Here is a 60,199-nt window from a genome sequence, read left to right as displayed (position 1 = left end):
AGCTGCCTTCAAAATAAAAGACGCTGTGCCATGTTATCAATTCCTAAACCTTTCACAGTAGCTATACACGAATTACTGTACATACAGGAATACACTGCGTGTGTGTCTGCATGACTCGTCACCGAATCCCAGATTTTAAAAATCTATGTACCTGAGGGAATAACTTCCTGTTTTCAACTATAGCCTAGAAGGCTATACACAGTACATTTGTAACAAGTTCAATTATACATCAGCAATATATGTAACTGACCTATTTAAATCTGCAGTAGGCTGCACGTTATATTATAAGAACATTTTAAAGTGGTTGTATTCATAACGATGAACAGGCTCGAGGAGAATCGACTCACTTTTTGAATAGCTGTGGTTTAAATCTTTAAAACTAGGGTACAGTTTGTGTTTTACTTTGACGGTTTTAGCCGGAAGTGCGCCGTGTTTATATTCTTCACATTTGGCACTTGCCGGCAGAGGGGTTCTCTTCTCCTGTTTCATTTGATTGGGACCGAAGAAAAAGAGCTCCTCACAGGAGCCGCTGGGTATATCGTTTTCCTTTACCAGCTTTCGAACTGTTCCTGCATTTGATGGTGATTATAAACGGTATACACTTTCTCTGTGGAGGGAAGTTGAAGGGAATGAGAAGCAGGGGAAATCTGCCGTGACTTTTTTTTCCCCCGGAGGCTCCCGGTGCCAACAGGGCAGAGAGTTGCTGCCGTGGTCTGTCTTGTGCGGCTAGCGGATCATCACTGGGAGCTGGGAGAGAGAAGCTAGCTGTATCCTCTGCATGTTGCCTCCGAAGTAACACCACAGCGCCAAGGTAAAGGAAGCTAATACATTAAGCCATACTATATTGTTTTTATTTATTTATTATTTTATGTATATCTTATCTAAAGCTAAAAACGACATTCACTTAATTATTAAGACATTTTTGTAGACGTGTGTGTTCATTTTGCTGTACTAAATGCGAAGTTTATACGGATGTTACCAGTTAGCATTCAAGAAAAAAAAAAAATGCTGAATTTAGCCCAAATTATCTTTATTTTAATTATGTGCTTTTCCAGATGACTTTTGTTGGTGGTGGAATGTAGTAGTTTTAAAATGTGTTGAAAATGATGGACAATGGTGTGTGTGTGTGTGTGTGTTATTAAGGCATCATATGCGCTCTTTCTATTGCACTGTACTTAATGAGCTGCAGGACTCTGAACTACAATATTCTGTATCCACCTCTCCATCTTCTCTGGGTCACATGCAACAGGCTGTCATTGCACCTCTCCTGGGTTTGATGTGGATGGTCATATGGAAGGGCCTCAGCAAGTGATCTCACATGATGTTAAAATTACTCAGGGATCACCTCACATGAGATGCTGACAGCCCCCAGGGGGAGAGGGACGGCAGAAGTTGAAGTGTTGAAAGCATGAATTCAGTGAGGTCCCGAACTGGCGAAAGCAGTAAATCCGGAAGCCTTCTGTAGCAAAAAGAGGTATAAAGATGTTAAGTAAAGCTTTAAGATGACGACTGGATGCACAACCAAGACATCAGAGTGCGTTCCTGACAGAATATTCTGCTTGTTATTGCCTGTGCGGCATTGCATGATTGCCCGGCTGCATAGCGTCCATTGATTGGATCAAGCAGAGTTGGCCGATTTCATCTCAAGGAGAGCGGGAGGTTGAAGGCCTTATAAATACAGCTGACTGTGCTGACTGCATAGTGTAGTTTAATCAGGGAAATGGAAGCAGGAAGGAGAGGGAGGCAAAGGATGGAGGATGAGAGGGGGTGTGGGAAGGAGATATGGACACGGGGGTGGGGTGGGGGAAGGACAGTAAGGACCGAGGCGGAGGATGGCTAATTGAGGAGGGAGGGCAAATGTAGGACAGTGGGGGGAGTTGAAAGACGGTAGTCGAGCCGGTAGCCACCAGCTGAATGGATGTGACCTCAGCCTCCCTGGAACAGCTGCAGGGGCCGGGCTCCCACCTGATTTATGAGCCCACTTAGTGCACACAGAGGGCCACACCCAGGCCTTTCTTCTGTACATGTGATGTGCCTTCCCTGTGTGTTTGTTTCTCTGTATGTGAGTGACGTACACATTATGTGCATGCTTGTCCCCTGTGATGAATATGCACTCTGAGATTTTCTGTGTGTGTATAATTCCTGTGGGACAGAAGTGATGAATGTGTAAGATTGCCCTCCGCGACACATGCTTAGCGCCGGAGGGGGAGATCTCAGGCTCAGAGGCGTAAAGCAAGACAGATAATCGCCTGTTGCACCCATTTACCTCCAGCACACACTAACACACACACTTTACACACTAAACCTGTGACCCTCATGGACATGATGCATTCCCTAGCCCCTTACTGTAACCTTAACTGTGTGCCTAACTCTTACCGGAACCCTAACCTAAACATTGCTCTAACTTAACTCTTATCTTTCAAACCAGCCCTTTAAAGTTGTGAGGATGGCCTAAATGTCCTTACTTTGTGAGTTAAAAACATCTGGTACTCACTATGTAACAACTTCAAACACACACACACACACACACACACACATACACACAACTTTGAAAGCGGGTCTACAACTGATGATCCCTGAAGAGCAGTTATCTGTGATTTGTAAGGTAATAAATCACATGACTGGTCAACAAGCACGAACCTCTGCAGACTGCAATTTCCTGCATAATAAAGGTTTCTCAACCCATATGGTAATTTTTAGGTTTAGTTGGCTTAAAACAGCAAATTTAAGACTCTCAACTTTTTTCCGGGCAAACACACTACTGAGCTTTGCTGCTTTTGTTCTGTTTCATTCTTCTGAAAGTCATTTTTGGCACAGATTTATCTATTTTTGCATCTAGATTGCGGGGTGGGCCGCACTCTTGGTTTTGGTTTGTGACCTCTGGAGCTGCTCTTAGCTAAAATATTTGCCCTTGGTCTTCTATACCCATACTTCCTCTCCACAATGGGCTCAAATACACTTCTAGGGCTTTTTTTTTGGGGGGGGGGGGGGGGGGTGGCTCGTGCCTCTAAAAACAGCCTCTGAAACACCGGTAAGGAATGGTGTGGTTTAAACTGATCTCTGCTAGCTGAAAATGAGACTAAACATGTTTTGTTGGCAGTAAATAGTAGCAGGCGTTTGCTGGGTGAGAGTACAGTCGTACTGTGTTTTTTATTGTGACAGTGTGAAGACTTTACTACAAGGCAGGGCCTGTAAGTTGGAAAAGAAATGTTTATGTGCCTTTCATTAACAGAAAGGATCAGTTCAAGGATATAAAAGAGCTTGTGTTCAGAAATTTGGCTTTATTCACTAATGTGAAATCTGGCTTGCCTTTCACTGACACTTACAATCACATAGCTGTAATCAAGGAAATTGTCATTATACTGGAATAGAAAACTGGGGTTGAGTATCATTGCTTTTTTGGTATCAGATAGAAACTGATCATTTAATACGGTTTCATGTATTTTGAGACATTTTGTGACATTTTGTTTTATTAGTTATTAACAGTAGAGAGGGGGCAGGATATAAATGAAGAGGGATGGGAGATAACATGGAACAAATGTCCGCGACTGGACTCGAATTTGGGATGCTGGAATCACATGGTCGGCGTCCGGAACCCCTAGAGCTCAAGGATGCCTTATCAGGATTTGTTCCAGTTTCAATTTCCATTCCTTTACTTTTTCTGTGATCAGGCAGTATCTGTTACAAACAAGAATTTTTCATTTTTTAGATCATTTTTAGTCATAGTTCTTGCTTCTCGTGTTTAAAACATGTAATTTTGGATTCTTTGTTAAATAAAAACTGGTTTGTAGAATAACATGTTTTTAATCCTAAAAATAAGGTCTGCTGTAATTTTTAAGCTCTACTGTCCATAACAGATGTATATTTTCTCAATTATCCACCTGATATTATTATGTGAGCCATTTACAGCATGGGCAGTCGACATAGTAATAAGGTTTATATTTCCAGTATACCTTTACCTTTAACATATCCGAGAGACACGGACGGACGGACGGACAGACGGTCATCAACTCCGTCAGCCGGGGGACGGATGGACGCTCATCGCTGTCAGCCGGGAGCTCCTAGCCGTCAACCGGGGGACGGACGGACGCTAGTCACTGTCACGCGCGGAGTATAGCGGCGCTGACCTAGCGGTATAGCAGCGCAGGGCCGCTGTTCCACCGTCTGGGGAGAACCCTGATATATATATATATATATATATATATATATATATATATATATATATATATATATAATATATATATATATATATATATATATATATATATATGTGTGTGTGTGTGTGTGTGTGTGTGTGTATGCTTGAACGCAAAGAACTAATACAATGAGAACACTGTTCTCCGTCATTGTGAATGAGGTATTTTAGACGCTGACGTTTAAGGAGTCACCAGCAGTCTGCCAGTTCAGAGACAGACACACATTATAGTCCTGTGGGTTCATAGATGGGCTTCTCTTTAAAGGCACTCTTTGGAAATTCCTGCAGTTTCCGATGTGCATATCTGATAGGGCTTGATAATAGGAGTTGGTCATTCTGACCGAACCAGCGCATAATTGGATTACATTGAGGTGACATAATTCCCACCACAATGGTTGAGAATAAAACACTGACGCTGACGACTTAAAAGTGAAGACAATCCATAGGTAAACTAACGATGCACACATCTTTAGCTTAATAGGCAGAACTAGCAGTTCTCATCATAATTACAAAGACAATTGCTCACCCATATACAAGATAAGTATTTCCAGTAAATTTCAACATGGCACATCATCCATCATCCTCTAGTCACCTGTTTCTTTCACATGTAAATGAATTGATATGAAGCACTGTTTGATGAGGTCTAGAGAGAGAAGTATCTTATATAGAGGCAGATCACTAGCAGCATGTCAGGCAAATGATACCACACTCAAACAAAATGTGGGGACCAACTCAGTATCTAATTCACTCTTTTATATTCAACACCAGTTGTCCATTAAGGGTCATCAAGCTTGAAAATTGTTCAAAGGTTCACTACCGCACAAGCCTTTAACTCCAAGTCTATTGTTCTGATTAAGCATTTCATGAGATCTCAAACACAGTTTGAGAATGTGATGTTCAGTGGCCCCAGTGGCCCCAAAGAACTACTTGAGAATTGAACATGACAGATCTTCCTCTAGTGTTCCCAGAAGGACAGGCATGTAACTGTGGAGAGCTTACTGTTTTAGCTCTGCCGTTTTCAGTCTCCCGTTGCAGAGGAAATGGAGGCCCTCCAGTTCAAGTGTCAAGTCTGGGGCCTAATGAAAGACATCTGAATGCCATTAATGTGCCAGTTTTCAAGCATTAGGGCCTCAGTTGAAAGATGGTGGAGGTGTCCAAAGCTGGCTTACCGCTGGCTTGAAATTGGATTAAAACCAAACTTTGACATATCTGTCTGTGTAGAGAAAAACAGAACAGCCCAGGACTTATTGCAGTAGTTTCCACATAGTCTTTGTCACTTGTTAGCTTCTGTTGGACACCTTGTATACTGCAATTTTCTCTCTGTGCTGCTGTTCTCACATGAAACTATTTGGCTGGCTGTTTGTACCTGAGTGCCGCCATGAGGCTCACATTTATGGTTTTACATGTACATACATTCATTTCCCTGGGCAATTAATCAATCTCAAACTGGGCTCGTGATCAAGTTTATGTCAATTGGTGTGTTCAGCCTATTACATTTTTACTCTATATGGATATAGATCTAACCACCTATCATTTGGCAAAAATAGAGAGGACCGCAGCCAGGGGCAGGGCCATCTAACTTCCGGTTTTAGTACCCAGCTGAGTAAATTGGGGATAAAACGATTTAATATGGAGGCTCTTCTAGACTTTTCAAATTTTATTGGACCGAATGGCTCAAATTCTGACAATACAATGAGTCATTTGCAGGGGTTGGGAGGCTCTGTAACAATTATCAACCCTATTACATATACTTCTCGGCTTCTTTTACAATGTTAGCTTATGGGAAAAAGTACTTTTCGCCATCATGTGATGATGTAATTACACAGTTTGGCCAGTACCAAAACTGGCTTCAAGGCCTTGCGCTCTTCCTGTGGGCTTGATTATGATGATGATGCCAGCTGTCTTGTTTACAGAGAACGTTCCGGTCTAGCAAACAGTGTTAAATGCACTTCCTCTTTTCACTTGGTTTCAGCGGACTAAAATCCACACCTCCATCCACCGTATCGTTGTACATAACATCATGTTGTTCAGTGACGGGTGCGCTGTCTTGAGTGAGGGAGAACGGGAAGCACAGCTTCAAAAATAGAAAATCAGTAAGTGGCGGCCAATACAGATATTGTAGTGAACCGCCACAAATAGATTCGGTATTCGGTAATCGTCGTGTCGGGACTTCCCCGACCCGGAAGCTGATGCAGGAGAGTTGAAATCTGTTTTTAGCTTCCCAATAGAAATCCAGCTAACCTAGCGGAGGTTAGATGCCCCAGACTATGTGCTGAGACCCTATTTGTACTGTTGCTGAAGTTTGGTGCTGTTCTGAGCATTATTTGTGGCTTTTTGGTGGCGGTTTATATTTGGATCCATTTACTGCTGTGTATTGTTGTCGTGCGGTCGTTTCTGAGGTTGATAAAACTCCGTAAATTAGCGGTCTCCTAACTTGATCTATCGAGAGGGAGTCTAACACAGTTTCACAGTGATTTAGACCATGGATTAAACTTACACCGGAATATCCCTTTAAGGCTCAGCAATCTCTTATTTTTCACTGGATTGGTTTTGAATTATTCCTGAGCATCCAAGAAACCATACATTTTATTACCAGACTGAAGAATCTGTCAGTTTAAAAAATGTTTATCTCTACTAGTTTTCACTTTCTTGCAACTTAATTTTGGTTCGTCCCAGAGAATAATATCTGTAAAAGCCATTTATTAGTTTGCAGTGCAGTCCCTTGGATGTGCAGAAAGCATTGTCTGAGGCAGTTTCCAGGCTTGTTTCTCTTTTCCCAAAGATTACATCGATGACCTGGTTAAGGTTTGAGAATCAGACACAGCTAATTCACATTCACATTGCCATTTGGCTGCTCACAGTGTTTTCAACTCTCTTTAACAAGGCAGTCTGGTCCTCTCTCACTCTCTCTCATTTCTCTCTGTCTTTCTTTCACTTCCTGCTTCAATTGAATGCAAAATATGTCATCTGTATGGCTTCAAGAGGGAGCTATGGCTGGTTTTCATGCACCATGATACAGGCTTCCTGTGTGATCAGGTTGAGCTTCCTGTGTTCCAGCAAAGGAAGGGCCGACTCAGCAAACGCAGGAGTTTGTGGAGGCTTACTGTACGTCAGATCCCAGCTCCACACATTGAGCCCTGGGCTCACACTGTCACAGCCAGGCAACCCCACAAGATCCCTAAAACATGCTGCCCTTCTCTAGATCTGCTTACAGAGGCTCAACGTAAATGGTTAAACAGATGGCTCCCTAGAAATGTCAAATTTTACAGATGCTACGCTGCTTGTCTACTCTCGAGTTCCTGTCCTTTACTTCAAAATTTCAACAGTATAACAGCAGTGGAGCTATTTAATTATGCGGAACAAATGTTCCTGTCTGAGAATGACGCGTTGCACTGACATTTAACCATCTCTACTGACACTATGTTAGATGTAGTTGTTTTTCTGTACCTCTATAGGGTTGAGGCAGATTTGTTGTCGCCTCAATTTAGTCCACCTTTTAGAGTTATTGCAGAGGCCAGGGGGGGAGGATGAGTCAGAAATAACCTGTTAGCACTGCACAGCTATTTTCAACACAGGGATGGAGCCATGAATAGTGATATGGACGTGGCCCTACTCCAAAGGTTGTGGTTCTTTGCCGCAATTGTTTCGATTCATCCGCTGTGGGAGGACATTTTTGTCATGAGATGTGAAGCCTATTCAATATAAATGCATTTAGGTTGCTAAAAAGAAATCAGACCTACTTTAGTGGTATTGATTTTCTGGCTTGAAAAGTTAGAAAGCCCTTCCAAGGCAGTATCCCCCCAGAAGTGTTATCTTTAGCCTCCTTCATACACAAGGGGAATGTTGGAAGGCTTCAAGCCAACATATGTGGCTAACTGTTTTGTGTGAAAAGCAGAGCAGGATTTTCAAGCTGTAGGCTGTAGCTACCACCCGTACTATTCTCTTCAGCTGTTGAATAATTTTGAGTTTTAAACTGTATATCTGGACTAAAAACCACTTGTAATAGTAAGTCTATTTGCCCCCACTTTGATCAGTTAACATTTACCAATCCTTTTGATAAAATGATGTGTGTGTTAAGTATTTTATTGGGTAACTTTTGAAAAAAACAAAATTATTGCTGAATTCAGAACACTCCACGGAATTGCTGCTGCAGCCTTAAAGGAATTTTTCATTCAACATAAAGGTGGCTATTGTGGTTCTATGGCTTGTGCTAAAAGTGCACTCACCACCTCCTTTGTAGCATTTCAGGGGAATGAGGAGCCCTGGTTGGCTCAGCAGTAACGGTTGCCAGAATGCCAAAGCCAACTATTTTAGGACATTAGCAACCAATTCTTGTCTCAGGACCACTTCTTGAAGTTTTTACTCTGTTTTTACTCTGTCCTGTTCTGGTCTCAAACAAAGAGTTGTCTGGGTTTTATTTCAAGAACTTTCAAGAATATGACAGCAGTCAATGATGATTTATATGAGACAAGAGCTACCTAGAAAACCTAGTGCTTGCAAAGTAAAATTCCCACACATAAACTTCACCTCTACAACTAAACTTTATTGTCTAAAAATATATCAGGAAACTGAAACAGTAAACTCCACTGGAATCTTAAGAAGTATAAATCACCTCAAGCATCTTTTTCTGCATCATGTTCTGTAAAATCAAAAAGTTTCATATCAGAAAACGTATACACCGATAGTTGCGCACAACAGGTTTAGAGATAACGTTGCAAATAAAGTTGTTGACAGAGTTGAAAAGTTTGACTTGTCATAAAAAAAAGACATGCAAATTAATCCAATTGACAAAGAATAATCTAACAAAGAGGACATTTGTGAAGTCTTTGGAGGTGAAAAAAAACACAGTATCTTTGAGCTGGACAGACAATTCTACTGCAAAACTTGTAACCACTACTTTAAGTTGACATAATATGTAGAACTGTGGAGCTCGACACGCTACTCAATATAAAAGGTGACAAAAAATGGCAACCATAGTACCTTTTTTCAGTTTCAGCGACCAAAGCTGATACATGGTTGCCAGCCTGACAACCAGTGTAGTCTTCCTTGTGGTGGAAATGTTTTGGAACATGCTTAATCATAATCATCATCTGAATCACTAAACCTCTTCTAAAAATGTAAAATCTGAAAAATAAGCCGATTTCATTAACAAATATCCGCATGTTTTTCTTTACGGCTAAAAATAAACAATGGCAGTTTGAATTAGACAAAACTTCTACTGAGGAATTTGAAAACCGGAATACACTTCTTAATAATGCTTGTAATGTGGAAACTATAAATACAATTTTGGAGATGTTTGAGCCTTTATTCCTATTTTCTGTAGTCTTTTCTTCTTTTTTCTGTGGAAAGACTGATCCCATTGGATCATCTTACCATATCAATATCCCAGTACCAAAGATTAAAGACCGTAAAATATGCCTCGTTAGTATTATTTATCACACAGAGGCTCTCCTGGCAAAAAGAAGTAAGTGAGTGGGAACACTTTAAGGATCAGACCTTCTGTCATTGTCTCAGAGTGCAGCCTGATTCATTGCTTTTGTCTGCATGAGAGGGTCCCCCGGATGGTGGTGGGAGGTGGTGTTGGTGGGGGTGGGGTTGGACAGAGACACAGACGGTCACTGTTTGGTATTCTCCTTCAGTTCTGTCCATTGGCGTGTACGTCTCACAGCTCAGACATTTTTCCCACTCTGCACTGTTTGAAGGGTATGTGGAGTCAAGGGGGGCCACTGGGTTGGCTTGGCTCATAGTGGAGGGAGTGAACTGACCGATTGTGTGGGTGGTATGATGGAAGAGGGAGAGTTGAGAGGGAGAGAGAAAGGAAGCAAGGAAGGGAAAGAGGGAGGATGGTAGTTTAGGAAGCCAGAGATATGATAGTGGCAACAGGGGAGTGACTGGATGCATCTTGGAATGTTTTAATTACTGTGACTAAACTCATGATTCCAAAAGATCCTTTAGCCATGCAGACCTGTTTATTTTACTTACTACCTTTAGCAAATTAACTTATAAATCTTCTATTGACCTCTAAAAAACTTGAACAACCAGACCAATACTGTACAAACCGAGGAGGGAGGATTAGAAGAGACTAAAGTGCAAACTCTGCAGAGGCGAGAAAAGTCTGTAACTTCCTTTCCTTTGGACTTGAGGCAACCTCTTTCCCCTCTGAGTCGTGCACCTCCCTTTCCTGTTTTTCCTTCTTTTCCATTCCTTCCTTTCATGACCAGAGGAGAACAGCCATTCTAAGTGAGAGCAGCCCAGGCCTTCTCCCACAAAGAGCGCTGTGACTCTGAGCTGCCATCAGTTCTTTACTGCCGCAGTATACTCCACTGTGTCTGGCTGTTTTTCTCACTGACTATGCTGGTCATTATTCATGGCAGTGCTTGCTAAAGTAAGTACTCCTAAGCACTTGCAAATGCAGCTCAATTTCAAGTAAAGTAAATCCACTCATTCACAGCTAAGGTTTGTGTAGCTCAATTAAGCTAAGCTGTATACACCAAAGCTTTTCACACATGGGTTCAGGAACTGTAAGGAGTGTCCTGAAGTGGACACCTGGGGAGCTGAAGCACAATAAAGTTTCTTATTAGGGCCACAACTGAATTATTTTCCTATCGATTATTCAGCCTATTATTTTCATAATAAATCAAAATAAAATTTTCAGCCTATAAAATGTAAAATCTGTGAAAAGTGCTCATGACAATTTCCCAAAGTGTGTAAGGGTTAGCTGACAGTGTGGGACAGGGGACTGACAGTGTTCATAGTCTGACAACTAAACAGATCCATCCCAGCGGTGCTAAGCATCAGAGAAGAAGCTGGAAAATGCGATACAATCACAGTCCTCGCGGTCCATGTCACTGTGACTTGCAGTCACATTTCTGGGGAGGTGGACGTCAGGTACTAACCCTAACCCTAAGCCACAGCATAGGGCCTGCACCTACACAGAGGCTACGAGATAGGTGTCACTTCAACCCTGAAGCATAAATCAAGCCTAGAAAATTCACATATCTATATATTGGCCAGTACACATTTTTTTTTTTGTGTTGATCCTTCAAAGGTGGTTAGCAAACACGTATGACAAAGATATGTAATGGACTCATATTTTACAGCTTAACAATAAACTTTATTTTACAAAATGATGTAAACAATAAACTTTACTGGGAACGCAATAATAATGGATTGCCCAAGAATGTGTTTCTGCATTGTATTCTCTTAAAAAAGAAGTTGTCATAATGGTGCATATTGGACTACATATGCTCTGATACCGATATATTTGTGATAGGACATCTTCTGCCAACCAATAGATTGGTCGGGTTCTAGAATTTCTAGCAACAAAGTCGGAGAAAGGGAATGTGGGAATCAGGCTGTTACAAATACAGCATCACTTCATCATGGGTCTCACAGCTAACGTTTCCCATTAGTGCAGTAACAGTGCAGTGCAGGTTACTATCCTGGTCAGCCCCTCAGGAATGCCTGAGAAGCTTGGCCCATTTTAGTCACGCACCACAGTGTCTGCCATGCATCACCTTCTCCTGCCAACTGATAGCGCTTTGGAAAGCCCATAAAACACTGGGACACCATTAGTCACTGCTCAGGTGTTTGTGACAAGTGGACAGGTGTTGAGAGAGGCAAGAAGAGCATTGGAGCCACATAAATGACTTTAGTGTAAGAGAGTAAATAGTGCTGCTCTGTCATGCTGTTGCAGGAAACTGGAATTTATATATTTTTAGCTTTCCCCATGGACAAATAAGTGAAAGCAATGTGGTTGCTACGCAAACATCTTAATAATCCTCATCCTTTCCCTCCAGACATTAACAATTTTGATTCATATCTCTGTCACTGCCAAAGTATTTAAGCTGTTGATGAATTGTACTTTTTAAACAAACTTATTGTATTATTTATAGTGACGTAACAATGAAACAAACAAGATACAGTTTTCTTGGCATTGTCTTGCTATTTCAAAAGGGTATGTGAAAACATTTCTCAAAACCACATTGTGTTGCTAGGGGAAATGTGAGGGAATAACAGAGGTCAGTAGGATTAATCCTCAGGGAACTATGACTATTCGGCAAAATTTCATGACAATCAATCCGCTAATTGAGATATTTCAACTGGAATCAAAGTGGTAGGCTGTGTCTTGAGGATGAACCTTGGAAATGGTAGTAGGACTATATCACTAATCATCAATTTCGAGCATTCACCATATTTCACTGTCTTCATAATTACTGTCAAAGGTTTTTGACATTTTTTGTCAAACTATAGAATACTTGGCTTACAGATAAACATTGTTGTTGTTCAGTGTTTCTGAACTTTATAAATACTAAAATGTAGTTATAGTGCCCAAACAAACCAAACCACCAAACCAAACCTAACCAAAGCCACTGTGAGATGCTGAACATTGAGCTTCGGGAGGCCACTTGAAGGCAGCATAACATCCTGCTCTTAGCCCTTTCTTGGACTGCTCCCCGTCTTCTGCTATATTTTACTGTAGTTTTTACTAAACATTCCTCTACACTGCTGCTGAGCGTCATAGGGTTGAAGACAACATGGTTATTTTTCTAACTTGACACCTCGCTGGCGTTTTGTAGAAGTAGTTTTCATTTGAATGATTCCATGAAACTGAAGCAGAGACCACAGTAAAAGTGAAAATAAAATATCTGTGTATGTTTTTGTTATTATTGGAATGTGACCTTGAATTTTTGTCTTTTTAGCTTGGGTTTACTGAAAACAGTTGTTTGATGTACATGTACATCATGCATCATAAACTCTCACAATAGCTAAACCCTTTTCACGTAGGTCTTTTATTTTAGGTCATCACTTAAATATTTTGTGGTACAGTTAGTCTCTTCAAAGACTGTTAGCTTCGGGGATGTTATCATAATGGCAGTGCCAGGTTAAATGTGGGTTAAGGTTATCTGACATGGAAACACACACACGAACATACACACGTCCCATCTACAGAGGTGGAGATTTGAACCAGCTGATCTAATCTGGAGGGCTGTAGACAGGCTGTCTGTCCCTCTGTGTCTATATAAACGGACGAGCACACACACACACACACACACACACACACACACAAGCAGTCAGGAATGCATCACTCAACACTGCACACACTGAACGTCAGAGCTGCCTTTTCCACAGTGTAAGGGAATGCAGTCTTTTAATGTACCCTCCCTCTATGAATAGCGGGCAGCAGTCACTGGTCTATAAAGCTAAAAAGAAAGTTTTGTCACTTTATCACTGTCTATCTAGCTCTAATTTTAATCTCATGCTTCAGTATCCAGTATGGTAGACATTAGCTACTGTGGAGATTCCCATAGAAATGACTCCCATGAGTTTGTGATTTATGGTCCAGCCAGATATTTGCAGTACATTCCACATGTTAATTCGATTCGGCACATGCTGATCCCTTTGCTGGCCACTGCACCTTAATACAACATAGGGCCAGTGATACTCCGTCTCTCTGTAGGAGCTTTTCCAGCTGTTTCTCGTTAGAACTGCCAATGAAAGGTGGTGAGAATCCTGAAATGTGTCAATGCTACTATATGCAGCTAGCAGCAGAAGAGGAGGAGGACGAGGTGGAGGGAGAAAAGGGAACACAGGAGAGGAATAGTTGATAGGGCTGTGTTTTATTTCGGTAGACCTATATATATTTTTCAAGGGTACTTCCAATCAGGACTTTTGAGGCCGATCGCTGATCACTGTCAGCAGTATCACCAATGACGCATCAAAAGGATGTTTCTTTACTTAAATGTCACCTATAGATAGTTATTAGTGGTGGTAAAATCACCATTAAAATGTTGAGGAATTCATTTCAAATACCTTTACAATAACAGGTTTAAAACATTTGTAAACTGTGTACAGAATTGGTTAGTAGAAGACAGAATTTTTCCCAAACTCTGAGTCTCAGTCTTTGTACTGAGGTCTTTACTTGTAAATAAATGTACTTGTAGCTGGACCGTCAGAGATTAAAACAAAGGCAGACAAATAGGTTTCCAGTCAATGTGGGGAGATTTCTAATTCACTGGGTCCTGATATCCTTGGATGAGAGTAGAAGATGTTTGTGTTGATCCTTGCATTCAACAACTGAGCAGCTCCTTGATTAGCACTGTGCTAACCTTGTCTTGTTCAAAAATATCCTGGTCTGTGCAGCTTGTTGACATGCTGTGGACACATATTTTGTAAGAGAACCATGAGTGTACCAAGTGAACCAAGTGTGTTTTACTTTAATGGGATTATCTAATTAGGTAATGAGTCTCTTAGTCTCTTGCCAAATGCTGTTCATGGTTAAAGTTGAATTAATGGGCATTCTTCTACCCAAAACATGCCATAACACCTAGGATGGCTTTTTTAAAAAATGATTATCTCTGCTTAAATAAGTTCAATATTGAAAGGTACAAATAAAAGTGATATTGTGCAAAAAATGTTAAACTTGCTGAGTTTAAATGCCCTTAGAAATGTTTACTGGATTTTCGTTGTCATTTCCGTCAGCCTCTGATGTAATTTTTGTTTACTGCTAATTCCAAAATGTTTGCGTGCTAATTAACACGCAAAACTAAAATGCGTATATGGTAAACATTATACTTGCAAAACATCAGCATGGTAGCATTGCCATTGTAACCGAGCTGACAAGCTTTTGCGCACAGCACCATTATCTTTAAGTTTATTCTAACAGACCACTAGCATCACTGCTCACAAATCAGCCATTAAGTGAACAGAAAGGCTCTTCAGGCCCTTAGCCTTTGTAAGTCATGTGCTTTGCAGCTGAGGACAAGATACATCAATATGTCTGACCTAAGAGCCTGCACATGGACAAGAGATCAATATGTATGAAAAGAGAGGGCTTGACTAAAGGGAGCTGATGTTATTTACAGTAAAAAAAAAAGGCTTGTGAGGGAAAAGGAGGACTAATCTGTGATCATGTGTGTATGTCTGCATATGACTATGTGTATACATGTTTGTGTGTGAAAGCAGTCTGAATAAGCTGCCTGTTGCCCTCGGACTGACTAAGAATAGCCAAGTCCCTGTCACTGGAGAATTTATTATCTCCAATTACAACAGGACAGATTAAATCTTCAGTCATCTTTCACTCCTCCGGACCCTTTTGTCCAGGAAATTATGAGATCCAGCATTCAGGCTATCAAGCACAACAGCTATTACTGTTAACAAAGAGATAGTCACAGATAGCTTATTGCCCCAGAGAACGACAGTAGCTCTTTGATGAGACCACGTCACAAATAAATGATGTTTTCTCATGTGTGTTTTCAGATGGACCTGAAGCTGCTCCTGATATCTACGTTGCTAGGAGTCGTTTGTTACAGTAATGCTCAGAAAGGTAAGATTTTTTTCAACCACATCTCACTTTAAAACACGATTGGCTTATATACTGTATGGTCCTGACTTCATTATTTTGTCAGATGATATCATTTTGTTGTCAGCTTGCATAGTAAATGTACACTTCATAATGATGACTACCTCCCCGGAGAGAGAGAGAGGCCGGCATCTCACTGATGTCATTGACCAGAGATCCACCTTAGCATCAGGGAGCATAGAGGATAATGGAAAAGACTGGAAAGAATATTCTGTCTCTGTCTCCAATTACCATCGAGCCGCACAGTGTTCCAGATGAACTGATGTGTAAACACGGGGGGCTTAACTGGCTGCTTACTTTGCAGGGACTGAGCTGCACCCCTGCTCTCTCTGACTCTGCCTCCTCTTCTCCTCTCTCTTTGTTTCCCATCCAGAGGGGAATGAGTGCATCAATGCCAACGCCAAATACTGCGGGGAGTGCATCCAGGCCGGAGCCAAATGTGGCTGGTGTAAAGACCCAGTATGTGAATCCAAGCTGTCGGCTATAATCGCTGCGGAGAAATGCGTGTTTGATGCAATTACGATGCCGTTATTCATATAGTGATAGTACGTGTAGTTTTAGATCGTTCCCAATTAAGGATGGCAACTAATAGTTGTTTTTGATTGTATTTGAAAGTAATCAATTAATTGTTTTGAAATATAATACTGAAAAGCAATAATGAGTATGAGGTGGGATGTATTTCAATGGTTGTAACCTGGACCTTCACCTCTAGATACCACCAAATCCCACACACTGCACCTTTAAAGGGGTATTGCTGCAATTTGTACCATACTTTCATTAAGTCGCGGTCGTTTGAGAGACATTTTTATAAAATAATGGTCAAACAGCAGCAGACGAGATGTCCTGACCTTTTGTTCCTAGGATAGTTAAAAGTTGCACTTTGATAATGCAACACAATATGTCTTTTATTAGATCCTCTATGCATGTTAATCACCCAGGTCTTGCCCACAATGCCCCCTGTTACAAAATGCAATGCAACAGCTTGCTCAGAGTGGTTCACCTTATGACATAAACTGATTTTCACTTGTTAAATTGCTGGGCTGTCCCTTTAATTCTCCTTCTGCTGCCTCTCTTAGGGCTTCCTGAAGCAGGGTGAGACTGTGTCGACCCGCTGTGACGAGATGGAGTCTCTGATAAAAAGGGGCTGCGATAAGGGGATGATTGAAAACCCACGCGGAGAGCAAAGGACCCTTAAAAACAAAGCAGTGACACATCGCAGAAAGGGTGCAGACAAACTGAAGCCGGAGGACATCACTCAGATCCAGCCCCAGAAACTCAGCCTCACCCTCCGATCTGGTCAGAATACATTTTGATTAAGCTTTCTCTGAAGCTCTTTTCACCTTCTTTTGCATTGGATTAGATATTTACCACTTTGACACTTAATTCTGGACACTTCATGTAGGTGAGCCCCAGTCTTTCGATTTGAAGTTCAAACGAGCTGAGGATTATCCCATCGACCTGTACTACTTGATGGACCTGTCCTACTCCATGAAGGACGACCTGGAGAATGTCAAGAACCTGGGAACCAGTCTGATGCTGGAGATGTCAAAGATCACCTCTGACTTCAAGATAGGTAAGGATTTTCATTATGGAGTGTGGTCACATTTAGAAGTTCATCTAGGTGAACACAAACTAGACAGATTATACGAGAAAAGATTTGGAACTATTGGAACTGCTATTTTTTTTGGAACTACTGCAAGATGAAGAATTTAGTAGCTGAAAACTAAAACATGGCAAAAAATACTCTTTCACAACTTTTTGGGGATCTTTCCCAGTCACCAGTTTATTTGATTCAGGACTCAGGATTTCAAACTGCGGCGAGGCAAAGAAGTGCTGTGAGATGAAAAGGATAGGCACATTCTAGTGTTCTTAAGACAACAGGGAGTTAGTTATTTCGCAATGTGTTCCCCTCATCAACGCTGTCGACGGTCACAGGAGAAACATTGCATGTGACAGTCGTAAAATTAAGGTAAACTTGATTGCTGCAATTGGCATCTAAGTTCATGCTCCTTCACAGAGTCATAACCGTCAAATCTGAACACACAGACACGATACACACATGTTATAGTATCAGTGTGTCTTACTCCTTTAGAGGAAATCATTGTCACTGTCCAACACTGATAAGTGTCAATAAATAAATGAGCTCCTTGTAACTCCAGACGTTGCCTGAGAATCATCAAGTTTTTAAGTTTTCCTCAGTATTAGAGTAATTCTGTGGTAGTTGTGTTTACGCCCATGGTTACATTGCAAACAGGAACTGCTAATAGTTAACCCCAATTTATATGTTTTTGACATCACTAAGGCTCAAAGTATCCTATCAGCATGGGCCATTGACATTTATGTTAAAATGTCTGTGTGTGCGCATACAACATAAGACTTTGTACACCCTGGAGTAGACAGCCTGGCTTGTATTTTCAGGTGTCCTGTTGTGGGTATTAAATGCCACCCAGGTTTGAAAGACCTTCCTGTGACCTGTCCAAACAAACCAAATAAGTAAACAGTACAGACATCACTGACATCCTCGGAATCAGTTTGGTGTCACCTTACCCTTCGACCAGTGCACCCCGTCTTAAACAAACACCTTGTTAAGCCTTTACCCAGATGACTTGTTTGACTTCTAGCTTAAGTCGAGTAAGATGAAGCTCTGAATCCGACTGTCTTTCAAAGGCTTTGGCTCCTTTGTGGAAAAGACAGTCATGCCATACATCAGCACCACCCCGGCCAAGCTGCTGAACCCGTGCACAGGCGACCAGAACTGCACCAGCCCATTTAGCTACAAGAACGTCCTGAGGCTGACCAGTGACGGCAAGAAGTTCAACACCTTGGTGGGTCAGCAGCACATCTCTGGAAACCTGGACTCTCCTGAGGGGGGCTTCGATGCCATCATGCAAGTGGCTGTGTGTGGGGTAAGCAAACAAAAAAAAAAGAGCTCTGCAGTGATCCTGAGTGAAATAATCATACTTAGGTTCTCAATTTAACGTCATTTTGCAATAATTCCGGCACTGGCTGTGGTGATGTGTAAAAAAAAAAGTTTTTCTGATACCTAAATGTTAATAAGGAGATCTTTGAGATGCAGTAATGAAAAGTGAATGTGTCACATTCTGCTCGAATTCACCCTCAGCTTTTAGGAGAGCAAACGTCGCTGTTTTACTTCTCCGTTGTTCACTTGTTTTACTTCTCCGACGTTCAGGAGCAAATTGGTTGGAGGAATGTGACTCGTCTGCTGGTGTTCTCCACTGATGCTGGCTTTCACTTTGCTGGTGACGGCAAGCTGGGCGGCATCGTTCTGCCAAACGATGGAAAATGCCACTTGGAGAACAATGTGTATACAATGAGCCACTACTATGTAAGTAGCTCAGTGTTATTTGGTCTGTGTTGGATGTCTCATTTAGATTACATTTGGTTGCCCTGACTGTTTGTTACACTGCACATCTCTCTTTTTCGGTTTCTAAGGATTATCCCTCCATTGCTCACCTGGTTCAGAAGCTGAGCGACAACAACATTCAGACCATCTTCGCCGTCACGGAGGAGTTCCAGCCTGTTTACCAAGTGAGTTCTCTTTCAGTCTGCGGACTGTTTTTTTTTTCTTTATCTGACATCTCTTTAATCCCTTTCTTTTGGACCACAGTCTTCCTCATTCCTTTTGAGTGCATGTGTGCGGTTGGAAGATGACCAGTGCTTAAAAATATCCTCCTGGGCTGATACATGTGTTGCGAGTTATGGTAGCTCTGATTGTTTCCCTCTGCCGCTGCTTTTCAGGCCGGTTCAGCACAGCTCCATCTGAGTTTGATAAAAGGTCATTATGCAGCCTCACAGTAGCTTCAGTATACTTCAAAACAATAACGATTACATTATTTCATGGTTAAAATCAATGTTGTATCCATATTAACCTGAAATTCAATGTTTACATATAAAAGTTGACAGAAATGTATTATTGATGGAGTGTTGTCGCTAATAGGGATTAGAAGATCAGAACGTTGATAAAACTGTATTCTGAACTTTTCCTCTGTCCTCAGGAGCTGAAAAATCTCATCCCAAAGTCTGCAGTGGGCACACTGTCTGCCAACTCAAGCAACGTTATCAACCTTATTATAGATGCTTACAATGTAAGTCCACTACTGAGATTGTTGACTGTCAGATCCTATCATTTACTCACATGAACCACATTAAAGCGTTGAACACTGTGACCGAGTTCCAAGCTTTTTACACACAAAACATTCTCATTTAATACTGAGCTAAGCCTTTGTGTATTGTACACTGTCAAAACAAAGCTACCAGATGACATTCCAGTGCAGGAAATAGCAACATTCATTTTGTTATCTCTTGGTTTTTGGCAGTCTCTCTCGTCTGAGGTTATTCTGGAGAACAGCAAGCTTCCAGAGGGACTGACCATAGCCTACATATCTCGCTGTAAGAATGGAGTGGTCAGCGAGGGCGAGAATGGCCGGAAGTGCTCCAACATCTCCATCGGAGATGAGGTAAGGATTAGAAAAATGTTCAACTTTTTTAGCTGTATTTCATCGGTAGATAAGTCAACCTGTCTGTTGTCAAAACATGCGCCGCCATAAAGGTCATTAAAGTTTTCCTCCAGTCGTAAATGTGTTTTTCTTCTTGTTCCTACAGTTTCCTACAGAGCTTCTCTGTGTATACAGACGTTTGTTCAGAGTTTGACACTAAAAGAGTGTTATCACATTCATCGCTCAAAGTCTCCAATTTCTCTGTGCTCATAGAAAATGATGTGCAATTTTAAAATTTCATTTAACATGGCGACTTGGATTTTATTTGTATTTTATTATATTAGTTTTTTGTTGCATAAACCATGTCAGACCCATTTTTTGTCTCATATCTGTTTGCCTAATACATCTGAGGAGAGGATCTTTAAGAGACTGAAGATGTCAATTTATTTTGACATACTTTTGCATAACTCATTAAACCGCTGACAAACAGAAAATGAGCCGTCTTACCTCAAACCAGACGTTTCTTTAATTTGTTCTCTCTGGACAAAACCACCAATATTAAAATTAAAACCCCTCCTGATGTTCAACCTGTAAGCTCTCAGTCATTATAGCTCATTTTCTACCCTAAGTCTACATGCATGTCACACGATGACATCATGTGAAAACTTGCTTGATTGCCCTTTACAGCTACTTGCAGACGTGCAGGCAGTATTTTGCTCTCTGACCCAGGATTTCTCCTTTATTCCTTCACTCCAAGGTCACATTTAGCATCAGCGTGACCTCTAAGGGCTGTCCGAAAAAAGGCAAATCTGAGACCATCAAGATCAAGCCCCTGGGATTCACAGAGGAGGTGGAGATTACCCTCAACTTCATCTGTGAGTGTGAATGCCACAAGGACGGCGTGAAGAACAGTCCGCTCTGCCACTTTGGAAACGGGACCTACGAGTGTGGAGCCTGCAAGTAAGTCTGTCGGCCTTTTCACAGTCAGTAACTGTATCATCTGTTCGACATAGAAAAACATCCAAAACCTTCAAGTGTCATATTGAGTGCTAGATGGACTCCTGTTGAAGTATTTAAGAAATGCTTCAGAATCAAAACTTTTCACCTCTCTCAGGTGTAATGAAAAACGTGTGGGCAGACAGTGCGAATGCAGCAGCAACGATGTGGCAACCGAGGACATGGACCGCACCTGCCGCAAAGACAACGGTACGGACATCTGCAGCAACAACGGAGACTGTGTGTGCGGCACATGTGAGTGCAAGAAGAGAGACAACCCCGAGGAGAGGTACAGCGGACAGTACTGCGAGTGTGACAACTTCAACTGTGACCGCTCCGGAAACAAACTGTGCGGAGGTGGGTGCGACAGTGCTGCTCTCTAATTTTGAAAGGCTCGGCAAATGAAAACTGTCGAATGCAGTTAGACAACAGAGGGGCTTATTAAATCAGTCATCCTCCACCTCGTAATGCATTTTCTTTCTTCAGGGCACGGTCGCTGCGAGTGCAGAGTGTGTGTCTGTGATCCCATGTGGACCGGAAGCGCCTGTGATTGTTCTCTGGACAACAGCACATGTATGGCCAGCAACAAGCAGATCTGCAACGGCCGAGGAACATGTGAATGCGGCATGTGCAAGTGCACTGACCCCAAATTCCAGGGTCCCACCTGTGAGACTTGTCCTACCTGCCCAGGAGTCTGTATTGAACACAAGTAAGTGTATGCATACTCAAATCTCAAGAATAGTTTCAGATTTGTGAAGTCTATCCTGATAAAATACATACCTTGACCAAGTATGGGTTGCTGTAATCTCATGGTAACCATACCATGAGAAATGGATGAGCAGATCCAAAGCTCCATTTTGCAAACCTGACGTTTCAGCAGTTGAAATTAGCATAATCGAGCGGATATCTTCGAAAGTAATAGGTCTGTTAAACACAAAATTGCCTCTTTGTGTTTCCCCGGATGGCGTTTCCTTCCTGAGGCAGGAGGATGCTGTATTTACCAGAAGTTTGTCGCTGAGGCACAATAGCTGTTATGAACTACACGTGACTGCCAGGTCAAAAATCCCCACATGATTTGGTACAAGGCCGCTAAATCCTCATGTTAGCTTTGACCGAAGTAATAAATATGTTTTTTGGATGAAATCACCCACCTCCTATGATACAGTGTTGTCACTATACAACGGTACTGCATTGCCTTGCAGTCAATACAGAGCGGGGGAATGATAACCGCAAGCTGTAACTCTTTTATTGTACAATACATGTGGTATTTTAGCATTGCATAGACATACACTTGTACCCCTTTCACACTGGACCAAAAATAACACTTACACCCACTAACATCTGGCTCTTGTCTTCAATGGAAGTGGTTTTTAATCAAATTGTTACAAATAGATATTCTAACACGAGAATTAAAAAAACGTAGAATGTGTTTTTGTGATTTATGTAACCCTTTAATAATGAAGCAAATCGAACTGCCCATTACTAACGCCAACACGCTGTTCCCTCCAGAGAGTGTGTCCAGTGCCGGGCGTTTGGCACTGGTGAGAAGAAGGACAAATGCGAGAAAGACTGCAGCTACTTTAACCTGATCAAAGTGAAGGACAGGGACAAGCTGCCCCAGCCCAATGACGCCTCCTACCCTCTGATGCACTGCAAGGAGAGGGACGCCAACGACTGCTGGTTCTACTACACCTACGCCGTCAACAACAACACAGAGAAGGAGGTCCATGTAGTCGACACGCTGGGTGAGCAGAAGGCTGGGCTCACATGCACCAGGGTGTGGAAGGTTTCTGTTACACAGGAACCAAATTACAGGGGCTGTGGCGGCTGAGCTGCAAAAATAGGTCATTTGTTTATGCACATACTGCTGGCGTTATGGGATGTTTTTCCCATGGTCTTGTTATTTTTATACTGTTTGTTCAAGCTGCCTCAACACTTCGCTAAACCCTTCCTCGTTTCAGACTGCCCCACCGGCCCTGACATCATCCCAATCGTGGCAGGCGTGGTCGCCGGCATCGTTCTGATTGGCTTAGCCCTGCTGCTCATCTGGAAGCTGCTGATGATTATCCACGACAGAAGAGAGTTCGCCAAGTTTGAGAAGGAGAAGATGAACGCCAAATGGGATACGGTGAGTGTTTGGAGCTCTGGCAAGCTCCATGAAAGACGAGCAGTGAATATTTTTGATTTCTGGCAGAGGTGTGGTTGAGTAATGTAAATGTGGAAAACAGGTGTTGTTTGGCTGCTGTGCAAAGCCAGCCGCTGTCAGGGAATTAACTTGTGAAGACCATTTGTTATTCTTAGCAGCAGACGAGGTTTGCAGACCTATCGATATTGTTGCAAAATGTCTCGCTCACATTCTGTTCAGTCCCATAACCTCAGAAACAGATTGAATGTGTTGCTTTTGAATGCCGCTCAAAAAAAAAGGAGAAAAAATGTCAGCGCCTGAGTGGACTTTTTTGGAAATGTTATGCACTCTGAGCATAGCTGGGCTTTTTCCGGGGAGTGGCCACAGCTCCTCCCCTCCCTGCTTCCTCCCCCTTAGCATCATCCGTCAATTCCAATATGACACAGGACTGGATCTTCACATGCAGTCATATGCCTCCATCTAGTGGCTGAACTGCGTCATACCCACGGCGTGTGTAGGTTTGACGATGCAGATGTTTTTGATCTGTGTTCTTTTTAAGGGTCGTTCTTATTACCATGGGCAGGGCAGCCTATGGCTACAGACCCCTGTAATTTTTTTCGAAATGAGAGGCTGTCAGTGAAACTCTGAGTGACCGGGGTTTCCTGAAAAGATAACGAGGCAAGGCAACTGCAAGGAATTTCAAATATACTGCGTGAGGCACTTCTACTTGTGGGTGTGACCATATCACCCTGATCAGTTGTCACAAAATCTGGAAGAACTGGCCCATATTTGATTCATACCAAATGTGGCATTGTTTCCTAGATTAGCGTCTGTTGCACATCCACCTTTTTTTCATAAGGGCATGTCAGAGAATAGTATACGGTTTTTCATGTTTGCAAAAACACATAGCCACCTCCAGGAGATTACTAAGTGGGATCCCAGAGCTAAAGCCTTGTTTGAAATAATTATTAATTCTATTTCAAAAAGTCACAGAGTAATTCTTACCAAGTCTGATCTAATATTAACTTCCTAATGTTTTATGTTCATTTTTATTACATAATACAGCTACATGGCCTACATAGGTGTCAGTGAAGCGACACTAAATTGAATTTAACTACTTAAAGATGTTTGACAACAGAAGATTTATGTATCAAGAACATTTTTTGTCTTAGGCTTGCTTTCATGTAGTTTTATGTAGTTATATACTTCTATTTTTTTCATGTTGTTGTTTCTTTCTCCCTTTCTGTGAGGGAGGTGTGTGTGTGGTAGTAGGAAAAACCTCCTGAAGCTCAGGATTTACTTTTTATTTGCTTGCTTGCTTACTTGTTAGTTATCGTGTGCCTTTATGGAAAAGTTGTCAGTAGATGGATGACAGAGGGGAATGACATGCTAAAAAAGGTCCTCAGGTTAACAAGCAAAGTACATCAGGAAAAGACTTGAAATGACCACAAGTGATGTGTAGAGTTTTCTGGTAGGTAGGCTCGAGGGAGGCCGGATAGAAATGCTTTCAATAAAAAACATATCCTTCTTTTTATCTTCTATTCATCACATACAGAGCCAAAGTCACAAAAATGTGTATGGTAGTGAATGGTGAGAGACAAATAATTTGTTTATCCAGTTTGATTTGTGCCATGAATTACACATATGATGTTTGTCAATGAAAATAATATTTTTCAACTAAAGAAAGTCACAGTTAAAGGGATGTTGTTTAATCTAACGCTCACTAAAACCCATAACTAAACCTTGTGGAGCCGGTCCTGTTTATTAGTTGGCTGACAAAACTGATGAACTCTCTACAGCTGTGAATGTGACAAGATTTGTGATTTTCACCTTTTTGATTACTTTTTATTTACTAAGCTGACAGCCATTTTGGTGTTGGAGACGTGTATTTAGAGAGTCTGCGTAGCTCTCTGAGTGCTTTTACACTAAACTAAATGGCATTTACTATTGTGTAACTCATGGCACAATTCAAACACCAACAAAAATGTACTTGTCTGTTGCCATTGACTATCAAATATACTTCACCTCTCTTATTGTTTTGCTTTCATCGCTCTCAGTGGACTGAATTCATATTTTCTCCCTTCATACTGCCTTTTTATTCTTTTTTTCCCCTGTGTTCTATGTTTTCCTGCTGAACTCTACTCTATCCTCATTTTCCACCTGTAGCAAGAAAACCCCATTTACAAGAGTCCTATCAATCAGTTCCAGAACCCAAACTATGGACGTAAAGCTGCTGTCCTTTAAGTTTGTATTTCTTTTCCTCTCAGCCTCACTTTCCTGCATGTGCTCTCTATGTATGTCTTGATTTCACCCAGTTGCATTTTTTCTCTTCTAATTTCACTTGTTCTATGATACTATCAAGTAAACATTTAGACAAGTGGAACCTGGAACAGTAATAGTACCTTCATGGTTGGTTAAAAGGAGTGCATGAGTGTGCTGTGACAGTCAATACAGCTGAACAATCACCAAACCCGTTCAGCGTTTGAGGATATGAAGTGGCGTCAGGGCACAAACCTTGTGTGGTTAGTATGTGTTGAAACCTGATGCCTAATTTGTACCTGCGGATATTTTAGTTATTTGTCACAAAAGCATGGCGGCGTGCTGAGTAACCTAGTTTTATGTGTGATTTTGGTGAATCTAACAACAAAATTGCATAAAGCTTGCCTGAGTAATAATATATATATTTTTTTTTTTTGCTTTCCAGGGTGAAAATCCAATCTACAAAAGTGCTGTCACCACTGTGGTCAACCCCAAATATGAAGGAAAATGATAGCGTCGTAGTTTTCAGTGAACTCTGCTATCAAAGTATCTGACAGCTGCAGTGTTGGGGTCTGAGGAGGAACTTTATGTCATTTTCTTCTTGTCGCTTTACAAATATAACTTACCACACGGCCACCGCATCAGTATTTTTACTAACACTTATGATTTATATGCATTTTTGATGTACAGTATAAAAGAATGTGTATATACTTTGAAGTTGTGTATTTGCAGAAATGATGACAGGAAGGTGCTTTCCCCTGCCACAGGACTGGTCTTGGGTGGAGGATTTAGCTTTTAAAACAACACAATCTGGACACCAAGGGTATACAATATATGTATAAGAGCATCTGTCCCCTTCTCAGACACGTCTTCGCCTTTCACTCCGTCTTCTCGTCTCCCTGTGCACTGACTTCCTGTGTGTTCCTGACAGGACCTGAGTTTAATATGTAAATTGTCAGCCATTGCAACACATTGTGTCGATGTGTGTGTGTTTTTGTGTGTGTGTATATATATATTGAAAACAACTGCAATAGGAAGCATTGAATAATATTCAGCATTCAACGTAGATTGGACAGTTATGTTGAATCACAGCGATTGTAAATGTTTTGAGCTGCAGCTTTGAAACTCCCAGTGTTGGGAGGTTTTATTGCTCTCCTATCAAGTACTAAAGGAGTGAACACACAAGATAATGAATAATATCAACTGTCATTCTTTGAATTGTTGATATGCTATCACAAAGGGACTGTACACCACTTGTAAAAAATTATGAAATTGTGGCAATGTTTAACAGTTGAAGGATTTGTATAGTTATGATACAAGTTGCAATTGACTAATGAAATATTGTTGTATTTACGAACCGCAGTATTTTTTTGACTCATTCTCAGGTCCTCTCCTGTGTTTGTCAAGCACGCCAAAAACTATGTTTTCTGTTGTTCAGTGAACTCATCCGTGTAAGTCAACTTTGTGAGTCACGTTTTTGTTTAGATTGTAAGACTGAGACAAGAGCATTTGCTCAGAATCACCTCTAAAAATGCTTTCACACCCGAATGCCTCTGAAATACAATGAACAAGCATTTGCAGTATTGTTTTCAAAGTGCCTTTTATTTCAATACCATGTTCTCTCCCAGTGCTGTTTATGGGTTATTTATTTAATAAAGTACAAAATCTGTCTGTCTTTTTGTGTGTGGCTAACTAGGACTGAACGACAACACATGTGTGTTCTAAAAACAACAGTTATTAAAAGTAATGTTTTATTAATATTTATATAATAACACAGGAGAATTGACACAGTAAAGCTGAACTCTAGAGGCATGTTCCAATGTTTTTAAGATAATTTCTACTAAATCTGAGGAGCAGTGAGTGCATTTTTACTTGAAAATGGAACATTGGGGTACCACAGTAGCTCCATTGGTAGAGCGCACATCCCATGCACAGATGTGTGCAGCGGAGGCCGAGGGTTTGAGTCCAACCTGCTGCCCTTCGCTGCATGGCACCCGCCTTCTCTCTCATCCCATTTCCTGTCATTTCTTAAGCTGTCCTATCAAATAAAGCCATGAAAGGCCAAAAAAACTTTTAAAAGATGCAGCACTACATGGATGGAGATTTTCCTACTAAAATGTTTATTGATAGAGCTCATTTAGCTGGGGGTGGCGTTTTTGAGCTGTACTCATTTGAGTGCAAGATTGTGGGAAAAAATACCAGTCAGAACAATGACAAAGATGGAGACAATTTTAATACATATCAGCCTGTTATATTTGAGTTGAAATTATAAAGAAAAAAGAAATACAATGTATGGTTTCACTGGGGTAGCAAGCATGTTAACACTGGCGCATTTAAACCAATATTTAATATATTTAGTTTTAAATATAGTAAAACGGCATTTACTGATGATTGTAACATGACATAAAAAAGCTTCATTTCTGTAGCAATAATTAAAAAGGTATGAGCTTTATGCACAGACATTGTATAACATCAAGAACAAAAATTCCATGGAATGTGTGGTAATGAGTATAAAATGCAGATGAACAGAACCAATGATAATCAACAGACCTATTTGATTCATTTTATGTAACACTGGGGGTAAAACACAGTTTCTGAAATCGAAGTTTACCACCATCCTCACAACTCACATGTTATAATCCAGTGTCTGCCTTGTCGTCATAAAGATAAGCTCATCAGATATCCATACACACATACAAAGCGGAAGTGCCAAAAAAGTCATACCGGATATGGTGGGAGTGAGACGTCTCACCAAGACATTATTGTCAAACTATCTCCGCTTTAGCTGTAAACAGGACCGCAAGTTACTCAGGAACGTCGTTTATAACAGGCCGTTTTAGCTGTTTATTGAGAGTAACAGTGCTCGCTGTGAAGGGAAAATGGAAGAAGATATACTAACGACGCTGAAAATATTGATAATAGGAGAGAGCGGTGTTGGGAAGTCCAGGTAAGCTGTAATTATCTCAAAAGAAACTGATGTCGTGGCTCATTGCTAACGTTAGCTAGCTAGCCGTTAGCTCAGCAGCCAAGCAAAACAAATGTGAGGTTCGGAGATATTGCAGCGCTTAAAAAATAACGACTACGACTCTGCTGTGGTTGTCCACTGCTTTAACAGAATAGGAAAACATTTTTAAAAAGCCGTGTGCTGTGCTGGCTGTCCAGCTAGCTTCAGTTAGCTTACAGTAGCTGTATGTGACATCATCTTTGTTCACGTCCGACATGGGCTGGTTTTTAAGATGTTGCAATCGAGACCACTTTTCTGCTTTTCTGCCACAGTCCTCGTGGCTACTGGACTGTGCCTCCGCGGACAGTTATCTAAGCTGTAATTGTGTGACAGCAGATTTAAGTGAAGACACGATGAGTACCAACAGTGCTCTTGTTCTAGATAACGGACTACGCGAGAAGCAATCCCTATTTGAAATTGTATTTTTCTCCAAGACCATATGGTTCACCCATTGTTGGGAAAACAACCTGAAGTATCCACATTTGAGCTGAATTTAAGAGGACATGCTTTAGTAAGCTTGGCCTCTTTAGAGGGACTCAAAGGATGTCTCTTAATGTGGTAATCAGAGGCATTTGTTTGCAACTACAATTCAGCCTATTATTTATATTTGAGTATAATGCTTTAACAACATTACTCTGGCAATTTAGAATGTTTAGTATGCCAACAGCTTGGTCAGGTTAGCTGCTCTTCATGCCTTGTGGGCTAGACTGCATGAAAGAATCCTGATAGCCAGCCTGAGCCATCAACCATCACATTGCTATGAGTACAGCGTTATAGTCATAACACAGTACACAGGTAATGAGCAGTCAAAAGCTTTGTGGTAAGCCTTTTGAGAAGTGGACTGTTTGGCCAAGAAATCAACTTTCTGTTGACCAGGCGTCATGTTCTTAAAATAACAAGCCAAGACTTGAACCACAAAAGGGTGGAGCGCTGCTTGTAGTAATCACATTCATCTTCTTCAGCACGACCGACAAGAGATTGAATGTATAAGATGTTTGAAATGCCACTCAGTTTGGATCAGCCCAGAGTAGGCCAGGTGGTGACAAACAATCTCAGCTGTTCCCAGAGGTGTTTGTTTCAAAGTTAATGCTATTATCAGTTATTCTTTCCTTTCCCCATACACATTTGCAGTTACTCAACACACAACTGTTATTTTTAGGTGTCAGACAATTATCCGCATGGCCCATTATTGAAACTGCTAAGGAGCACAAGAATTAAGCAAAAAAAAAATGCTGTAGCCTAAAAGATTAAACACTTTGTAAATCTCTGTGTATGAACAATGGTGACTAAACCAAACTGTTGCGTAAACCTTAAAGTTTTATATTGAAGCCTTCTTGGCAAGATAGCCTAAAACTCAAAGTTGATTTGAAAGTTTATGATGAAAAATGTTGATTTATTAAGAAGTGTAGCCTTAAACTTTGGGCTGTAATGTTTGAGTGAAATCTAAATTGTATTTAAACACAGTATATAAGTAAATTGTACTTGATGTAAAAATTTAGAATAACCAGTGATGGAATGTTACCAAGACTTATATTTGTACTGCAAATGTTTTGTAACTGGAATTTCTAACTCCCAACCAATACCTTGAGAAATACGCGATACCATTTCAGAAACCAAGGGTAAAATTTGACACAACATTAAGGTTATAAAATTTGAGATTTTTGCTTAGAGATAAATATAACAAGGATCGTGTCCTGTATGTAAAGCAACATGCAAGTGCAGGTGGTACGGGTGTATTGATACCGTGAAAAATCAGTAATGACACTGTTTCAATTGTTCAGAATCATTATGTTTCAGCAGTTTTGGCCCTGAAAAAAAACTTTTTTTTCCTTCACATATATTCCCGTGGTGCTGGTGGTTTGCTTACTGTTATGACAGCCCTGTATTGATCAGGAATAGAGGAGGGACTGAGTTTATTTTAACACACTCACACTAGGTTTGCTTATATTTCCAGAAAAGTGTTTTGTGGCCAGCCTGCATTGTTGAGGCCAAGGGCATTGGTTTCTATAAAGCAATTTTGTGCTCAATTTTGTGCTTCCTAATACAATATACTAATTCAGGCTGGGAATAGTTTCAAATGTCATTATTGGAATAACCCAGAGCCAGTTGAGCTATTGTCAAGTAGCTACACTGACTGGACTAATTTCTGAGTAGCATACAGTCCTGTAGAGGTGCCTGGCAAGGAATACACACGTTTAATTTTTCCTGAACAAATTACCTACACAAAGCACAGTTCTAATTTGGCGATCTCCAAGCATAGCTCAAAAGCACATTGCTCCAGCATCCCTCCTGATGGCCCATGAGGAAAAATAAGAGAATTAGACTTGGGTCAGGGGAAAGGAGTGAGCTTATCCACATCATCAGTGTTGCGATTAAGGCCTATGCACTTGATTAGTCATAGTTAAGAATTGAACTCTGTCCTCCAGACTGCAAGCAGTGATATCATCTGGAGCTTGTACGCCTAATGCAAGGGAAGGACAGAGTGATCAATAGAAGGATAGAGATATACAGAATTCGATAAGTCTGGTGCAACAGGACAGTTCATTTGAATGGAGAAAATGGAAACCTGATGCCACATCAAAAGCTTTCTGCACCTGTGTGGAATAGAATTACTGAAAACCGCCATTCCGCTGTTTTACTTGGTGATTTATAATGAGTCGGAATCTAATTATTCCTTTCTCCCTTTCAACAGCCTCCTCTTGAGATTCACAGATGACACATTTGACCCTGAACAAACAGCAACAATAGGTGAGTAACACATGTGAGCTGAGGTAATGAAAGAGTGAAATAAAAGCCAAGATATTGTGCATCAGAAGGTCAAGGTTATAATCACTAGAGTCCAAATGAGGCATCAAATTGAATGACTCAGACTCAAAGGAATTGGGTACAAATGACTTTTATTATCAACTTAAACGACACCTCCTGGAAAGAAAGCACATCTGCCGCAGAGAAAAGGAGCATCATAAAAAGAAGCTAAACAAGAGCACATATTGCCGGGCCATTCCAGCACCGGAGACAGCTGTAGGGGAGTAAAAAGCTGAACTCGCAACGTTTCTTTAGACTGGTAAGTAACTTCTAACATTTGCTGTTTACCAAAACTTATCTTTAGTGTTACTAATGACAACACAAACTATAACAGTTAGCGAGGTGGGACTGTTTTGTTGTTACCATGGGGTTGTTATAACTGGGCTAAGTTAGCTATAATGTAAACTTATACACAAGTATTTTGAGATAGCAGTTTTATTTTGACCGACATGGTTTTCATGGTTACCGGACAGGGCCGAGGACCCTTCTTGAAATGGGATTCTCAGACAACACCTCCAGTGCATCTTGGAACCTCACCTGTTAAAGTGAACTCCAGTTAAAGGTCACCAGCTGTTGGAGGTTCAGCAGTTTGGTTGAGTTTGGTGTATTCTTGTTCTGCTGTCTTTAGATGTCTTTTATTTATTTGGATTGGTATGGATTGTATGTTTTGTTAGATAGACTGAAAAAATGTTATGTTCATTATATTATAACAAGCAATAGCATTAGGGTTATGAGATGAGGACAGATTTGAGGTTATTACACAACTTTTCCTTACTTTCTTCCTGAAAGAAAGGAATTACACTGGGATGTATGTGTTATGAGCTCTGACATCACCCGAGTGAAATAATGTATAAATCCTGTCTGTAATGTTAACATCGATAATTAGTCATATCTTACATGTACAAAGGGCTTTACAAAAAACACTCAAAACACTACAGTGTTTGCACTGTATACATCTTATCCTGCTCATATTACTGTAAACACAGCCCTAAAATGTTCCAATAAAAAATGTGTCTGAGCCAAACTAATTTCTTTGTCACACCTTTGTCTTTTTAGGACTAGAATTCCAATCAAGCCACCACCAGAGATGAATAACCACCCTGCACTTAATACTAATACTAATAATAATAATAATAATAATAATGATACTAATAATAATAATAATAATAATAATAATACTAATAATAATAATAATAATAATAACAACAACAACGATGACGATGATGATGATAATAATAATAATACAATTTTTGTCACTTATTTTTACAAAATAAAATTTGTAAAGCACTTTACATTTAAACAGATCTCAAAGTGCTACACTTAATTCTCATCTACAGCTGTTCTCATAAACAATCATGCACCAAACACCAGTGTGGCATTTTGGTGTCTTTTACTGCATTAACTTTTCACAGTTATTTTTTTTTACTTTGTAATAAATAGAAAAACATGACAGACTTTTTGTGTTGGCAGTAACTGAAATGAAAAGGTTTTGTGCCAGCTTTACTCAAATGTGTTTCAGTGGTTGCTCCGAATGCCTGCTTACACACACCTGTGTCTTTTACCCCAGTTGACCGTTTCTCAGAGTTTAGTCTGAGAAAAACTGTAAACATTCTTTCAAACTTTGAGATAATGTAAGTACATGGCTTACTTTATCCCAAATAAAGTATAAAATATTTAACATAGGTCTAGTCATTTTTAGATATTTTAATGCAGAATTGACATATATTATATCTTTAACTACACAACGTTATAAGTGTTTAAGTGTTGGTATTGTTTTGCCAGCCAAATTTACAAATATGAGGGGCAGAATGTTAGAAACTAATTTTAATATGCTATAGTCTAGTACAACACCACCATTAATTACAACCCCATTACACTATCTTATAAAGATATAGTTGAATTACTACGTGTGCATTGTACACAGATGTAAACAGTAACAGGTCAAAATATTCCCGAAGCTCTGTTAATATGACATGAACTCAGTGAAGGTGAGGGCGCCAGTGGTCGGACCGCACATTGATGATTAGCAGATAAACCTCATGAGTTCCATCAGAAATATTTGTGCTGTCCAATACATTGTCTGGAGTTTTTAATAACTATAAACAACTACTGTAGGCAGTAATGGCTTCCACATGCAGTACAAGTGGACATAAACTCTTCTTCACTGTGCTTTCTAGTCTGTAGGCCCTGAGGCTACTGGCTGATACTGAACATTTTACTCAACAACAATCCAGAACAAATCCACAGAATCCTTGTTGTTTTGGCTCAATCTTTGAGCTTGCTTCTTGTGTCAGTTGCACACCCAGTCTTTATTGGAAATAATATAAAGTGTGTGTATATATATATATATATATACATACACACACACACACACACACACACACACACACACACACACATCAAAATTAAGTTGAGCTCAGCAGACAGAAATTTGGCCTGTTACCAGGTCTGTTCACAGAAGGCATAAGCGGTATTGGCGAGCTGGAAGTAATAGTTGCCATGATACCACACACCCTTACAGCCACACAGCTTTTTTGATTTATTTCAAACTTAATGAAGTGGTTGAAAGAAAATCCTGGTTCTGTAACCTCATGTTCATTGAACTCAAGATTTTTCAAGCCCACTGATGAGTTTGAATGTCGATTGTTTTTGCTGATGTTAATTTGTGAAGAGCTTGTAGCTCACAATGCTGTCTTTGTTGGAACCACCAAAAGCGCAGATTTCTAGAGATGTTGAAACTGTTTTTTCTTCTCAAGGTCGGGGTTTGGATCATTACTGCTTTACTTGGCCAGCTGAGAGTCTATACCAAACAGATGTTTTTATTGGAGTTAAGCTTCCCTCATTGACTCAAGATCCCTCAGATTCAGACAGAAATCACAATCCACTATCACTTGAATCAAATCCATGTTCAACCTTTTACACCTAAAGCAATTTGCTTTGCTAGCTTTCTCAGTACGTTGTTACACCAGCAAACATTATACTAGCTTAACATTTTCAAATATGCAAGAATGAATCTCTGTATCAGTAAGTTATCTTCTGGTCTTAATGGGGTTAGAGATGATCGGCAGAGAGTTGAGCAGAAAATGTTGTCAAGACAGTTGCATTGATATCTTCTAATGTCTTCTGGTATTTAATGAATATGATCTGAATGACAGATGTTTAAGTAAAATATGAGCTGATTAACATTTTAATCATTCAATGGTTTAATTATCTGAATGATTTTATCATAGAAAACCAGACATTGTATCATTTGGACTGCTAGCATTTACTCTGGGTAAGTTTAAATTGTATTGGGACAGTTTGGAAAGGTGGTGAAAAAAGTCCATTTAGAGCCCTGATAGTACTTGCCCTCAGCCACTCTATTGTTTTGAAGATAAAATCACCGTATAACAGTAACTGCAATTGAAATCTAATTTCTGCATCAAAATATCCAAAAACGAGCAGACCTGTTCTGTACCTGTTATATTGTGTACTTAACATTCATGTTAAAAAAATGTTCAAACCCAGAGCAAACCATCATTTTGTGAAAGGAAAAGTTAATTTTGTTTGTCATTAAACTTTTCACAGAGTCAGATTTAGGGAGAAGTCAGGAAACAAGAATTAAACCAAATGTCAGTAAATTAAAAACATGACCTCGTATGTGAACATTTCTGCCTTAGTCATGTCAATAGATTTTCATCAGCAGAACACAACTCCATGATCCCACACCACTTGCATCCTCTGTTTTGATTTGAACAGAGCTCGGCCCAGCCTTGACATCCAGCTGTTGTGACATCTTGTCATGTTGTGATACAACAAACAGATGCTGTATTGTACAGTAGGTTCTCTGGGAAGGCCTGTTTGTCTTTGTACTAAATTAAAGCAGGAGATACCGGTCCAGGTTCAGACAAATGTTTAGTGTCAACTCCTCTCCACATGCATCTGGCAGCAGTATCTGAGCAACCCTGCTGAACGGAGGAAGAGCTGGCTGTTGACTGTGAACAGACAGATGCTGAATTCCCGTCTTCCTGCCCCTTTCTCCTCCTCCGTTCTGTTTCCCAATCCTTCTCCAGTCCCAAATTTTAGAACAAGCCGATCATATGTGTACATTTCCTTGGTAAATCTGTCAGTGGGTGCTAATAATCAGGCAGATATATAATCCAGACCAGTACTGCGAACAAAGACAATGGAGGTGATTTACTTGTTGAGGGTAAAGGGGACAACATAATTCTTTTCATGTAAATTTTATGTTCATCTGGGACCTGGCAGGATAGTTATTGGTGAATCATGGCTCTCTGAGACGTTTCACATGTGGTGTTTTTTTGTTATTTACTTTATAATACAGACTTGTATTGGTTTCAGTTCTGAACAGTTAACCACACTTCCACCACCACGTCTCTTGTGGTGCATGTGAGTACACTGTCACACCATAATTTAAATACAGGACATGGGATGGGCGTGATGCCAGTCTGAAAGCTGGGGTTAGCAAAAGTTCAGAGACAGAGACATCACTTATAATTATAGTCTGTCACAATGATACATTTTTCTTGGCAGTAATCGTCCAAACCTGTAGGAGTTGCCATATTGGGACTGAAGCAGGATGAGGTAATGGTGACATTATGAGTGACAGACTTGCTTTTCATTGTCTAGGTGTTGACTTCAAGGTGAAGACCATTAACGTGGATGGGAACAAGGCAAAGCTGGCAATATGGGTGAGTGACAAACTCTGTTCACTCTCTGTTTCCACCCAGTAAATACAAATGTGATTCTTATCCATCAGTCAGAGCAGAGGGATCAACAATCACCCTCCTCCACGAACCAGTCCGTCCATTCTCTAAAGTGGCCAATAGATGGCGCTCATGTTACACAATTTTGCCCACATGGTCCGTGAGGGACACAGAGGAGTTGGTCTTGTTTTTTAGGTCTGTGCCTTGATTCTCCTTCTGTTTGAGCCACCAGTTTGTCCTGCCAGTGTGTCCAGTAGAACTGAGCTGTGTGTGTTTTGCAGGACACGGCAGGACAGGAGCGCTTCCGAACTCTGACGCCCAGCTACTACCGCGGTGCCCAGGGAGTCATCCTGGGTAAGCCAAGCTGCTGACACCATCATTGCTCAAACACCTGTGTGTGTGCCTGTATGTGTGTGTGCGTGTGTGCGTGCGTGCAACCTTTTCACTTCAGAGTCAGGCCCATGGTTGTAAAAACAAGTGATGGCTTTTCATCCTGTGACCTACACACACTCTGGAAGTTAGTTTATATCCTTAAGTCCGACTCCTCATATGGACATCATTGTACAGTATGTATATGAACACACACACAGGAACTAAGTTAAACCACTTAAACAGACTTCCTGTGCAGCCTATGGTTTTTGACCACTCTAATGATGTACAGAAAGACACAAGGCGCCTCACTACAGCGCTGAGATTATGAGCACGCCCCATGTGATATTGTCGGAGGCTCCAGTGCCTTTGGTTTTATCATCCATGTGTTTTTTAGATGAAATCACATGTGTCATGATTGTCATATGTGATGTGAGTTGTTTATTATATTGTGGTTTGTTGTCTTTTTTCAAAAATTGAAATAACTCAGAATAATTGAGAGCAAAGGTTAGGTCTGTGCTTTTAGATAAAAAAAAAAAGAAAAAAGAATCAAGTATGTTCTTAAATTCAAGGCCTTTTAGATTAAATCACTTTTAAAACAGCGTTGGAAAATTAATATCATAGTCTTCCAGTATGTGCACATAAAAATAGTATTATTGCTACAACTAAAATTAATTTTCATTGTTGATTAATCTGTTGACATCAATGACCCGGTTAGTTGTTTTGGTCTATAAAATGCCGATAAATGTCAAATTGTATAAGTAACAGTTTATTCCAAAAGCCCAAGGCAACATTCTCAAATGTCTTGTTTTATTATTAAGTAATTCAGTTTTCTGTCATAGAGGAGGAAGAAACCAGAAAATATTTCTAGATTGAAAAAATTACTCAAAAGAATTAATTGATTATCAAACTAGTTGTTGATTTTAGTTTCATATTACTAATCAGTATATTGCTGCAGCTCTACAAGACTGTAGAGTGATAATGGAATTATATATTTGAATATAATCATTTCCATACTGCAAACTGTTCCTCTTGTTGTGTTATGAATTCAGAGATAGCAAAATCCAGATGTACAATGTGTGTGTTTACTTGCCTTGATTCTGAACATATTTTGTTCATTTGCTTTGGCACAGTGTACGATGTCACACGACGGGAAACCTTTACCAAGCTTGAAAACTGGCTCAACGAGCTTGAGACGTACTGTACGAGGAACGACCTCGTGAAAATGCTCGTGGGAAATAAAATCGATAGGGTGAGTGTGTTTGTGGTTTATTTGAATGTTTAACATGTCTAATTAGAGAGGAGGAGCATATTAGGAGTTTTCAAACCAGCTTGTCACACACTTTTGTACCTTTGCTTGAGCTGTCATCATGACAAAGATTGATATTATGTTTGGATAGATTTTAAAATTGTTTTTCTGTATCTAGAGATGCAGAGATGGCTTTGTTTAAACGACTATCTCACAAAACAGGAGAATTTATGGCAAAAAATAAGTATCTTCTAAAGGAAAAGTCATCTTCCAGTCAGTTGAGAAATTACGGAACTAAATGACGGTGGCAGACCCACTTTCATATTTCTGGCAGCTGCTCCTTCAGCAGGATACCAGAATCAGTCAGCGGGGATAAAAATGCCCACTAAGTAGAGCATTATGAATTTATTGTGTCCTGTTCTTTGTCTGTGAAAATCACTTTTCCCTCTCTGCCCCGTGACGACCACAGTAGCTGACAGCTCCGCCCGGCAGACCTCAAATAAGCCATTACCTCTCTTTTGTTTTAGGAAAACCACGAGCTAGACAGGGCAGAAGGGCTGAAGTTTGCAAGAAAACATTCCATGCTTTTTATAGGTAAGTCAGGAGGATTCCGTACTCCGCAAGGACCTGCTGGGCATGAGTTACAACAGACTATTACACGGTTTTAGAAAATAACTATCATACTTGCTAAGGAATTTCTTGCGTAGTTCTATATATAAAACATGCTGCATGTATCGTCTTCCACGTGCTCAATAAGTATTATCTTCCTCAAGTGCAAAAATACAATTCTAAAACTTTTTTTTTGAAATAAGATTATTTCCAAAACATTTCCTACCATGTTAATTTTGGTTTGGCTTTAGATTTATATCTTTGTCTTACAGTTAATACTATCCTTTATTTCTGGTTATCATCTTGTTGTGAAGCAGGTGTTAATTATATCCCCTTATAACCTCCTAAGGTTCACTATTAGTGTCTGGGGTTGACAGTTATTGTCGAGACATTTTCCAACGCTCCCCAGTCCAGTCTGGGAGCCTGGCAGATGATGACATCAAGATGCAGACATTAACAGTTGTTGTATCTGTACCTCATCTTCTGTTCTCTTCTATTTCCAACCTCCATCGCTTTTAATCCATCTCACGTCTCCATTTTTCTTTTCCCCTGTTATTTATCTTTCTCTTTTCTTATGCATCTGTCTCTGTCTCTCCCCCCCCCTTTCTTCCAGAGGCGAGTGCTAAGACCAGGGACGGTGTTCAGTGTGCGTTCGAGGAGCTGGTGGAGAAGATCATCCAGACTCCCGGCTTGTGGCAGAGTGAGAGCCACGGCCGAGGCGTCCAGCTGACCGACGAAGACGCAGGAGGTGGCACCTGCGGTGGCTTCTGCTCCCTAGTCTAGACGACACACATGCATAAACACTTTCGCACACACATGTTCAAACACACACGTGAATACCACACACAGTGTCACACAAATGCAAGCATAGACACAAACATATCACCCCCCCCTCCCACTGTGTGCTGTCCTGAGCTGAGCTCCCTCCTCAGACATGAAGGCCGTGGAGGTCCGACAGTCTTCCCTCCGCTGACCGTCCACACACAGACACTACTATTTGCACACTTTATAATAACAACGCTGCGCTAAATGCAAAATGCAGCTCAGCCTTCCTCTTAATGGAATTTGAGTGAGTTTTTCCCTCCTCTTGTTTTGTTTTGAGTTACAGTTTTGTGCAGTTTCAGAACCTTGGTTAAAATATTAACCATTCTCACTTCATATATATATATATCAATAAGAAAAATAAGTGAAAATGAGTTAAAAAAAAAAGTATAAACCAAAGTTAGTCAGACATATGGCTGAATTTCTGAAGTATGATAGTGAGAGCGGAAAACCAGTTTTGACCGAGGCTCCTCTCTACTCTCCAGCATGCTTATCGTCCTCGAAGCACCTTGCCTTAGCGAGCACATCTGTAACAATGCAGGGCCGACTTTTTCTCCTGTCTTTGTTTTTCCTCCCCTCTGTCCTGCTGCTTGATCCTGATCAGACTCTCTCAACATCACGCTGCTTATGGAGAAGCTTATCAAGCCAAGTCATCTCGTACTCCATCTCACCAGTCTCAGTCAAAGGTTTGGATCATGTGTCTCTGTTGTCCACACAACTGCCTCATTTCTCCAGAATATAATAGAGTTACCAAGTGTCTGGAACTGTTGTTTTACTACTTTTATTGACTTGGACTTCAAACCTTTGGTGTGTTTTGAATAGTGCATAAATCAAAGAGATTGGCACCAGCAAGCTTTCCACTGGGTGCGCGAAGAAGAGGGAACCTCTTAAAATTGCACGCCTTTGTTGTAACGAGTTGCTTTAATGGAGTGCGACTTACTGGCACTCCCTCACTCAGACAGATAATATTGGTAATATCACTAGCACTGCTATGGTTTTTCATATACATCCCTTTGACTGGACCAAGACAAAGGAAAAGTGTTCAATATTAGACAGGGCAGTGAGTCATGAGGGTGTTTCCACTGAATTTGGAAAATCAAAGGGAAAGCTGTGTGCTCCAAATTGCTAATGGATTTCACAGTACTCCCTATCCCTGTGTATGTATCCGAGAAGCCGTTATACATGTACTGTACCCCTGACCTCTGGCCATGTTTGTAGTATTCGAGTGCTGGGAAATGTAGTTCTGAGAGTTTGATCTTGTACCAGGGACGGTGAGAATGACATGGACTCAAGCATATATATTATTTTTTTTTAAATCTCTTTTTAATTGCATGAAAAACTGCGTGCCATTCTTTGTTGTTTGTCCAGTGACAGCCCTCACAAGCTGGCCACTAAAACCATTTTAACTTATATTTAGCTAAAAAATAAAACAGTGCTGACAGACAGTTCCCTCTTGGGATAATAAAACAAAGTAGGCTTTTACTTATTAAACTGGTATAGCTGTCTTTTATTGTGTTCAGAAATATGTTGAAACATGTATACCTTGTAAATTGTGTGCATTTTAGGAATTTGGTGAAATAATTCCTGTATGAATTGTAAAGCTGAATGTATACATATTTCACTATGAACCGCCCTATGTATTAAACTAAATAAAATTCTTTTTTAAGTGAATACAAGTGTATATGTTAGTGTTAATGCAACTCTTTAGCTTTGGTGTGGAGCTGTTGACAACTACAACTCCAGGTGCCAACTGAAGAATAAGTCTCTTTCAGTTATTACTCAAAAGCCCAGGTCTTCAGCGGAGATGAATATGAATTCTCTGCTGTCATGGTTTCCATGTTGGAAATGTCACTATTAGGTGATGGTTTTTCACTCAGCGCCCTTCGCATTCCTCTGTCCTCAGAATAAAGACTTGTGTTTAAACAGTGTCCGAGAAACCCTCAGACCCCAGACGTGTGATCTATCTAAATCATCTTTTTGGCAGACATCTCAGGAAAGACCACCAGAGCCATAACTCACTCTACCAGTGCTCTAACTGGGATGTGCATAATTCCTGGGCGATTATGAAAGGGTCGGGGCTGGCAGCGAGAGCGAGGACTCTTCCCCTTGTAGCAGATCCCTCATCTACTGCCGCGGTCCAGGCAGCCGTCTGGAAATATGTCTCAGTCAAACAACAACGGAGGCGTACAGCATAATAATGCCTTCATGTGGTCCAACCATGTGCTGAAATGTAGCACTGCTGTTTCCTCATGCCTGCACTGGAAAAACGTCAGCTACTCCAAGGGGCTGAGCTGACAGATTCTTTGTTTTTTTGTTGTTTTTTTTTTTTTGCATGTAAAGCTGCTTGATTCACATCCATTTTATTGTCACATCATGAGAAGTAGGGCAGCCTTCGTAAAAAGAAAAAACCCTTTGGAGAAGTCGGTGCTTCTTATTTAAACAGAAATGTAAGAAATATATTTGAGAATATTAAATCTGCAAATGGTTGAAATGTTTGCTTCAACGTTTTTCGAGATTATTTCAGATCAATTTTTGTTGATCAATTAATCAGCTAATAGTTTTGGCTCACTTACAACTATTGCAAAAATCATTATGGAAGTTATTAGTGGTCTTTGGTCAACATGTTTCCATTTCATTCTATGGGAAACATGAAGGTATGTAGGTAAATTTAATGGCAATCCATGCTATTAAATGCTGCTGTGGATCTAACTACGTAGTACTTGTCAACTGTCAATTGAAATTCAATGAACAGTTGTGAAAATTCAGTCTGGAGTGTTGTTACAAATGTACGAGTGCATTTAATTTCCTTCCTCACAATAAAAGCCCACCATTATTTAGTCATTGGAAAGCTTGTTTGGAGCATCATTACAGGAAACGTTGCGTTTTCACCAGCAGCAACTCAGCGCTGCTCCCAGAACAGCTGAAAGCAAACACAGCGAAACAGTAAAACACAGCAGCTGTTTGAAAGTGAGCGAAACTAAAGACATACACAGTTAGAAGCTACGGAAGTACAGAGAGCTGAACACACAGACTGTAAAAAACTTCTTTCTCCCGGGTTTGCTGCGCTGACATGGAGTTGAGTCTCGATTTGAGGGAGGGCGGGTGTTTGTTACAGGTTGGCCGCAGTTGCAAGACGGCAACGCAGCGCCAGTCGGAGGCGGGCGGTTGCGGTCCGGCCCTGTTCTGGGGCTGCTCCATCACGGGCCCAGCTCAACTCGGCACAAGTAACATTGATGATGAAGAAGGAAAAGCTCTCTGGTGATGTGACGCCTCCTATTGGTTTGGAGTATGAATTCATCAGGGGGCCAGTTCTTACACATCTCACCTTTAACCACAGGGAAAGTCTCATATTAGAAAAATAGTTGTATTCTCACACGTAGAGTACCGTGGTTTTCTAGGCCGTTGACTAACCCTAGCTGCACAGCAACAACAAAAAAACTGCACAGAAGTTAGGCTGTCACAGAGATGGAAGGCAGGACTAAACACTCCTTTGGCACATCCAGACTCAGCAAACATGCCAAACTCCCAAAACTCTGCTGTCCTGCCCCACCTTGTTGCCTCAGAAGCCTGTGAGCAGCTGTGCAGGGGCAGCTTGATGGACTGCTTTCTGTCTTGCTGTCTGTGTCTGAGCATGCGGCCAGGCGCTAAGCTAACAGAGCGGATCTGGCTCTCATTAACGCGCCCTTGTCTCCCTGCTCCTCCTCCGCCTGCTGCTGCTGCGGCGGTCCGTATGGATTAGCGCTCAGACGAGCTCCTCAGGAGAGCAGTCATGCTGTCATGTGTAAAAACGTTACGAGACGTCGGGCATCGTTTCATAAGGTGTTGGGTTCCCAGACGTCACTCACTTTGTCATGCTCATTGGCGATTTGCTATCAGGTAATTGTTTTGCCATGCTGTCTCATAAGAGCAAAGAAGAGTGAGAGGGTGATTGGAAAGATCACCCTTTGCCACAAGCACCTGAATTGTATTTTGTAAGTGGGGGGGGGGGGGTCTAATATGTTCGCCATAAGGCCAGCCCTTCGATAATGAGAATGTGATAGGATGGAGTGACAGGCCTCCTCCGACTTCTCTTTAACAGAGGCCGTGGACAAGAGTGCAGTGCCCTCAGGTCTTCGGCTAGGACCTTAAAGGATAAGTTCACCCAAAAATGAAAGTGCAGTTATTATCGACTCACCCCCATGCCACCGGGGCCAGTTGGGTGCAGTTTAGTAGTCCACAAAACCTTTCTGGAGCATCCAACATCCAGAACCTCAAGGCCCTGACACACCAGGCTGATGGTCAAATTTTGAAGACAGTTGGGGCCATCAGTGAACGTCCATGGTTGTTGTCTGTGCGGTGTGTCTCACACCGACTGAGCATGTAGAATTGGCGCCGGCCCGTCGGTGAGATAAACCACTCTGACTGGCTGTTAGGGTTGGCAGATGGACAGATGGCACAGTGGAGAAACAGAAAAAGAAAGGGCAAGCCCATTAAACCTTATGTGGTAGCATCCATGATTTCTTTCAATTAGTGCTGTTCCTCTGTATTTTTCACAAGTGCCATTTGCAATTCTTTAACAGACATATTCTCAGCCCGCACCTTGCTTTGCACCTAGATTATCTGCCGTTTAACGAGCAAAATTAACTTGGACACGCCCTAAACTCAACCGCGCCATGCGCTTTAGATCAAGCGCCATAGATCCTTTAAATAGTGCCCTGAGTCTTGATAAGAGTTATTATTGCTGTGAAGCTCCAGAAAAGGTTTTGTGGACTATCGAACTTTCCCAGCTTTCCGTCAGTATGGGGGTGAGTAGATATGACTGAATCACCAGATGAGAGCTGGAATCTTCCTGAAGAAGTGAATCACTAAAGCTGAGGTGCGGCTTACCGAGGTTATGAACTTCCTCAGAAGAACGCCTCCGACATGACAGGCAAACAGAACTGACTATTTTCTCTTCAGGCCTGTTTGTAATACCGTGGCCAGGCACTCTCGGCTAAAGGGATTTTGGGGTGAAATGTACCTTTGCAAACATGATCAAACTTCTCATTTTTTATTCCTCTCCGGATGACCTTCCTCGTTCTGGTCAAGTCGACTGTGAGGCACCTGTAGGTCTGCAGACTGTTTCACTGTTTACGTTCTGAGGTGAGGTAGAGGAAAATGCCCCTTTGCTCCCTCACTTTCCCTCCTCTGAAGTCAGCCAAAGTCGCGCTCTGGCCTCACTTAGGTTACCCTCCGAGCACCAGAAGGCTGTGAGGTAATGACCGGCATGCCCAGAACTGATGGCTCTGTCACTGCAGGTGGAAACACTTTGATTATGTGGAAGCGTGTGTTTACATTGTTGCACCCGTTCACATTTAGACCCTTTGACATTTCATCAGCGATGGGGAGCGTTCCTTTTTTTCAGGACTCTGATGTGTTTTGAGCTTTGTGACCTGCTGCAGGGCTTCCAGAGAAGTCAGTCAACCCCCCTCCCCCCCAAAGTCTACCCGCTATTTTTTAACCTTCATGTGTGGGCCTGCTTTGTGTTTTTTTTTGTTTGATAAAATAATATTTAAGCTAAGGAGACTACATGAATGGTCGTTGTGTTAAATGTACGGAGTGAAAACATCTTCGGGAGTCCTATCAGGACACAGGGGCTTACCTACATACTGACGAGCAGCAGGGCCGTAGGTGTACCCATCAATCACGCCGGGCCCCTAAACTCAATAAGAACTGGCCTCAGGTAAGCAGACGACCTCTATCCTTGTTTTGTGTGAACTTCTGGCCCCGGATCCATGTAAATCAATTCAGATAGTAACAGAAACTGTAATTGAGTTTCCTCGTATTTGATACTCTGTCAATCTGATTTAAAACTAAATGATAGCGTTGTAACCCACTCTTGTTATTCTCGAAAACATGGCGCCCTGTGTACGGGCCCTAAAGAAAACAGGAGACAGGGACTCAGGGCTCCTCTCGCAGCGGGGGTTGCTTTCATCCCGGCCTCGGGTTACTGCGGCAATAAGCACGAGGGCCGAGGAAGGACCAACAGCAGGGGAACTGCGCGGTGTAGAAACGAAACGCCGCCGCCCCATGATCCTGCTTGTTCGCGGCGCTCCCGTTCCATGTGGCCTCTCCAGCTCGGGTTTCTGCGGGCCATGTCGTCATTCAGCGTGTCCGGACACCCAGCCGGATCTCGCCCATGCTACCGCTACAACATGGAAGCAAACAGCCACACACTCAAGCCATCGGTTTCTATAATAAACTAATCACTTTGTATCAACACGGGCTCGGGTGTAAGCTTTCCACATGCTTCAAACGTTTTTCGTGGACTGGCCACATGCTTCTGCCGCTGTGCTTCGCTCCCAGTTTGAAAAAAAAAATAAAAAAATCCACATTAATAAACTCCCATTTGGGTGAGATGATTGGCATGTATAGAAACAAATTCATTATTTTGTATAAATAATCTGTCCCGTGTTGTAATTGTACTGCTTATTTTTCCTTGCCAGGCTGATCTCGATTTTTGGGGTCGGACCAGAGAATGTGTTGTAAACCACCAGGACTAAAGACCCCCATTTCGCTGAACTTTGATGAGACGAGGAGGTTACTAAAGGCCCTGGAAGATCCGCTGTTTCTTCATGGAAGCTGTTTTTCCAGCAGAACTCGGTTTAGGGACAGAGTTCAGAGCTTGAACTTTTGGGGACTTTCTTAAGGTCTTGTGGAGTCTCGTCGTCGCTCAAGGCCTTAACCTTATTATGACCGTTTGCACTGTTTTGTGCCACGGATGTAACCCAAGTTCAGGTTTATTACTGCAAACCACAGGAAGCTCGGGCCCTTTGACTGTATATTGGACAATTGAATTTGAAAACACAAAGCCGGCCTCTACCTCTCCCACCCTCCCACCAGCAAGCTTAAGTTAAATAAAGCTCTCTCCAAGGAAATAGTACCCAGGTCACGCAAACACGAGGAACCTCTCGTGTACGCGGGTTTCATTCAAATCAGCCCCTGCATATCCACTATCCACTTTGTCGCTGGATTTCCTTTCAATCAGATTATGTGGAATAACAGAGGCGTGACAAGTGTTTTGTAATCACATAGCTTGCGAGGGACATTGAGCGGGGTTCAAGCACAAGAACTTCTGTCCGTCTGATGGCCACAAAGAGGACATCGTTTGATCTCCGGTTACTCAAAGCTACATATCAGATCAAGTAATCAGGGGGCATCAGCTTTTTGGTCGGGATCGTCCTTGTCAGCATGCCCCAGAGTTCACAGTAGATCTGCTTTGTTGTCATGTGCCGTCAAGAGATAAGAAAATAAATAAATGGCATAACAAAGAAACTACTAATCCGATATCTGATGCCAGATGAACAGATAATATGTAGATAGAAATGGAAAGGCATGGAAGGTTCATTCACATCTACTGACATCCTGTATTATTTACTTACTCCCAACCCACCAAGTTCGGCAGCTTGGTCAGCGCTCTCGAGCTTTGATCCATAATGAACTCTACCTGCTGCTCTAGTGTCAGTTTTGCACGTAAAAATCTCTGTTAACAAGTTAGCACCAACACGTAATATATACAACATCTGGTTTCACTTTCGATCTAAAGCGTCCTGACAAGCAGCACAGTATGACATATTCTGACTATTGGAACGTTGTTAATGTTGTCAAATGGTGCGCGGTTGGTCAGGTTTAGGCAAAAAAATAAACAATCTAGGGTTAGGCAATAAAAAACCTACTTGGTCAGGGTTAGGAAAAGATGATACGATCAGCAAAAGTGACGTAACTCACGTCATGTTAACGTAGCTGACGTCGCTCTCATGTCATACGTGACATCAGTTACGTACATTCACTTCCTGTTTGGGATCTGGACCCTGGTCTCAGGTGGAAAAATCCTGTGAGGGGGCACTTCAAGAAGCGCTATAGGGAGAACCTTGAGCTTCAAACTTTGAAGCGTGGGACACTGACCAAGCTGCTGTACTGGAAGTGAGCATGGACTGATTTTTTTCAGCCCACTTGAATTTATTATAAAGTGTAGTATAAACCTACTACAGTTTAACTGCACATAACTGCCTCAAATCTATCAGACTCAGAGGCTCTGTTGAAAATTCTTGCAACTGTGCTTTGCTAGTCTAGTTGCCCTTTAACCATGTGCCTTCAGTTTACCTTGGAAGTCGAAACTTGGAGCTGGAGATGACATAATAACAATAACAAAGTTGGAACAACAGTTCTAGCCAGCCATTGTTAGCAATATCAGTTAATAACAACGCATTACACGGTGTTCTGTGCATAGCAACACTGAAGCAACATGTTCACAAATACACACATTTCTGTGCGTGAGACTGGTTTAACGGGACACGAATAAGAAAGAAGTCTAAATAAGCAATACACTACAGCTTTCACAACCGTTGTTAAGCAATGCAGCCGCCCTGGATGCACACACGCCTTTCGAAGTCAGAAATCTGACTTCGGGGGGGGCGTAGCACTCAAAAGCGGCGACCAGGAACGGCGAAATTCCAACTTCTCTGCTGAAATGAAACGCACCATAAGCAAAAAAAACTTAACACTTTTAAGTACTGTTATTTTTTTCCTCCAGCGTGATGCCGTTACCTCCTTCCTCATTAATGTGAACGGATTTAAACTGATACTGATGTAAGGAGGAGTAGCTTTGCTCAAGGCTTGCTGAGGTCACCTCACAAACTGGCTTTACAGAGTTCTTGGACGAGGGCTCAGGTCTCAGGTTTGGACCTTTTAACAACAAAAGTGTATTAACTGCAACTTATACTTCGGCATATTTTTTGTATGATAAAAAGAAATGGAAGAAAGTAAAATCCTGGTCGTAACTCACTTTTGACCAAAACCGTTGTGTAGTGTGTAGTATGTAGACTGGCTTTCTGGGGCAGCGCTGTTATTGGAATCACAGGAGAATATAGTTTTTTTTTTGTTTCAGATTTCAGAGGAAACTAACACCTTCAGATGCCTCACACTTGCTAACCAGATGTGCGTGCCTGTCGGCATACCTCCATGCCTGACTGCGTGCGATGTCTTTGAGACCGTGTCTGTGTAAGAGCAGCGTGTTGTACTGGTAGCTACAGCACTGGGGCGGCTATTTTGTCTACACCTCACCACCTCCAGTCGCAATATAGCTCGCGTTATTACCCTGCTGAGCTCCAGCTTGTCTTACTATAGAGCCGCACCGTCTGCGGTGCTCTCCTCTGGCCCGTTGTGCTTTACATCAGCCTTCACAAACACTGTGCCCGGAGTGGGCCTGAAATAAAAGACCCCCATTCACACACACCTCTACAAACACATTTCTACCCCACTGCTGCCCTCCCGGGGGTGTGAACAGATAGTGTAACAGCAGTGCGTAGGTGTAGCATGTCTCTACTTCCCAACAGCTCCAACCTTGGCTTCTCACTCACAGGGCCCGGAGGTGGCTCCCAAATTCACTTACTGTGCTGGGTGCCTGGGCTCGGCTTCCCAGCAGGCAGCAGCACCGCTCCCAAATAGTTCGTCCGATCAAGCTGCAGACAGTAGCACATATATATTTCAGTGAGGTCACGGGCTGCCATCCATTACTACCTCTGATGCGTGGAGATCAAGGACTAGCTGGTCTCGAGAATAGACCAGGTATAGATGTGTATTGCATTGTTTAAGTACTGGTTCTGTTCTGGTCCTGCAGTGCTGGAGTTCTCTGATGTGCTCCGAAGTGGCCATGGATGTTTTGATCCCCACTTGGGATCAACAGAAGCAACTCTTACAAGCCAATTAAAAAATGTTTGTAAAACATAAATAACCTTTGAAAGTTTTGAAAGTGAAATTCTTTTCCATTCTTTCTTAATATCCGATTTTGGTCAAGAACACAACTCTCTATCGTAGTATCCTGCGCCACATGATGCTCTGGATTGGACTGCAGGCTCGCCAGTCTAGTGACCGCACTGTCCCTAGACGGTCACGCTGTTTTAACAGATGCAGAGTGTGGCGTGCATTGTCAATCAACAGAAAAGAGATGGTTCAAGATGTTATTCTAACATCTGTAAGCACAATAAGAGAACTCTTTTCAGGACATCTGTACACAAAAAAACAGCATGTTTCTTACATAATTTACGGACAATTTCCAGCCGTGCTTGTTACGACAGAATCAGGAAAGCAGGACTATGATCTGTTCCTCACCCAAACCGAATGTTTTCTGTGCCTGCACCTAACCACACCATCGGTAAAGCGTTAAACAAAAGCAGTCTACATGCACCAGTTCAAACATAACATTCTTGCTAAAGACGGAAGTTATGTGCCAACATACCTGTGCATTGATTAAACATCTATACATCCATGCCCCGCTCCTGCCGTCTTCTCCATGGACTTCCAAAGCGGGTACTGCCAAGCTGTCACTCTCGACACTGGCCAATAGAGATGTGCCTTACATCTTTCAGCGCAGGTCCCGCCCACAGGATGCAGCTCAACAGCAAACAAAACTTTTGATTGCAGTCTTGGAAAGTTCTGCGCTCAAATCTATTCTGTTTGATTGCATAAGAAAGACACAAGAATATTCCGTAGCCAGCCACACTCACACAGAGTGGTAATAACAGAAGACAACACATGTGTTACTGTTCCTGTGCTTCATGTATTCCCTCTCGTTTCAGACACATTTTTGTTTCAGCTCATAAGTTTTGACTGAACTGATTTGTCTCCCTAAATACAAACCAAATGGCCCATTAGGCTCTCTTTCAGTTGCTATATGTCACTGGTCTCCACTCTAACTCCGGATCAGCCAAGCTGCCTCGGGTGCATAAGTTATGACAGTTGTTTCAGGTGAATGGTATAATATTTGCTTTCTGTCATGGCAACACTGACAAGTTTTAAGTTGCGCATAATGTTGGTTGGATGCTTTAACATGTGATCTGCTACCACTGGCTTAAAATGCACCGCCCTGCATTTTTTGGACTTATTCAACATTTAGGTTTGTGTCACATATGATGGAGAACACAGACTTTGGACCCTTTCTGCTGAAGTGTGACTATAACTTGCCAACTCTACATGCTCCTTGTTAGTGATGCTGATTCACAGAGCGGCCTCCTCTTCGTCCTTCCAGCAGCCCCGAAATGAAGCCTGCGATGGTCTTCGAACAGGCGACTCTGAATGAAAAGGACACTGTATGTGACCATATATGTCCTCACGAGGTGATCCTGCAGCCATCTGCACCCAAAAATGGTAGAAAGTGTGTTGATTAAACTTAGAGGAAGAATTCAGAGTGTTGCACAGTGTGAGCACTGTAGGCAGTGAAAGGACCATATATTCCAAAGGCCTCGGGGAGGTCTTGTGTGGTCCCTGCCAAACGGTGCTACAGTCGAGCTTTGGGCCATAAAGCGCTACTGTACAAATCGCTGACGTCTCCTCTGAGGCACATGAAGCCCGGCCGAAGATGAGGCTGCTGTATCCGCAACAGGAGGAAACCAATACTATAACATTTTTGATGACATTTTCCAACCGATCATCCAATATAAGAGCATGTCCAGAAATCTCAACAGGCTGATGTCAAGACGGTAAATATGGAATACAAAAGGACGATAAAAATACATGGAAATACTATAGTAAATACTATAGCAGGTAAAGATTTAGAATGACAAAACTGTACAGTTTTTTGTGCAAACCTCTTCATCATCGGGTATGTGCAAAAGTTGAAAGTGTAGAGATATATGGATATATGTGTCATGGGATGATGGTCAAAGATGTCAGCTGACGTAATGTATAGAGACAGAAGTCCACTGTGGGGCCTTGTTGCTGAGACCAACTGCAGATGAGAATAAAGAGCAGGGTGATAATTCACTGCTGGGGGTGGCTGGACTGGAATTCTGGTCCTTAAATTGACAAGGGTGTGACGGAGCAGTTAGTTTGGTTCAGACACATTGTTTTTATTTGAACATGCTAGGAATGTGTTTAGTATACAGTGTGAACAGAAGTATGATCAGGCTGAGATATATATACAATGTGAACACTGCAGTGTTTTGAATGTATTTTGTAAAGCCCTCTGTACATGTAAGATATGAGTAATTATTGATTTTAACATTACAGGATGTATTCATTATTTCACTCAGATGATGTCAGAGCTCATAACACATATATCCCAGTGCCATCTGCCCTCTTTTGGGAAGAAAGTAAGTAATAGTTGTATCCAAAACTGGAGATTTCATATGATCAGGTAGTGGAAACATGGACTGCAGAGAAAAAACATGTTCATCGGGCAGCCACAGGATTTTCACAGGACGCATGGTTTATAAATTACAACAAGTGAGATCCTCAGCAACTAAGAGACTTTCTTGTCATTATCACTAAGACATTTACATTTACATTTAGGCAGATGCTTTAGTCCAAAGCGACTTACAATAAGTACATTTGTCACAAGGAAGAAACCACAACATATCACTGTCGATAAAGTAAAAAAGAAAAAATAGAAACAACTGTCAAGCCCTCAGCTGAGCATCGTAGCTGCTATTTATCAAGGATACCTTAAGTGCATAAGTGCTATGATTTACGTGCTAAGGATAGGAACATACAAGTGCATATAGACCAGTGGTTGTTAAAGCAGGATCTTCATGGGGGTAGAGGCCAGACCTGCTCCTTGTTCAGACCTGGAGCAAGTTTTTCATGATTTGTGTAAGTGCCTTGTAAGTGCTGCTGAGGCATGAAATTGCATCATCTGAATAATTGGACTTCCCCTCACTGTCGCAAAAGAAAAAAACATGTATTTTCAGTCTAACTTTTCCAACCCAGACATTGTTGTCAAGGTGGACAGATTTGTTTTCGGAATAGGTTTTGAAGAAATCAAACCAAATTTTTGGGTGAGAAAATGTCACCAATAGACATAACTGTTACGCTTCTCCTATTTAAGCAGTGTTTTTGAGTACATTGCATTAAACTATACTGAGATGTATACATGTATTTTTAGAATGCTGTATTCTGAAGTTTGGTAAATCATTGATATCACTTTAATTTATCTTTATTGGATTTGGGGAACCTTATAGTTATAGTACTTTAAAGTGATAGCTGCTCCTTAATGACACATTAAATGTATTCCTGTCTATTATTGTCTATTTGTATTCATTCCATTTGATTATTGACATTGGATATAATTGGTAACATTGCATTGAAATGATGGAAAACAATTGGTTTATATTCTGTTGAGTTGTTTACCTCTGTGCATTATCCCAAATGTTTCCGACAATGTTTCCGACCCAGAGAACTCCACGAGCTAACTCAAAGTAACGGAGGAGACTCAGCGAGTGAGGAAATGAAATCAGCGTGTTGTGACCAAACTTCAATAAACCATTTTTTTTTTTTAAACTCTACCATCTGTGAATACTTCTGCCTGAGTCACATAGATCGATTTTCATCTGAACTGGCGGTTCGTTAAACAATAAAGACAACAAATCCCATGATCCCACATTACTTAAATCATTTGGTTTGTTTTGATTGAGAGACCCCTAGCTGCGGAAATGATACGCCGTGCGTTTACATGCGAAAGTAATGCATTTCAGCGACATGTGTGAAGCCATTTCAATGTTTTTTCACTTTATGAGAAATAAGCTTTGCAAATAAAGATGCACTGCTCATTTTCTGAATGGGTCTTTTGCAAAGAATGATATGCGATGCTAATGTCAACAAAGAGACGGAGTTCGGTGTGAATACAGTCACATATGAATCTCCGCAAATTGTTTGGCTCTGTACTCTAATTCCACCATGTATTAGTCACCAAGTCAGAAAAGCCCCGATAAAAATGGTTTGACAGTAAACACATCTCCAGTATTAAGCTCCAACATCTGGCTTGGTTGGTGATCAATAATAGTTGCTCTCGGCTGTGGTTTACGCAGCGTGAAAACACAACGGCACCCTGACGGCAGATGAATTGACTAATAGCTCACTTGAAAAGAGCATAAAAACAGGTAATACTGCAATAAATTTTGCATAAATTGGTGACATGAAGGCTGCATAAATTAGACAAAGTCAGATCATATTTCTAAAGTGTGGTGTTCCAGTGGAGTCATAATTTGAGACAAAGAATCACTCCTCCCTGCATTAATGGGGCCGTGTGCAAAGTAACACGAAGACTTATCTTTACCCAGCATGCCTGGTAAATGTCAGTCTGCATAGTAGAATGCCCTGCAGCGAGTAAAAGCGGTCGTCTGAATTCATCAAACTGCAAATCACTTATGACGGGATCGTGAATCCAGACAGCTCCGATCCATAATTTTACACCTAAGATATGTATATATTTTTATGATGGGGTGAGGGGGGAAAAAAAAATAAAAAATCAAAATAAGGAGTTCCATAACTAACATCTGGAGGAACGGTGCCTGCCTTGGCGGAGCGTGCCCATTCGATTCCAGATTTATGGTAACATTACGGTTTTGGCTCCGGCTGCACACTTGAGCAACGTGAGGCCTATTTATTTGCTGGCCTTCAGCACTGGCTGCCACACCGATGCCACGCCGCCTGCCAGGGCTACAGCCTCTGTCTCCGTCTCTGTGTTTCTCTCCCTCCACCTCCCTGTGTGTTTGAATATCACAATACGATCTTACAAAAATGCTCAAATGTGTGATACCTTTTTTAAATACCGCTCTGCTCCGAAATGCCATGCCTTGTCCAGGGAGTATTACTAGCTCTGGACACGTGGAGGTCCGCTCTGTGTGGGGGGGTTTTTTGACGATGAAGAGAGGAGACTGGACCCTCCACCCTGTCCCATTACACACTCACACACACACACAAACACACACGCATGCACATGGCACGGGCAGACATGAGATTGAATCCCGCTCAGTCCGTCAACAATGTATCGTTGTGCTCCCAAACACAAAGTGTTAACGTGAGAAGACCTTCCAGCCTCACTCCAGGCCGCGCTCGCTGCCAAACCGCATTCCTCCAGCAGCTGCCATTTTTTACATCTGCTGCATTGACGTGGTTTCACTTGACTGTAGTGAGGAATTTATTTAGCTTTTCTGTGATGAAATATTACACAGAGACACCGGGCCCTGCTCTCCTATGTGTCTTATTTGTGATCCCCCAGCTGTCATTATGTTATGAGTGGTTGTGGCTTCTGTTTGACTCTGCAGTGCTGCTGTTGCTACAACGCGCAGCGGCTGGTGGAAACAGTCTCTGCCCTCGCAAGACTTCCAACGGTGTTCTGATGTGGACCTTGGCTCCAAAATACTGTGTTAGAACAGATTGATCAGAGAGTCACCAGAAAAAATGGACTGGCCCCCTCAGCTCCCAACATAAGCATTTACACGTGGTTAAGTTTGCCAGTCACTAAGTAAGTGAGGGCTAATTTTAACTTGAGTTTCTGAAAGAACCACAAAACAGAACCAAATGACCGAAAACATCAGTTTAAGCTGCACATATATTTATTTTCAAATTGACAATGGAAAAAACGATTTCATGTGATGCTAGAGAAATCATTTGATTCTGCATTTCCCCTCGTCTCTCGCTGTTCCAAGCGGTTTAGCTTCATTTAGCTTTTTTTCTGGCCCCCCAAAACTTTAATATTTTGGTTCAGTCTCGCTGCTCTCATCTGCACATATCCAGACAAAACAGGCAGCTGCTTTCAGTGATAAAGCTTTCAATAACCCGCTGGATGCTACCTGTCCAGATCTAGACCCGGGGGCAACATTACGCATGTAACTTCAGGTATGTAACATAAGTGACATACCTAGCATAGAAAGTCAAAATAACGCACTGTTGACATATGCATTCATACTGTGGCATTCACTCCATTCACACTGGGGTTACACCGTAGAACGGGCAATCCTGTGCATGTCTGACCCAAACATTCGTCCCTAACCTTCTCCCTATGCAGACTTTTAGCACGTTATACTACTCCGCCTGACTTCCTCCTTTGTTGCTGTACTATCAGACTTTATCAATCAATCAGACTTTATTTATAGAGCACTTTTCATACATCGTAATGTAGCACAGAGTGCTTTACAGAATTAAAACAGCATCAATTAAAACAACCCCCCCGTACATAAACACACACACACACACACACACACAGACACTCCCACACATACACACATGTATCGAGCTACTTTAACACATTAAGTGAAATAAAAGAGTGAGTAATAATAAATAAATAAATGGTAATAAATAAAACAGGGCACTAACAACAGGTATTGCGGCACTGAGGAAATGCTATCATTGATGTATTTCACTAGAGGCAGTAAAATAAGATGAAATAATAAAACACCAAAACTCAGACTGATAAAAATACTAAAGGAGGTTAAAAGTCTAAAACTGCTATGAAATCAATAAAATAAATAAGTAAATCGTGAATAAAGTAAAACAAGATAAAACAAAATAATTAAAATAAATAGATGAGTGGTAAGTGAATAGATAAATAGAATAAAACCAGGTTTAAGCAGAATAAGAACCAATAAATAAATAGAATTCAGCTAAAAGCCAGCCTAAAAAGGAAGGTCTTAAAAGTATCAACATTGTCCAGTACTAATTAAAATGGTCACTAAATATGGGTCATGATATCCAACCTCGCAGTTGATCTATACAGTCTGGTTGCTTTTAGGTTGAGGCCTGTCTGAAATTACTAACATTTAATAGTCTGTTATAAAGTGTATATCAATAACACTTACATGTGCTAAAGAGGTTTGAATGGAACCAATACTGTATAAAAAAATCAAACCATGTCACACAGCACAAACACGTAGCAAGGCCTTGAACTGAGATAATTGTATCACACATACTGGTCCAAAGGTTTAGAATGCACCTCCTCACACAGATATGTAAATAAGTGTCATAAAGAAATTATTCAACATTTATACACCACCTATAAATGCCTCGTGGGGAGGGTGAGATGCTCTTCCATTCTGGGGTAAAACTACCAAGAACTTCTCCTTTACTCGCCCTGTGAAACGTGGAGGGATGATACAGCCACGTCAGTGAGACGCTGTCGGTGCAAATTGCAAACCTTGTGAGATTCCACTTTCCTTAACAGCCCGGTCCATGAGGCTAAACATTTCAGTGCCTGGTTGAGGGCAAACTTTGCACGGAACGGGCAGTCCTATCAACGTTGGAGGATGAACCTTGGAGGGCAAAGCGGCTCTGCTGGTGACACCACAGAATGCGAAAACAGCAATCATGTAATCATGGCATATGGTGCTGCCATGAGTGTTATTTTTGAATTATGCTGCTTTGGTAAGTGGCAACACCCAAAGTTCATTCACTAGAGCCGAAATAAGACAGCAATGAGAGGTTTCTCTCAATGCAAAAATAATACCTTCTAGTCGGGAAATATTTGAATCATCATGACCATGACCTTTGTCTCCTTTGTCCTCTAGAACTTTAGATCCTCAGTATTCAAACATCTGCTATAATCAGGCCTTGACTTACGGTACCCAAGCTCTTTTATAGCTGTCCAGTATTCCACAAGTGAAGAAGAGTGGAAAAAATAAACAAACCAATTTTTGAAATTATGTTTTCAGCTTTTTCAGTCTTTATTGATGGTGACAGTGGAGGCGGTCAGGAAGCGTTGTGCAGGAGAGAGAGCAGGATGACACGCCGCAAAAGTTACTGTTTAAAGCTTTGGACAAAAAGCGTCTGCTAAATGCCCTAAAATGTAAAATGTAAAAATGTAAATGTAAAATACATGCCTCGTGGCCATCAGGACACCCCAAATGAACATCATTTTGACTTAAAGTATGCTTTTATTCAACATACTTTGCATTTTCCAGCATGTACAACCATTTTCGTTTCCCTCGACAAGGAGGCTACGTTTAAACCAATGTGTGTTTGTTTGTCTGTCAGCAGAATAAAATGTCGTGCTATAACTATAACTATGCTCGACATTAAGACTTCCACCCAGACGACTGAGAAACCAAAAGTCAAGTCAAGTTAACGTATATAACAAACTTTACTTACAGTTAAAGTTACAGTTAGTTTGTTAATGTATGTAACGTTTTGTTTTCCTTGCCGAGTAGTTTTGTTGCTTCAGCCTAACAAAACTAAAAAAGTTGTGTGTTTATTCATTTATGACAACAGTGGTCAGCTGACTGTGTGTCTGCTCCCCACTGAAGTTAATGGGAAGGATAGGATAGGATAGGATATAGGATTTGCATATCGCAGGCATGCAAAACCAAACATTGCCATATGCACCGCACACGATGTTAAGTCTTACTTGTGCACAGATTGATAAGACTCAGTTGAACATATGATTTTCATTCTTTGGATGTCATCCCTTTAATCATCTTGTGCACCCCTCAGATTCTGCCACATATAACACCTGGCTCAGACCGACAGCAATATGTCAGGATTCACCTAATGTAAAACTCTGGCCAACAATGATTGGATGAGTCAAAAAAAAAAAAAAGGGACTGTTTACAAATGTGAATACAAAATTGGAGTGAAGAAGAGGCAGTAAGCCCAGATCAGATGTAGTATTTCAAACCCGAGGCAGTGACTTTCCTTGGCTCTCTCTTGGCCCTAAAAATGAGATGCAGTGCATTGTGATGGGCTTCCTCTGGAGCCAGCAACTTGTTTTGTGAGTTCCAAATAGCTATGACTGAGATTATGTCTGGCTGAAATAAAAGAAGTCCGAAAACATCTCAGGGTAATTTTTGAGCCCTGGCACACTGAAATGCTAACTATCATCGGGGGATTTCATGTGTGTATGAAAATAGATATATCAACTGAACTCTTTCTGAGTGTACAGACCCTCGCCCCTCAGTTTTCTCCAAAAGGTTCCTCTGCATTGTCTTGATCCCGTGTTGGCTGCTGGACCCAGGATACCTCTGGTTGGGGTCCCGCTGTTTGTAGCAGCTGTTTAGTCGGCCCATCTCAGAGCTCAGAGGACGGCCAATTATCAGGATTTAGGCTGTTAGGGAACAGCTGAGGTTCACGCAGCTAGACTGCCTCCTTGTGCGGCCCTGTTGCTGCGACCATGTGCGTAAAGTGACTCGTGGATGGACCGGGACACGGGATCCACGGGGGGGGGGGGGGAATTCACAGGCATTATCCTCCTATAAACAAACTGGGAGATCCACTGCCCGCGGCCATGCGCGGCGCGGTCGGATGTTCGAGGCAAACAGAAAAACGATCACACTAACCTCCAAACAACAGCAGCGAACATGAGAATTTGTTGTGTCGCAGGGCTTTTGCGGTTGGACTTCAGCGGGGATTACGTAAGTGGACGACGACGAGGGAGAGAGGAAGAGGAAGATACGTTCCGCATGGTCGGCGATTGTGCAATCGGCCGACAGCATAGCGCGTGTACGAGGAAAAAACCGCGGCCGATGAAATCATGCGAACGAAAACTTGACACCAGGTATCAAAGCAGAGATTTCCTGCATTCCTGTTTCGTTTCATGAAGAGTGCCTACTTTTTTTTTTTTTTTTCAACTGTGAGAGCAGTTTACTCTGGCAGCCGAGCAGAGCGCTTCTAAGCCATCTACGTTTATCCATTTCCCAAAGGTCTCAGGTCAGAACAATGTGCATGCCTTCACAGTCTGTTCTTACAAGCGCAACAATTGACCCTTTTTGTTTAAAACTGGCATGTGTCACATTTTTCCCTCTGTTTAGGCGCAGACCCCCTTTTCATAAAACAAAGAAGAGACGATGTCCACCTGGAATAACAGCCGGCATGTCCTCATTTGGCCAAACACAGCGTTTGCTTGTGGTTCTGTGTAAGCACAGCTCTCCCCCTCTTGTTTCTGGTGGTTTATGAAGAAGTTTATTATGAGAAATGAAGACAGGAAATATTTTTCAACTGCCTTGGGTTATGCCGAACGCGGCGGAGGCTGAGAAACTGCCTTGCAAACACGGAGGAGAGCTGGAAAATGTGGCTTCAGTACAATAATGGAATCAAGAAGACAAACACAGAACGTATTGCTCACTTTAGAATGGTTTGAGGAAATGATGCATGAAGGAATAGAAAATATATAACGGCGAAAAGTGTAGTCTGGAAGAAAGCAGCGGGGATGTAATTCTTATTTGGGTGAGGACAGCGTGGATCAGACGGTTTTCTTCACGAGGAAATATTTCAAAGAATATGAAATGTTTCCAGAAATCAGAGCTAATGACTGAAATAACACCTTGTTACCAGTGTACTACCTCCTTCATTTAGGTAATTCATTTAGTCAGTAATCTGTGCAAAGCTCCGTGCTTGCGAATGTTTCTTAGTTTTCACAGAGTGGAAGTTCCCAGTGTCGTGCAGGCTTGAACTTGCGCTCACCTGTTCACCTATAGACCTGCCCGACTGGAAAATATGCTAATTTGAGCGGCGTAAAAGTAATAGTGCTTTTCCGAGCCTTTTGTCTCCTGTGTGATTAGCTCCGGTTCAGACAGTGTCCATGATCTGAGCAGTGGCCTGCACGCATCGCCTCCTCCAACATCCATGAAGCCGCAGCTGGTCCAACAAACGCCCCCCAAAATCCCGAAATGATTGCAAGGTCGGACCAAGTTTTTAATCAGTCAATTCTTTCAGGAGTCTAACAATTAGGCCCTGCAATTTTTCTCATATTTTTGTCCAAGGGCAGGAGTTAGCAGAAGACAAAGTCCCGGCTCTAATGAACCGGGGCTCCGCGGAGCATCCTTCACAGCAAGGTAACTAATTACTTCAGCATGCCACGGGAGTCATATTTCCTCATCAAATGGGAAATGATTTTCAGAACATCTGCATTGTTGAATTCTATTCCGTGTGGTTTCGCCCGCTGGTGGTGGAGGTTGAGTTTCTGGCCGACTAAATGGCCAAGGTGAAGTCTGGAGTCTGTCAAGTCGCAGGCCGCGCCAAGCGAGAATCTCCTCTTGTCCGTCTCCCGCGCCGAGATAACCGTGCAGTTTCGCAGCGCCTTTCGAATCTGTCAGCAGCACACGGAGGGAGAGGAGGCACGGGGCGAAAAAAAAAAAGAAAGGGAGAGGGGAGCTATAGGCAGCATGGAATATCACTTAGTTTCTCAATGGAAAACGTGGCTCAGTGAAGCTGGGGCTCGGGGCTGCTCAGTGCAGCGAGGGATGAGAGGTCAGCTAACCTGATAGGATTGTTGCAGGAAGTGTGAGGGCGAGCCATCTCACAGGGCCTTGCTGAGGTCCGGAGGTAGACGATCCACATAGAAAACCAGCGGGATACCTTGTCGGGTTATTGACACTTTAAAGGCTGTGCCCTGATTGGTTAAAACCGACAATGGAAACGCAGGGCCCTCCAACACCGGGCTGTAATACGTGTGTGGCGTTTGCTGCTATCAGTATGGGGACAGTTGCTTTTAAGATCTTTATTCCCGTCTCGAAAAAAT

At 41.7% G+C, this 60,199-nt stretch overlaps 2 protein-coding genes across 3 annotated transcripts; both read left to right on the top strand.

Annotated features, from left to right (window-relative positions):
• Positions 1-446: 446 nt before the first annotated feature.
• Positions 447-27,069, top strand: itgb1a (integrin, beta 1a). Of its 2 annotated transcripts, XM_030398702.1 has the most exons (17): positions 447-811; positions 15,455-15,521; positions 15,931-16,016; positions 16,634-16,853; positions 16,960-17,130; positions 18,225-18,463; positions 18,748-18,903; positions 19,011-19,106; positions 19,574-19,663; positions 19,895-20,035; positions 20,772-20,974; positions 21,129-21,367; positions 21,497-21,719; positions 22,520-22,755; positions 22,972-23,138; positions 25,302-25,379; positions 25,840-27,069. In XM_030398702.1, exons 2-16 carry the CDS (start codon positions 15,455-15,457, stop codon positions 25,377-25,379), a joined length of 2,412 nt encoding a protein of 803 aa, XP_030254562.1. In that variant the 5' UTR covers positions 447-811; the 3' UTR covers positions 25,840-27,069. The 2 variants fall into 2 exon arrangements, with proteins under 2 accessions (XP_030254562.1, XP_030254564.1); XM_030398704.1 differs by lacking the exon at positions 25,302-25,379.
• Positions 27,070-28,108: 1,039 nt separating this feature from the next.
• rab18a (RAB18A, member RAS oncogene family) lies at positions 28,109-40,629 on the top strand. Its single transcript, XM_030398719.1, has 7 exons — positions 28,109-28,341; positions 31,091-31,146; positions 35,833-35,894; positions 36,191-36,263; positions 37,412-37,530; positions 38,055-38,121; positions 38,750-40,629. Exons 1-7 carry the CDS (start codon positions 28,274-28,276, stop codon positions 38,917-38,919), a joined length of 615 nt encoding a protein of 204 aa, XP_030254579.1. The 5' UTR covers positions 28,109-28,273; the 3' UTR covers positions 38,920-40,629.
• The last annotated feature ends 19,570 nt before the right edge of the window (positions 40,630-60,199 follow it).

The sequence above is a fragment of the Sparus aurata genome, chromosome 19 (assembly GCF_900880675.1).
Source record: "Sparus aurata chromosome 19, fSpaAur1.1, whole genome shotgun sequence".
Lineage (NCBI taxonomy): Eukaryota > Metazoa > Chordata > Actinopteri > Spariformes > Sparidae > Sparus > Sparus aurata.
The sequence above is the reverse complement of the archived record's forward strand: the minus strand, read 5'-3'. Positions and strand labels throughout refer to the sequence as shown.

Excerpts from the sequence above, each read along its gene's own strand:
- itgb1a (XM_030398702.1), top strand. The coding sequence starts at position 15,455 with ATGGACCTGAAGCTGCTCCTGATATCTACGTTGCTAGGAGTCGTTTGT. Across the intron at positions 15,522-15,930 it reads TTACAGTAATGCTCAGAAAG|AGGGGAATGAGTGCATCAAT; the intron begins GTAAGATTTTTT and ends TTTCCCATCCAG. Across the intron at positions 23,139-25,301 it reads TGAACGCCAAATGGGATACG|CAAGAAAACCCCATTTACAA; the intron begins GTGAGTGTTTGG and ends TTCCACCTGTAG.
- rab18a (XM_030398719.1), top strand. The coding sequence starts at position 28,274 with ATGGAAGAAGATATACTAACGACGCTGAAAATATTGATAATAGGAGAG. Across the intron at positions 28,342-31,090 it reads AGCGGTGTTGGGAAGTCCAG|CCTCCTCTTGAGATTCACAG; the intron begins GTAAGCTGTAAT and ends CCCTTTCAACAG. Across the intron at positions 37,531-38,054 it reads TGGGAAATAAAATCGATAGG|GAAAACCACGAGCTAGACAG; the intron begins GTGAGTGTGTTT and ends CTTTTGTTTTAG.